The sequence below is a fragment of the Megascapheus bottae genome, chromosome 5 (genome assembly GCF_031878675.1).
Source record: "Megascapheus bottae isolate mThoBot1 chromosome 5, mThoBot2.hap1, whole genome shotgun sequence".
Taxonomy (NCBI): Eukaryota; Metazoa; Chordata; class Mammalia; order Rodentia; family Geomyidae; genus Megascapheus; species Megascapheus bottae.
This window is the reverse complement of record NC_143513.1, coordinates 59,359,431-59,431,519: the sequence shown is the minus strand read 5'-3', so window position 1 is coordinate 59,431,519 and position 72,089 is coordinate 59,359,431. Positions and strand designations below refer to the sequence as shown.

At 36.6% G+C, this 72,089-nt stretch overlaps 1 long non-coding RNA gene across 1 annotated transcript; it reads left to right on the top strand.

Annotated features, from left to right (window-relative positions):
* Positions 1 to 40,981: 40,981 nt before the first annotated feature.
* On the top strand, positions 40,982 to 57,872 carry LOC150063463 (uncharacterized). The gene is made up of 4 exons (XR_016535428.1): positions 40,982 to 41,084; positions 47,765 to 47,964; positions 56,353 to 56,534; positions 57,770 to 57,872. It is a non-coding gene; the product is annotated as an uncharacterized LOC150063463 (long non-coding RNA).
* Positions 57,873 to 72,089: the final 14,217 nt, after the last annotated feature.

Below are 72,089 nucleotides of genomic sequence, written 5' to 3'. Positions count from 1 at the left end.
CACATTGCTCAATGATCAGTGGGCCACTGAAGAGATTAGAAGGGAAATACAAATGTTAATGGAATTTAGTAAAAATGAACACACAGAATACTAGCGCTTTGGGGAGACAATAAAAGCAGTACTGCGGTAGGGGGGGGAGTTTAGCCTAGTGGTAGAGTGCTTGCCTAGCATGCACAAGGACCTGGGTTCAATTCCTTGGTACCACATACATAGAAAAAAGCTAGAAATGGTGCTGTAGCTCAAGTGGTAGAGCTCTAGCCTTGAGAAAGCCCAAGGACAGTGCCCAGGCAATGAGTTCAAGGCCCAGGACTGGCAAAAAAAAAAAAGCAGTACTTAGAGGGAATTTTATATATATAAATGCCTTCAACAAATTGAAGAAATTCCAAGTCCATACTTTAATGATGTACCTCAAGCTCCTTGAAAAAACGAGCACAAGCCAAGGCCCAAATTAGTAGATGGAAACATAATAAAAATTAAATTACAAATAAATGAATTACAGACTAAAAATTGTAGAACGAATGAAAATAAAGAATTAGTTCTTTGAAAAAATTAACAAAATTAACAGACCCTTAGAAAATCTGATTTAAAAAAGACTACATATTTTTTCTTTTATGTTTAGTTATTTTGTGTTTTGTTACTCAACAAAATTGGTCAGTTATATACTATTACTTTCTAGAATCAGTTTTTAAATTAGCAAATAAACGTGCTACTAATACTTTTTAATACTGATCAATTTTGTTTACACTATGCATTCTTCATAATTACAGTATCTCAGTTCTTAAGATCAAATCTACAGTTCTTAAGATCACAGACACTAAAAGTTAATTTTATTTTCTGAGAATATCTTTGTGTCAAAATAATACTAAGGCTATCCAATACACTTTTAGCATTCACTAGCATATCACTTTAAAGACATATCAGGAAGATTTTGTAATATTAATAATATGGAATCGTTATTTCGAGGAGAAAAAAAAGAATAATCTGGCCAAAGTTTTGCAAATAAAAGCTTGTCATGTGCTTGCTCATATATTTATAAGATGTGCTGGCAGCAACAAATTGATGTGATATTTATATTCACTGGCTACATTTGAAAGGGCAATGTTAGTATTTATGACATTGTGAAAATTACATTCTGTGTAGCTATTTGAACTGAGGTAAAAAGACATTTCACACATCAACTTTACAAATGGATCCAAGGTCTTTTCCAAACTCTGTCAGGAAATACCAAGAAAGAATAAAAGCACTAGGATACACTTCTTTACAACCCTGTTTTCTTTCTTGCAACTTACATCCCTCTTTGATGCTGGTCATGATACTAATTTTGGACTTGATTTTATCTGAAAAATCTTGATGTTGGGAGGAGTTTGGGGAGGGGACCAAATAGAACCTGCAGCTGTTTGGTTTTTGAGCACACTGTGTTTCTGGACATTGTCCCAGAAGATGCTTCTCAATGATTCCAGTGAGTTGTGAACCAAGCCTGCTTTATAAGTCTTTTGAGAACCCTCAGTTCCCAGCTTCCCTCTGGTAATTTTCATAATTCACTAGTGGATTTTGCTCAATATATCAAAAGCATTGAGAAAGCCTATTTTCAAAGAAACATTTAGTTATTCAGATAGAATTTCAGAAAGGTGGCTACGTTTGAACGCTAGGAGTAAGTGCACTGCAGCTTGTTTTGGCAGCATAGAGGCAAAGCTTTTACTGTGCCTAATATTTTCATCCTCTCAAGCCAAATATGGTCATCTTTCAACTCTTAACAATGTCCATCCATATATAGGTTTCTGTTCGTAGCTGCTCTTGATTTTATCATTTATATAAGTCACTACAGCATGGGACAGATCGGGGTTTCTTGCCCTTTACTCTTTCTTGTGGCTTAGCATTTATTCTTTCCCCTCTGGGACTTATGCTCCTCATCAAGTAGAAAAGAATTTTTGGTAAATGGAGATAAGACACAGTACTCTACTGAAGAGCCTGGGAGAATAGGGGCAAGACATTTTCTCCTTCTATTCTCTGATCTGCTGCCAGTGTCTCCAAGCTGGCTTCTACCCTGCTAGAAAAGAAGGGGTCTGAACACCCTGGTACAGCCTGTAAATCCAGCTACTTGGGCACAGAGCAGAGATAGTGAAGACAGAGTCTATTTTATTTTTTTATTTTTTATTTTTTTCATATATTTTTTATTGTAATTAATAGAAGGGTTACATGATATTTGCCAGATAGAAGGTGCATTAATTCACATACATTGAGACCCTTTCACATGTATTGGTCCCCATTTCCCTCCCCTTCACCCCCACCCCTCATCTTGTTTTCCCCCCTTCCCTATCCAATTTCAAATAACCAAATACAAATATATCCGATATATCAGGTAACAAAGTGAGATACTGTAACAATATGAGATAGCCAAGGGACAGCAAAAGAGATGAGGGATAACATAGTACCTTAAGGACAACAATCATTCATTATATGGCTTATGTTTCTATATCCTAGAGATTCTTTCATTTAGCGTCCTACTATACGGCCTTTTGTATCAAGGTTTTGCTCTATTGCAAATCTCTGCTAGGAGAGCCCAAGGTTTCTACTGATTATGACAAATGAGGGAAACCATTGAGTCTAAGTTCCTTTGAGTCTGGCTTACTTCACTTAATATGATTTTTTTCTAAGTCTTTCCATTTCCTAACAAATGGGGCGGTGTCATTCTTTGACAGAGACTATTTTAAACAGCAGCTTGAGAATGCCCAGCATGTCTAGCACAGCAATATGCTGGACCTAGAAGAGAAAGTCATCTCAGGAGGATGTTATGTATCATAGCTGAATTGTTACTAGGATTTAAAGGAATTCAGGAACTCTGAAACTTCAATGTAGGGATGGTGAGTTTGGCCTAGTGGTAGAAAACCCAGGCTCAATTCCTTAGTACCACATACACAGAAAAAGCTGGAAATGGTGCTGTGGCTCAAATGATAGAGCTCTAGCTTGAGAAAGCCCAAGGCCAGTACTCAGGCCCTGAGCTCAAGCCCCCAAAAATGTTTAAAAAGGATCAATATATGTGGTTTCCCAACACAGATATGAAGAAGCACTGACTCCAAGGAAATTGTAGTAGGAAAGAGGAACTTTGGGGCGCAATTAGGGCATTAGAGTCAAATGAGGATAAAGACATATGATGAAATTAGTGCCTTTGAAAAGGAGGAGATGGTAAAATTAGATTTTTCTCTGCTATATGATGATTCAATACAAAGATGACCAACCATATGCCACTATATCCACTCTATATATTCAAAAATATAAGTGATTTGCTTGCTTTATTCGTTAAGCAGGTGAAGGGAAAAGGGAAAGTGATACAAGGAGTGAATTGCATGCGGACACATAGAGTGAAGGTATGGGAGCGCCAGAGTAAATCTCTCCCTGTACAATAATGCTAATTAAAAAAATTCTTTAAAAATAATGACATAAGGGGCTGGGAGTTTAGCCTAATGGTACAGTGCTTGCCTAGCATTCACAAAGACCAAGTTCAAGTCCTCGATACCACATACATAGAAAAAAGCTGAAGTAGTGCCGAGGCTCAAGTGGTACAGCTCTAGCTTTGATAAAGTCTAAGGACAGTGCTCAGGCCTTGAGCTCGAGCTCAGGACTGGCAAAAAAATTAATAATAACATAAGTCTAGGTTATAAATACTTACAAATAGGTATTCTAGAAAGAATAACAAGGAAGGAAATACAATTCCATACATTACATTGATGCAGTGAATGGTAACATAATGGATCTTTTTTCTTTTATAGCATACTGAAGATTGAACTCAGGACCCCATCTGAGCCAATCCATTTGCTTTGAGTTCCTTTTTTCAGATAAGCTCTGGTGTCTTGTCCCTTAAGTTCACAGCCTACAATGCCTTCCTCTTCCTCATATTTTCTAAAGAAAAAAAGATCTAGTAGAAAAGGAAGAAACAGAATTTTCTTTAAATTTCATTCTCTGTACAGTGAGAGTGAAACAAAATGTGTGTATGGTTTTCTTTTGTTTTATTTTATTTATTTTGTTGTTGTTATTTTGATGGTCCTGGGGCTTGAACACAGAGTTTAGGTGATTTCCCTGAGCTTCTTTTGCTCAGGATTTGCACCTTACCATTTGCACCTGAACTCTACTTCTGGGTGTGGGGGAATTTATTGGAGATAAAAGTCATACTTTCCTGCCCAGATTGGCTTTGAACTGAGATCGTCTTATCTCAGCCATTGGGGAAGCTAGGATTATAGGCATGAACCAATGGTACATTGCAAAATGTGTTTTTAAGTATGTGTACCCTGGATCTCTTTTGCTCAGTAGAAAGGGTTGAATAATGGTGGCACTGAGGGGTATAGAGTTGAGATTCAGGAGCTTCAAATGTCAGACCATTGCTGGAAGAGTTGCTTTGTAAAAAGCAAGTGTCTGCAGAAACGTTCCTTAATGAAAAGAAAAGGAAATAAACAAGGAAAATACCTTAAATTGTTTACAATCCCTAAGTTACTTAAAAAAAATCTTTTTGGCAATATGGTGGTTTGGACTCAAGCACTTCAGACATGCCCCCAAATCTTTCCAATTTAATTAATTTTAATAGAGGATCCTTCACTTTTGCCCAAGCTCTGCTGGACCACAATCCTGTATTTACACTCCTATATGGCTGTTGAGATAGGGTGTCAAGAACGTTTTGCTTAATTTGTCTTTATACTGCAATCCTAATTTCACTCTTTCTAGGATTAGAAAGGCATAGCCAACTGTATCTTGCCCAAATTCTATACTACTTTCTAAAGGCATTTTTTAAAAATATGCCACAAATTCTTGATGGACAGAAATTGTGCTTTATTGATGTTAAAGCCCATCATATCTGGGTACAGTGTTAGGTATATAGTGAAAAGGCAATAAATATTTGTGTGGGGGGATTAAATATTGGAGTTTTTTGAGAGACCTACATGTTAGTTTGTGCAGGTCTGTGGAAAAACAAATAGAATCCATCTTTACTGATTATACACTAGACCCTTTAATGCCAAAGTGCCTCACGTGGGGATAACAACAATGTCCCAGCTTATGGTCAGTGATGAATTTAGAGTTCACGTTAGTGATAGACCTGTTGGACTGGATCAAACCAGAAGGCTGCTTTTGTAGCTGGAAACATACCAGATTGAGTCTTCGAAGAAATAGCTACAAACTTCAATTTAGACACTAAATATGTAAGAGATTCATACAGGAAAAGGAGGAAGCTTGTGGCTGGGAAAGAGAATCATCGTCACAATAGTCAGGGAAAAAGAGAAAGACAGAGCCACAGAAAGAGGGGGAGGGAGAGAAAAAGAGAGAACAAAACTAATTTCAGAAACTAATTTCAGGTTTACCATAACCGATGAAAAAAGAATGGCCATGATTTTGGATATCTGGTAGATATTTCTGAGACCCTGCCTTACAAACAATGATGAACATATTCAGTATGAAGGCTACTATAAGACCCCCTACCAAAGTGAGTAAACAATGTTTGATTAACTAATGTCCAACTTATTTGATTCTATAGAAAAAGAAAACATTCCCCAAACACTTAAGAATCTTGCATTAACAGTATCTAGCATACTACAAAAAATTAAGCAACATACCAAGAAAAAGGAAAGCATGATCCCAACTCAGGATAATATTAGCTGGCAGATAAAACATGGAAAGGAGTGTCAGAATTATTACATAAAAATTTTACAATGTCTACTATGATTTAATATTAAACAAAAATGTGCAGAGGAGAGAAATATAAACTAAAAGAAACTAATAAAACAAAAAAGTTAAAATTAAAATAATATTTTAAATCTTGAATATGAATTACAATGGGCTTAATGATTTCGAAGAGCAGTTAACTTGAAGATATTTTATTTATTTTTTTCATATATTTTTATTGTAATTAATAGAAGGGTTACATGATATTTGCCAGATAGAAGGTGCATTAATTCACATACATTGATACCCTTTCACATGTCTTGGTCCCCATTTCCCTCTCCCCTACCCCCACCCCTCATCTTGTTTTCCCCCCTTCCCTATCCAATTTCAAATAACCAAATACAAATATATCCTATATATCAGGTAACAAAGTGAGATACTGTAACAATATGAGATAGCCAAGGGACAGCAAAAGAGATGAAGGATAACATAGTACCTTAAGGACAACAATCATTCATTATATGGCTTATGTTTCTATATCCTAGAGATCCTTTCATTTAGCATCCTACTATATGGCCTTTTGTATCAAGGTTTTGCTTTATTGCAAATCTATGCTAGGAGAGCCCAAGGTTTCTACTGATTATGACAGATGAGGGAAACCATTGAGTCTAAGTTCCTTTGAGTCTGGCTTACTTCACTTAATATGATTTTTTTCTAAGTCTTTCCATTTCCTAACAAATGGGTCAATGTCATGCTTTCTGACAGCAGCATAGAATTCCATTGTGTATAAATACCACATCTTGTTGATTCACTCATCAACTGAGGGGCATCTGGGTTGGTGCCATATCTTTGCTGTGGTAAATAGTGCTGCAATGAACATCATTGTACTAGTGGATTTAGTATGTCCTTGTTTCTGGATGAGTGGGTAAATGCCAAGTAGTGGAATTGCTGGGTCATAGGGGAGCTCTATGTTTATTCTTTTGAGGAACTGCCATACTGCTTTCCATAGTGGTTGAACGAGTTTGCACTTCCACCAACAGTGTAGTAGTGATCCCTCCTGGCCACATCCCCTCCAGCAACTGTTGTTATTAGTTTTCTTGATCCTGGCCATTCTAACTGGAGTGAGGTGGAATCTTAGAGTTGTTTTGATTTGCATTTCTTTTATGATCAGAGATGTCGAGCATTTCTTCATGTGTCTATAGGCCATTTTTGTTTCTTCTTCAGAGAAGACTCTAAGTGTTTGGCCCATCTTTTAATGGGATGGTTGTTATTTTGGAGATGAGTTTTGGATTGATTCAATTTTTTGAGCTGTTGATATATTTTAGATATGAGGCCTTTGTCTGTTGTATGGTTGGTGAAGATCTTCTCCCACTCTGTAGGCTTCCTAATTAATTTACTAGCTATGTCCTTTGCCATACAAAAGCTCTGCAGTTTAATGCAATCCCACTTATCCAGCCTTTCTCTGATTTGTTGTGATTCTTGGTCCTTACTAAGAAAATTTCAATCTGTGCCAAGGAGGCCTAGTGTATCGCCTTTTCCTTCTTGTAAAGTTTTCAATGTGTTGGCTTTTACCTCCAGTTCTTTGATCCATTTGGAGTTAATTATAGTGCAGGGTGACAAAGAAGGATTGAACTGTAGTTTTCTGCAGGTGCTTAACCAGTTCTGCCAGCACCACTTGTTGAAGAGGCTATCTTTCTTCCATTCTATTTTTTTGGCTCCCTTGTCAAAGATTAGGTGGCCATAGGTCTGTGGTTTAATATCGGGGTCTTCAGTTCTATTCCATTGGTCTTCAGGCCTGTCCTTGTGCCAGTACCAGGCTGTTTTGATAATTATAGCTCTGTAATAGAGTCTAAAGTTTGGTATTGAAATTCCTCCTCTGCTGTTCTTTCTGCTAAGAAGTGTTTTTGCTATATGGGTCTTTTATTATTCCATAGGAAATTTTGGATTGCCTCTTGAAGCTATTTTAATATAATTTATCCAAAATAAAAGAAAAACTATAAAAACAACTGAGTACTATTGGCTCCTGAAGGAACATATCAAATGGACTGATGCATATGAAAGTAGAGTTTTGAACAAGGACGTTAAAAGTAAGTGATGAAATGTTGAAAAGGATAAGCCAACATATCTCAAAGAACAATTAAACATGCTTATATAAACATATATCTGAAAAAGGTTACCTACAACTAAAGGAATAAGGATACATTACATAGAGAAAAAGAAGAGAACCGTAATGAAGTTACAGAAACAAAATCAAATACCAATGGCACGAAGAAGAGGCAGGGAAGAAAATTCCAAAGGACCACTCAGCTCATGAAGAGTTGCTTACCATCAGACAAACAACAACAAAAAGCACTGTACTCATCTTCAAGGCTGAGGCAAAACCTGATCACTTCAAATGTTGACTAAGATGGGGAACTAATGGTAGAATTCTAAATTGATTTGGGCACTCTAAATTGTGTAATCACTTTGGAATAAGTGCTTACAAACTTAAAACTTTACACATGATTTCAAAACTCTACAGACATGAAAGTTAAGATCACAAAAACTTGTATGTGAATGATCATACAAATTTATTTTGTAATAGGGTATAGAAACAATCTAGGTGGCTTTCAAAAGGAGATGCATAGACAAATGACGGCATATTTATAACATGAGTCTTATAAAGAAAAAATGTCTACTGTGATGATTTGAAAATAAAATTTCTACATTACCTTTCCTCTCAGATTCTCCAGTTACTAACACCTCACACCAGTTGATAAGCCAATATCAATGTAATTTTAGTGTATTATTATCATCATTAATTAAACTTTTAACTAAAATTTTATAATTTGAATTTTCCTTGTACAGGAGATGGTCTAGCTAACACATTTATGGATCATAACATAAAATTTCTTAGGAATAAAGATTTAATGACCAAAATAGAGTATAAATGAGTCCAAGTTTCAATAATTTGCTTAAAAAATGTTTATTTGCCATGGTTTTTAATCAGCTTTCAACCTTTAGCTATGACCAATAAAGTGTAGTTGTCACAAGTTTAAGATATGTAGTAATAAAAGTACTTGGTTTTAGTGAAAGTCTTCAATTATTTTCTAGGGAGATCATGAGATTAACAAAGAAACAAGACTACAGTCTAAAGTAATAGGCTAATAACAATTTGTGAAAATGTCATCTCATAAATAATAGCAAAAAACAAAAGTGAGTACGGTGGAGAAAGACCTTGAGCTTTCTATCTTGGTATTTTACTGAAACAAGAGAGGCACAGAGAAAATGGAGGGAGAACTACTTTAAAGATCTGAGAAGCAGGAACTGGAAAGCAAATTAAGTTAAAACAATAAGCTAATTGTAAGTCAAAGGTGATGGAAAGACTCATGAGAAAAGGAACAGCAGTGAGCTCTGCATCCACTGTAGGTTTGCTCTATAAGTAAAGGAAAACCTTTTATACATTATATACCAAATTCTCAGGAAGGAATCCTAGGCATACATTTGCATACAGGTGCATACACAATCTTTCCATATAGCACTCACTATGATTTTGTTTTGCATGCTATGGGAAAGTTGAGTAAGAACTAAGTATTACTGTCTTCTTTTCAGTTTTTTTCTAAGCAGCTGAGAGGATACCACTGAAAACTTACGTTCTGATGAAACGTATGAAGTTTTGTCTAATTTTCACAGATAGATGAAAGGTTATTCACCTATAAGTGTGTTTAAATGTATGTTTTTCCATTTTTTTCATATTTTAGGAACTTCTTCAATTTGAGTGACCTTCAGTATCTTTGTCCAAATGTCTATTGTGAAGAAAACTTACTCCATTAAATCATAGGAAGCTCATCTTTCTTATGGAGGGTGAGATTTCTAGCCCTGGCAAAGGCGGAGTCTGCAAATATACACTTCATGAGGAATGCTTGAGTGAGCTGTTGTTCATGTCTCTGTGTGAAACTTTCATTCAATGCACTTTCCTTTTGTTATTTTGCTGATAAAATCTTGCGTGTTTGCCTTGGGCCAGATTCAGTCTGTTAATCTCTTACCTGTGACTGATATTTCATATATGTGGTACCAAGGAATCGAACCCAGGCCTTCGTGCATGCTAGGCAAGCACTTTAACCACTAGGCCAAACTCCCGACTTTACTTCTTGTTTCTATCCATGTAATTGCTCAAAGTTTATGTAAGAACCAAGATCATCACTGGAAGTTAATCTTGGGTTTCTGTAGATGTGTAAATAATTTGTTACACATAGAATATTTCCTGACTGACATGATTTTCTTTGTGTTACACGAATATCCAAGTTAAATATCAATTTCTCTTTCCTCAGATTAGAGACTGTCCATATGCTTACTCTATATATTTTATTAACCAAATCAGAAAAAAAAAACATGATTTCCCCTTCCTACATTTTAAAATCATCTCCAGTCTACCTCCTCCTCTTGCAGCCCCTCTGTTATAACCTTTCAATGCATACTTGTCATTTCTCTCATGGATTGCTAAAGTCTTAATTGCCACGTTCAGATCTGGCCTGTCACTGACACTAGATTGACCTTTCTGAAAAACAAATTTGCTTTTCTACTTATTCAATAGTTCCTTTTTGCCTTTGAATTAACATGAGCTCTTCATGCAATTCTCCAATTCTTCAGGATCTGTTCTTTATTAAAGTAATGATACAAATGGATGTGAGTTGAAACAAATGAGGCATAACTTAGGAAATTAAAAAGTGTTTCATCTTCCTGCCCTTATTTTCCCCATTATACCTCCTATGAAAAATTAATCTCAGCACAACAAAGATGGTAGTCCCCCATCTAATTACCATAGCTCATCTGTATGAGAAGCCATTACCTGATCTACTAAAAAAAGATACCTTGGGGGGCAGGAGTTTGGCCTAGTGATTGTGTGCTTGCCTAGCGTGCATGAAGACCAGACTTCAATTCCTCATACCACATTCATAGAAAAAAGCTGGAAGTGGTGCTGTGGCTGAAGTGGTATAGCTCTAGCCTTGAGAAAAACCCAAGGACAGTGGTCCTGAGCCCAGGCCCAGGACTGGAAAAATAAAAAAAAAAAGATACCTTGGGCTGGGAGTTTGACTTTATGGTAGAGTGTTTGTCTAGCATACATGAAGACCTGGGTTTGGTTCCTCAGTACCACATACACAGAAAAAGCCAGAAATGATGCTGTGGCTCAAGTGGTAGAGCTCTGGCCTTGAGAATACCCAAGGATGGTCCTCAGACCCTGAGTTTATGTCCCAGGACTGGCAAAAAAAATACCTTGTGGAGCCACATGTTTTGGCTCTAAATCTGGTTTAGTTTGTATGAGGTAAAAAGTGCCTTGACCCTACTAGAGAACACATTCATTCATCTTATTCGTTTAGAATATTAGGCAGCATTTCATGAAACATCAGTGATGGAGATTAAGCAGTTGTTTTTGCGTAAACATATCTTCATTAGTAATCCCTTTTCCATTATTCTTTTGTGCTCTGAAGTCTCCTTTAACCTCAGCACTGCTTTGCTTAGCAGTTGATTTTGTTTTCCAATATCTGTTTCCATGAAAAGTTGAAAGGATGTATTTGAGTTTCTCCATAATGTCTCAGGAAAAGGCTGGCTCAAAGACAGAATTTAACAAATGTAGATCAAGTTCATGCCAGAACTAAAAATATGATGATAGTATGGAGTTGTTGTAGACATGAACTTTATATAATGCCAACTTCAGAATCTGGAATGTTATTATTAATCTACTCCAAAATTCAGAACTCATGAGTCAAGTTTTTATTGAAAGTATAAATGAAGGAATATTAAAAATCACTTACGGGTATGCATTACTTAGACTTTCGTATTTGTTTATATTTAATTAAGTTTTACTGAATTTTAAAAACTTGGGTAATGCTCATGTCAACAGCAAAGACAGTTTATTTTATTTTTTTCTATCACCTGAGATCTTAGTGTATCTAATTTTGGTCGGTTATTTATTTGGGTCTTTACTATCATCAGCCTCATTTTGATTAGAGAAAATATTTTCATTTTTTCAACTTTTCATTTGTCTAACAACAACCATACAAAGTAAATTAAGTTGAGGATACTTTCACATGGATGAAGAAAAATTTAATGAGCAATTTAAAATGTATTTTGCATGTGGCAAACATATTTAAGTTTTTCATTTGCTTTCAACTTTTAACTGGGCATAATAAAGGCATAATAAAAGCAGAATCTTAGCAGATGCACAGTCATCACATATGATTTATAAGCACAGATCATTAATGACTAATACCAAGTTGTTTATTACTTCCAGCCCTTATGGAAACTTTGATGAATAAAAAAGCTAGAGCATGAGATAATTGAAGCCTTCCCTAATATATGCAATTTGTAAGTAGTTGGAGTATGTCATTTTGCTGATTTATCTCAAATTATGTTTTCTACTGACATCAAATGATCTTTGGTCATTTCAGTTGTTCAAAACCAGTGGAATGGAGCTTCTAGAAAATTATATTAAAAGATTAATCTATAGTAAAAGCATGCAAATTAAGGTAGCTAGCTTTTAGCAAATATAAGCATGAAACCACAGACAAACTGGAAAATACACAAAACTGTAACACTTAAGGAAGGTCATTTTTATATCCTTCTTTTAAAATTTTTATTTTTATATTACCTTAAGGGGTTTCAACTTTGCATGTCACTTTATGAGTATAATGCATATTGTTGAGTGTAAGTCTGTTTATTTTCCCTCTCTATCCATACCCTCAAGTTACCCAATTCCACTTTCACGTATTTCTTTTCTTTGTGTATAGCTTACAAATTGAAGAATTTGGACAAATTATGCTTTGCGCCAGAGATGGGTTTCCTACTTGTGAAATGTAAAAGGATGTTTGCCCATCAGTAAGTATGTTTAGACCATTCAGTAAATTTTAATTTAGCTTCTTTGTATATGTGTGCAGTGTTCTAAGTATTCATATTATAAAACAGGAAAGATAAGAATCTGTGAGGAGACCCCTACACACAAAGAAGCAATAAACAAATAGAACATTCAGCAGGTTGGAAGATGAGAAATAATATAAGGGGAAAACAGCCAGTAAAGGAAGTGTCACCTCTAAGCCAAACAAAGTGTTGGGATTGGAGGAACACATTTAGAAGGACTTTATCTTCCAATTATATCTGTGCTAGTTACTTATTAATCTCTAAACAACTAACAGAAACAACTTAAGGCAGAAAAGATTGGTTTTGCTCACAAAGGTTTCAGTCTATCACTGCAGGATGAGTTTGGGAGAGAAGAGCATCTCACTACATGGCAACCAGGAAATAGAGAAAGAAAAAAGCTAGCACTGCATATTTTTCTTCTTTTCCCTCTTTATTTGCCCTAGATATCCAGCTTAAAAATGAGACCCCAGGGCCGGGAGTTTGGCCTAGGGGTAGAGTGCTTGCCCAGTATGCACGAAAACCTGGGTTCTATTCCTCGGTAGCACATGCATAGAAAAAAGCTGGAAGTGGTGCTGAGGCTCAAGTGGTAGAGCTCTGGCTTTTAGAAAGTCCAAGGACTGGACTCAGGTCCTGAGCTCAAGGCCAGGACTGGCAAAAAAAAATGAGACCCCAATCTGGTCCCCAGCTACCCACAATTTGGATGGGCACCCCTTAGTTTATCTTCTCTGGATTCACATTCACAGACATACCCACAAGTGTGCTTTAGTAATTCAGAGTATACATTACAAGCCAATCAAGTAAGCAATCAAAATTAACATTACATTACCATTGACACTTTTATTTGATACTTGTATTAATTTTCTTCTGCAGTGGTAGTAAAATATCTTACTAATATAGGGTAAAACTAACTCTCATATTCTACAAGTCCCCCAGAATCTTGACAGAGACTATTGGTCTTTCCGTTGCTTTGAGGATTATAATTATCTTTTGGATAAAAACTAACTAGAATACAGATTTGTGTGTGTGTGCTCTGTGTACATATTTTCCTGATTAATTCAAATTGCCAATAAATTGCTCATTTAACTCATATAAACTTTTCCTAATTTGGGGTCTATGAAAACTATTATTAAGTTATTATATTATTGATTACCAAACAAATATTAAACTGGTAAATGTTGTCTTATGAAGTTGTCATGTTCTGGGAAGCTAATCTATTGTTTTTCTTTTCTTATGTTTTATTTGTTTATTTTTAAGTTTACTTTATTGTTATTTTAGTGGTGATGTACAGAGGAATTACTATGTGAATAAGGTAATGAGTATTTTACTTTTGTGCAGTGTCTTCACTTCCCCCACTCTCTCCCAGTCCCTGATTGCTGCTCACCCATGAGTTGTATATTTTACCTTCATCAGTATCCAGTGAGCTACACTGCTGTATCTTTCACCCCTTTCTCTTCAAGTTCTGTATCTTCCCCTCACCCCCTTGCAGTTATATACACAATTATACCACACATAAAGAAAAGAAGACAGAACAATTAAAAAAATAAAAATTGATTGATATATAGGATAAAGGAATATAGTAATCACAGAATTACAAACGATCAGAGCATTCCTGAACAGTGGAGGTCTGGATCTGAATGATCAGAGCCTAAAGGATGTATTATATGGTAGCCCATCAAACTAATCAACCTTTCACAGAGAAGAAAGACTGTGAAAGAGAATTACCAGTGAAAGAGAATTACCAGTGAAGTCCCTTTGGTCTTCTTGCAAGTATTTCATGAAAAAATAAAGTCCATTTGTCCACTCCAGACCTTTAACAGGAAAATCTGCCAGGTAGAATAGCTAGAACAGAATAGCCAACCCCCCATACATTAGCAGGAGCTGTGTCTACATTCCCCTGTTAGCAATGCTGGAGACTGCATTTCTCATGCATTTGCCTTACTTTTCAAGTGTGCATAAGCAAGCTCAAACTGATAGGCTGAACTCCTGAGATAGTAAAAACCTTCCCTTTATTCCCTTTATTTAAAATGTATGTAAACATGTATATCCCCTATTGTAAAAATAAAACATAGGATGAAGGATGTGGCTCAGTGGCAGAGCCCTGTCTGACATATGCCTGGGCCTGAATTCAATACCCAGCACTGAAGAAAAGGTTAAAAATTTAAAAATCAGGTCTTTGCCCATTGTTTACTATATTTAGTCACATCATTCCCAGATTTTTTTATTTTTTAATTTTTCTCTTGAAAATTTATTAATTGAAGTTGTAAATCAACATATTGCACATGCCATGTCATTCTTTCTCCATTTTTCACTGACATGACACTCTAATTTAGACAAAGATTTGAATTTACCTCGGAATATACTCACATCCTATTTCTGCTTTCTATCTTTTGTGGCAACCCCACTTGAGGATGCTTGATCACTGGCTTGATTTGAGAAGGAATTCAGATTCTTAAATTCATAAAAAGTCCTTTATATCCCTACCATTGCTTAAAACTCTTTCCATATTGACATCTACCAAGTTACATCATTATGCTTTTCAGTTATGCACATCTAGTTTATAAACAGAACCTTTGCATTCTGTTTTTCATTTACAACAGACACTTTCCTGTTGTATTTACATAGATGAATTTTAAGCTTAAAGATGATTGTAATCTGGTCTGTGACATTTTCTTTCTGATCAACTTTATTAATTATTCATCTCATCTTATTTTTTACCAATTGAAAATTTCATTGAAAACTTATTTACTGATGGCTTATATCCAGCTCTTTTTGTTTTTCTGTTTTTGTTTTTATGCTTACTTTAGGTGCTTATTTTTAATAAGATCTAGACAAGAGAACAAACAGCATCTTCAGCTGGCACCAGAAACTCTTCTAACTTGAATATTTTTCTGAATCCTATGTAATGTTAGTGTTCTGCCTGCAATAATTTTAATCTTTGCATTTGAAGGAATGGACTATTGGAACTCTATTTTATATGTAGTACCAATTTTCTGTTTCTGTAGTTAAATTTTTTATTATTGCTTCAGCCAAACACTGGTGCCTTACACCTGTAATCCTAACGTCTCAGAAGGCTGAGATCTGAGGATTATGATTCAAAGCCAGCCTAGGCAGAAAAGTCCATGGGATGCTTACCACCAATTAACCACTAGAAAACCAGAAGTAGAGTGTGGCTCTTAGTGGTAGAGCACTAGGCTTGAGCAAAAGAGCCCAGAGACTATGCCCAGGCCCAAGTTTAAGCCCCACAACCAACAAAAACAAACAAAATTATCACAGCTTTAAATTTAAGAAGCAAAATATTTAAATTCAAAGTCTCCGAGAGATTAAACTAAGAAAGTGTGAAGAAGCATATAAAAACTGATCATTGCTTTTATGAATCTTTTTACTCTGATGCTCTTAAACTATTGAAGGCATTTTTTTTTATTTTAAAGTATTGATGTCTAGGTTCCCTATTCAGTCTCCTCCAATTACAGTTTATAATACTTCTGGCAGACAATTGCCAGCTTGCTATCTTCATTTGCACTGCAGGATGAGACAGTAGCTTGCTTTCCTTTTGTTTCTATTTTCTGTTAAACCTAGTCTTCAGTGTTCCTAACTCCTTGGAACAAGTTAATGCACAATGTAAACATATATTCCTGTTTATTCAGAGTGACAGATTTGTTATTATAGTTTTATAGAAACAATTGTGATTCTTTAAATAAAATGTATCCATAAATTAAAATTAAAAGATCAACTTAACTGTAATCTGTGTACAATTTTAGGTCTTAAGAGTCTCCTTTTTTGTTGTTTTTAAACTAACTTTAACAATACAGTCTCTAATCATGTGAAACTCAAGGAATTCTTCCAGGAACTATCAGTCCAGACTGCTTTGTCTTGGACTAACAGTTGCCTTTTGAAAAGCTGACTTCCAAAGATGAGAAGTGATGCTCTAAGAATAGCTAATTCTATTTTCTCCACGTTTACTGATCTCAGTGTGCATCTGTAGATATTATGAAATCTCTAGTCACATGGTCTGACATAAATATGATTGACAAAAAGAGTGATGGTGTGCCATCCTATTCCAACTTTTTATTAGAAACTGTTGCAAGTGTTTGAACAGGATCGATTGATTCCTACAGTTTTATTTCTTACACACAAGAACTAGATTTATTTATTTTTTACATTTTATGGTTACCTATTTGATATCGGTCAATTTGTCAATGGAATGTATGAGAAATGCAGCTGGCTAGAAAATTTTTCCTTCTAATGTATTTCCAAACTTGGGATTACTCAGACAATGTCCTTAAAATTCATCTAACATAATTCCAAAGAAGTCATCTTATTTTAATTTGACTGTTTAATGATAGTATCCTTAGTATGCAATATCTTAAATATGATTTTAGCTGCTGTAACGGGGGGCACACATTTTTTTTTCAATGTGGACATTCAGATAAAAACAACAGGGAACAGATAGGAAAAATGAGAATGTATTTCTTGGTGCTTTATAGTGGTCAAAGCATGAAAACTTCATAAAATATCATGAATTTGTCCCTCTGACAACATTATTTTCTTGTACATTGTCCATTCCTTACTTTATTTATGGATGGATAGGGCCAGCAACTGCCTGTATTGTGAGATGCAATTTTGGAACAATCTGCTTCCTCTTTGAGCAGTTTACACCTCCGCTCTAACATTCTTGGTGACCTTTTGTTTCCACCTCAAGCACACACTTCCTAGCTGTTCCCCAAGGTATGAACGTGCTCACATGGAAAAAGCCTATCAATTTTTCATCTTTTAAGATTACTAACATCCTGGCAATTGGTATCAGTGGCAAGACCAGACAAAATAGATACATTATGTACCCAGAATAAAGCAGACACATTAAATACCCAAGACTTGTAGAAGTTCAGTGTTCTGTGTGATTATATATTTATCGAATAGTACTTGGAAAGGTAAGAATATTACTGAAACTTGAAACAGTTTTAGTGGGGAACAGCTCCATTTACAGAATTAGTTAATCAACGTGGAGTTGTGTGTGAAGGACTGTGTGTGGTACTTTAAAATTTTTTGTTAGCTGGGCCCTAGTGGCTGCTCAGTAGCCTGAAATCTCAGGATTGAGGTGTGAAGCCAGCTCAGGCCGAAAAGTCTGTGAGACACCTATCTTCAGTTAACCACCCAAAAGCTACAAGTTGCGTCATGGTTGAAGTGGTAGAGCACTAGCCTTGAGCAAAAACTCAGGGACAGCATTCAGGCCTTGAGTTCAAGCTCTAAAACCGGTACACACACACAAAACACACACACACACACACACACACACACACCACAACACACACACACAAAATAACAATAGAAGAGAAAAATAAGTATGTTGCAATATTAAGACAGGAACAGAGATGATTGTTAGCTCTGTTAATAATATACGTGTCTGGGATTTTAAAAGAAAAATCAGCAAGAAAACTTGAGTTATATGTAATTAAGACAACTTCTACTTAATGTGAACATAATTGTGTTCTGGGCCCTGTGCCCAAGTACTTTATTAGCAACATGTAATTTGATCTTTATGACAATTTTGCATCATGGGTGAAACTAATCTCTCCATTTCATAGGTGGGAAAGTAAGACAGTAAGGGTAGGAAACTTCTTTACCTATCATAACTTATTTGTAAAGTCTTACTTGGAAAGGAAAACTTATGACAGTAGGTGAAGAGTGAGGCCAAGAGTTAACTGTGTAAGGGTAGTGGGAGAACACGGATTCTTTTAAAAATATCCCATGTGGAAAGTTTTCCAAATACTTAAACTTGGGAAAGACTTTGTTTTACTTTCATGGAAAGAACACACAACAAGAATTACACAGAAATTAGTTGTGTATTTTTAAGCTGAATCAAAAAAGATCAGTTATGTTTCACGCCTTAGCCACAAAAATTCCAAATCTAGGAGTGTTTGTGGAAAAATATTTATCCTCCTGTCCCTCCTTCACTTCTTTTAGATTCCAAATTTCCTTTCAAACCACCAGCTTCTAAACACAGACCATCTTCCTAATTCTGGCTCACATTTCTGCCAGGCTATGGGTCTGCATTTAGTACCCTTCTTTATCCACATTGTATATTCCTGGTTTTATTTTCTCTGCAAAGATGATTTAGCTATCAGTGCTTTATTATATATGCATGTCCATGTATTCAAATTCTTTTTTGATGTAGAGGACCTTCTTAGACACATGTAGTTCCATTCATTTCGTTCGCTTGTATATGATTTATTTTGTTTGCATTGGGTATATCTCCCACACTGTGTTCTCTTAGACTTGTTTCAATGATGGGGAAATTCCTCAATCTTACACTGGGGTAAATGTTCCCTCTTCTACATCTGTGACCGTGGTTAGTATTATCTTAAAGCATCTTGAAATCATCTGTTTCCTTGCTGCTTTTACCTTTTCACTATCTTCTCTACTACAAGGCTTGTCTGTGTGGTATCACCAGCAATGGCTTCATCTGTTTGTTCTGGGAACAGGATAGATTGGATTCACTGCCTAGATGTCCTTTATAATAGAGTAACATCTGCAAGACATATTGTGCCCAGCAAATAGCATGACTAGATTGACACCATTTTTCCTAACTGTGGATAGAGGGGAAATGTTCTAAAATATCCAGAGGGATATTAATAACAAAGATTTAACACTACTTCATGAAATCCTTTTGGAAAAAAATCTGGTAAAAATTAACAATAGAAAAGAACCAAGACTTGACATTGTGCTTTGGCCTTGAGTAAATGAGGCAAATACTCTTTGCCTAAATATCATCATCATCTAACAGGAGAGAAGTCCAAGAGAAAGCTGAAAGGTTTACATTATTGAACCCTATTTGCATGTAGAGAAATAACAGAAGCATTCTCATATTCCTAGCATGCACCAGAAGTACCATAGTTTTATAAACCTGAAGCTATCCTTTGATAGTCAGCTGCAAGGAGCTCTTTGAAGGAATGTTCCAGCTTATTTTGGAGAGCAGAAACAGGAAGAACTCATTTCCGCAGAAATTCCCACTCTGCTCTTCAAAACGAGTGTGAAAATATTTGTGCAAAAAATGGGATTCCCCAGGTTGCCTAGTGCTAGAAATGAATGGCTTTAAAGGCTTACATTTTTGTTACCCTGGGTAGAGCACCTGTGTTTCTGTAAACCCAATCTTTTCATTTAAAGAAATTGTTACTGATTACTTCTTAAGTAGATATTTTATGAGGCTTATAGTAGACAGTTACTTCTTATTGAAAGAATAAGACAGAAAAGTGGCCTCACATGGAAAAATCAGTAATATCAACCATCATCTCTGCTTAGAAATTAATTTCTTCTTTTGTTGTGGGGCACTGACATTAGAATTCAGAGGTGCATTCTTGTTAGACTATCACAGTACCTTAGCCATGTCCCATGTCCTTTGCCTTTTAACATTTTTTTTTGCCAGTCCTGGGCTTGAGCTCAGGGTCTGAGCACTGTCCTTGGACTTTCTCAAGGCTAGAGCTCTACCACTTGAGCCTCAGCACCACTTCCAGCTTTTTTCTATGTATGTGGTACTGAGGAATCGAACCCGGGTCTTCGTGCATGCGAGGCAAGCTCTCTACCACTAGGCCAAACTCCCGGCCCCCTTAACATTTTTTTTACTCGGATAGGCTCTCCAACTTTTGCTCCCCTCCCATACAGAGTAGCTGTGATTATTGCCATGAGACCAAGTCTAGCCTTAGGAATGAATTTCTGTGTTGAAGTAACTTCTTCACATTTTCAACTTTGTCAATAATGAAAATACATAATATAATATTATATATGTAATATAATATATATTAATAAAGAACACAAAAAAGCAAGTAAAAAAAGATTTGTCTGTTGCAGCTACCTCATGACTCAGGAAGTCAGGAATTAACATTAAAGTCTTTGGTTTGGCCTTTAGTATATAGTTTCTTCTCATAGGTATGTTTTTACCACTACTGACACCCTGGAGATGAATGCTGGGTGCTTTCTATGTTAGTAGATATATGCTGTACTTATACTCTCCAATACTCAGGCTTTTGGTCCCATGTATCTATTGGCTATTGAGTGTCTACCATATAGTTAGCATGGTTAAGAAGTCCATTTTTTGACAGTTCTGGGGCTTGAATTCAGGGCCTGACCACTGTCCTTGGGCTTTTCTCAAGGCTAGCACTCTACCACTTAAACCACAGCACCACTTCCAGCTTTTTCTATACATATGGTACTGAGGAATCAAATCAAACACTTTACCACTAGGCCAAACTCCTAGCCCAAGAAGTCCATTTTTAATCAAGTTTTAATTAAGATTTACCTAGCCATTTGGGCCCAGTGGCATCCATAATACAGACCTAGTTATGTACAAAACAAAAATGAGTCATAGATGTCTCAAACAACTTGTAATCTTACTTAGGATTATACAAAACTCTATTTAGGCATAGTTCTTTGGAGGCTTGTACAATCTATATAGTGTCTGAAAAATAGTAATCAATTACCAAAAGAATATAGATTAGGTACCAGTGGCTCATGCCTGTAATTGTAGCTACTTAGGAAAAATGAGATTGGGAAGGCTGTGGTTCCAGGCCAGCCCAGGAATAGCCTCAGCTCAACCATCAGCTGTGTGTGGTGGCATATATCTGTTTCCCTATCTACTTGGTAGACTGAGGTCAAGGGAGTTATGGCCCTAGTTGCAAATGACATAGTGTAACTTCATCTTTCTTCATGGCTGAAAAATACTGCATAGCATATACTTAAACTTTCTATCGATGAGAATCTAGGCTGATCATGCAGCTATTGGTAACATTTTTGTATGAGTAAATTGGGTTAATACATATCATACACTAAAACAATGTACCTATTCCATAAGTACTTGAAAATGCAAGCAAGTATTAATAAAATAACTAAGCTTTCAAATTTTAAGTTGGACGTTTTCTGATAGGTACAGAAAATTTTTATAAGCCATGGGCAGATAGAAAGAGACAAGGGATCTTTCAAAGGAAAAGCTGAGGTCTTTTGGGGAATAGATAAGGCTATAAACAGAATTCTTGCTGTTCCAAGAGAGTATGTAGACATGGCTTGAAAACATATTTGGCCAGGAAGATGGTATGTATCTTTTATTTTTTTATTTTTATTTTTCTCAAGGCTAGAGCTCTACCATTTGAGCCTCAGCACCACTTTCTGCTTTTTTCTATGTATGTGGTACCAAGGAATTGAAAATGGGTCTTGGTGCGTGTGAGGAAAGCACTCTACCACTCGGCCAAACTCCTGGCCTGTTGAAGGAAAGGGGATAGTGAAGATGAAAGCAAAATACAATTAAAGTCAACCAATTCTTTTTTAAGTTTCAGGAAGATTTGGTTAAGATTTAGTAAATTTGGTTAACCCTTGCATCTTTGGCTCTCATTGTACTACCGTCTATGTTGTTTGCACTCTAAATGAAATGTATTGGTTGATTTCAGCGAAAGACTTGTCAAAAAAAGAATTGATGCTGCAAGAGGATATTTTTATGCATTTGTCTGAATGTTGTATTTAATGATCTTGAAGTCTTACAACTCAGAAATCATGGGATTTCATGTACGAACATGTTAAATTTTAGCTCCAGCCATGATATCTGGAAATGACGACATTGGAATTTCCTGGTACTCAAAGCCTTTTTTCCCTTTATAATTACGTAGGAAATTTTCAATATTTTAAAAATAAATTAATAAAATTAATTTTAATTTAGTTATGTTTTCAGGATCAAAGATAATTGACAGACTCTGGTGTTACAGAGAACCATGTTTGATTTTTTTCAAGCCTGTTATGAAGAGAACTACATATTTCTAGTTTCCCAAATCAGTGAGGACAGTATTAGATCTAGAAAACAGCTTTGAGATGCATCACATCCTCTTTAACATTTACTTTCTCTCTTTATTGCTCCCTGTCAGGAAGTCCCCAAGGCTCTTATAGTTTTATTCTATTTTGCAGGATCCACACTAAGTAAACAATATTTTCTCCACACAGCTGATCATGTCAGCTTATCGTGTTGTTGCTCACCTGGGCTGTGCAATGTTTGAGTGCTACCTGTTCTTTTGACCATGTTTCTCTAAAAAGTGGTTGTGGCATATTACAGAATAATATCTGCTAATATCTGTGATCTTGCTTTCCTCTTTTCACAAACTTTCCTGTGTAGTGTTTAAAACTGATGTCAAAGCAAAACCTACGAAACCTTAGACATCTGTTCGTTCATCTAATATGTTATGTGTCTGTTCATTCATTTAGTAAGCTGTGTGTTATTGGGGCCTAAGCACTGAGGCATGGAGTGGTGGGTTTTTGCCAGTTCTTGTAATTAAATTATCTGTTGATTCATAGGAATTATTTCCTGAGAGTTTTCCCCTCAATTCTGCTTCATCACCCCTGAATACCTTCTTATTCCCTACCACACAAGTAATTTTACATTTCTAAAATTTGATTATATTTCATTTTAGTTTATATAACCTGTAACTTCCTTAGACCTACAAGAAAATATCCTAAATCATTATTTAATGCTTTGAAACTTTCACATTGTCCCAGCCACATCATAAATCACCTGCTCACATAACCACCCACTCTTATCTCTGCCCTGCTGATCTCCTTAGTGAGCTTAGAAAAATACTCCCCAGTGCCTTGCCTTTGCATACCACGGCTGTTCCATCTAGGGAAGTTTTTTTCCTAATCTGAATTTACTTTAATCTCCCTCTTGCTCCAACACTCAGCTCAACTCTTACTCATGCTAAGCCTTTAGAAAGAGTTTCTTATCCTTAATTATATGTTTACAAAATTTCACATTCTTCTCATACTCAATACATTTCTGTAATTCTCATGAAAAAAAGACATGGTATTTATCTTTGTAATTCCTGAACATGGGTATACGGTGTCCAATAAATATATTCTCAATTATTACTTACCAATGCATCAGTCTTATGAAGACATTGACCAGTGAATATTTTCTTTCATTGTTTCAAAGAAAACCTACTGCAGACTTTCTCTGGTCAGAGAATAAATGAGTTATGTTCATCCCCAAAATGCAGCACAGAAGGCTTTGCTTTATTTGTAATAATTCAGGTACTTTTTGGATTTGGCAAAATAAACACCATATTTTATGGCCTATCAAAGTGAGAGATACTGTGACCAGAAGTTGATTGTGTGGTATCAATTCTTCCTCTTTGTAGAAGCTCCATGATAAGACAAGTATGAACTGATAATCTTCCAATGTTTCTATTTGGAGATTTTGACAATATATCACTAAAATATTTGACATGTCCTTTTCCTCCCAGATAATTCTTGTGCCTCTCATGTTGTTGAATATATCAGACTTTCATTTTTTATGTCTTTCTTTTTATTTTTTAAAGATTTTATTAATATTGATTTTTGCATCACATTTCAAATGTCATGTTTAGCAAACAAGTATTCAAGAAGGGAGTCTCTGTATACAATCACTGGAACATAGATTTTAGGACATAATTAAAATTAAGCTGAGGTTTTGAATGTCATAGATACATAATAATCTATATAATATAACATTATGTCTTTCTTTTTAGGATATTGAGTATAAAAGTTCTAGATGTAAAAATAACAATCTTTGTTTTGGATTAAGACTTAATTGGCAATCAAATTATGATACTTGTAAGAATTCACTTGACCAATTAATTACTTCCAAAACTCTGATTGACATGAATTTGAAAACTGCATTTCAGGAAAGAAAAATTGCAATTGCAGTAACGTGGTTTTGAAAAGTTCCATTGAAGGACAAGCCTTGCCATAATAAATCCTGATTCTGAATCCATCTAGACATGCTGCTTTTGCTCATGAAGATTTTAAGTTTAAACATAGAAAAACACAAAACAAATTCATTATGAATTTCCCAGTGAAACACTGTTACATAATATTTCAGAATTGAGAGTACTCATTTTTCTAGCTACCATGAAATACATTATTTCCTTCTAAATAATGACTTTTGAAGCAGTGTTTGACTTTTTTTCAAACAACAAGCTGTTTAATACCGGAGGATAATAATTTTCAAGTCCATTTATAAATGAGATGTGAATATGTATAGTTCTGTGTAGAAAGATAAGCAAGAGGTTTTGAAAACTTATTTATGGTCTGCTTTGTTTCAGTTTATCTAGGTACCATTTAGGCATCAGTGTCTTATCATTGTTTAACTTACATTTAATGACAAATGCTTTTACTTTCAGTAGGTTGTATTTATATTTTGCATGTATAATTTTGATCTTTCAGTTAAAGCCCTGGCTACCAGGAAAGCAATTTAATTTGAAAATTCACCATTCCGTATTTCTAAAAAACAAGTATAAGAAAACTCCCTTTACATAAAAAAATCATTAGAAAATAAATGTGATAATGAGGGTATCCAACAAGGTTTGTTTTACATGCTTGTATAAATATATATACCGACAACCAAACCAATCTGATATATTAAGCTATTCCTTCCATGTGTCCTATCATCATTGTAGATGTGAGCCGGGATTTTATATAAAGCTGTCCAAAGGGAAATAACAATTCTAAAATTGAGTCTCAATCAAAATTCAAGATCAGAAATGGCAGGTAAAGACCAAGAATTTGCTTAGCTTTGGTGACTGGCCCTCTTCCAGAAGGAACTATCCACAAGGATCATGTTGGGTTTTGTGCCAACTGTCAAGTTCAATGCCCAATCTGCATGTATTCACTGTATTTTAGAGTGCCAGCTATCTCTTGGAATGGTCTTTAAAATGTATCCTTGTGATTATACTACTGAGATCATGTAACTCACAGCTACACTGAGACTATGAAGGTTATGGTGACATTGGCTTCAAGCCCAGTGAGGGGAGAGGGGAGGGAGCCTGATTTCCAGGGAGAGGAATTTCTGAGTCACACATCCTTGCCCTGCTTTTCATTTGCAGATGCATCCTCAGATGATGAGAGCCATTCTGAAGAGGCATTTCCCTTTTTGGTTAAAGTACTAATTCATTATTTAATTTATTGTGAAGGCATTTTTTTATCTCCAAGTGATATTGTAAGAGATTTCTTCTAGGGGAGTGCGATATATTCATCATATAATTTGCTACTACAAATTAGGAAAGTAAGTCAGAAGTGATTTCACATCCCTGACAATCCACCACTTGGTTGGATTGTTCAAGATGAATTAGGAATACATAGCAAGACTCTGTCAAAAATGAATTAAGATATGGAAAACACCTTCTTTTTTGTTTTTGTCAGTTGTTGGGCTTGAATTTAGGGCTTGAGCACTGTCCTTGAACTTTTTGTCAAGACTAATACTCTATCATTTGGAATCTCTGTTTCATTTCCCATTTTCTAGGTGGTTAAATGGAGATAAGAGTTTCATGGACTTTCCTACCCTAGTAGCTGGTGTGAGCCACCAGCACCTGGCTGAAAAGTCTTATAAGAAATTGTTATGCAGATTTTAACTTCCTATTCTCTGAGCCAGATGCCACAAAGAAGAGCTGTGCAATCTCTTTATACTAGGACATCTAGCCAGTTAACTATCAGGAACACAAAAATGTAATGACTCAATACAACCTAGGCAGACTTTGAATTTCAACTACCACATAGTATAGAATAATAACAGCAGCAGCAGCAGCAACAACAACAATCATCTAATGGATCCCTGATGGCATTACTTTAACCTTCTACCATGTTGCCCTCTCCCAGAACTTTACAAATTTTATTCTCTTCCAAAAACTGACAATTCTGTCCATTCAGCCTGGATTTTCTGATGTCTGCTGCACACTAAACATGGTGTGGCCACAGGGATGATTTGGAGACATCCCTGAACCTCAGTCCTCATGCTGTGCAGGAAGAGAAAGACACAACAATTAGAGAAGAAGCTATCATTATAGAAATACACCCATGCCAAAATGTAAAGAGTGTATCAACAGACTCAAGGGTTTAACGAAAATTCTTTACTGGATGTTATGTGGCTTAGATATGAAATTTTGAATTCTAAAGGGTCCCATGCTCAAGACTGGATGCCTGGTTGGTGGTGGTCTTGAGAAGTGATTAGATCATGAAGGCACTAAGTACATCAAGTTAATCTCTTCATGAGTTCATAACAGAATGCACTGACTACAGGAGGTGAGGCCTAGTGAGAATTAGTAAGTTTCTGAGAATGTGCTCTTGAAACATATTATCCCTGGACCACTTTTCCAGCCATCATTAGTCGAGCAGCTTTGTTCTACCATAGCCTAAATACAAAGGAAACATCTCACTCATATTGTTAAGAATGAAAATATGTGAATTATTTCTCCTTGTTGATGACTTTATGATTCCTTGACTGAAGTAGAAAGACATTCTATTTTGAAGAAGACATGGTTTTTGCTAAACATTCATGCTTACCCCTCACAATTGTGCAAAGGATTGTTTTAAGTCTTTTAATGAATGTAAGAAATGAATGTTAATACTGGTAAATTACAGTATCAGGGTCCTTCCCACATTAAATTGTCTGGGGGAACTGGCAGTATGAGAAGATATGTCCTCTTTTAATTTTATCCTCTTATTTTTCAAAATAATTTTGGCTGATGGAATTTTCTTAAAGGATCATAATCAGATTGAAGTGGTGAATAGTCTGGAATTTTGGGTTTGCCACTTCTAGCTCCAATCCTGGTTCTCTGGCTTATTGCAGGCAAGTAGACAAATCTGTCCAAGCTTTCAGTTTCCTCATCTTGAAAATGGGGATATTAGCATACACCTCACAGATGGTTTTCAGAGCCAAATAATATAATACATAAAGCACACACAACTGGATTCATTGTGGTGGTTCATGCTCGGGATCCTAGCTACTTAGGAGGTTGACATCTATAAGATAAGGATTTTATGACAGCCAAAGCAGAAAAGTATGAGAGTTCATTTCTCAAATAATCAACAAAAAAAGTCAGGCTGCAGGCATGGACAAAGTGGAAGAGTGCCAGTAGAACAAGAAAGCCCAGAGAGTGGGGGCCGGGAGTTTGGCCTAGTGGTAGAGTGCTTGCCTAGCATGCACAAAGACCCAGGTTCGATTCCTCGGTACCCCACATACATAGCAAAAAAAAAGCTGGAAGTGGTGCTGAGGCTCAAGTGGTAGAGTGCTAGCCTTGAAAAAGTCCAAGGACAGTGCTCAAACCCTGAGCTCAAGCCCAGGACTGGCAAAAAAAAAGAAAAAAAGAAAAAAGAAAGCCCAGGGAGCATGAAGTCAGACCAAACACTGGTCCTGGCAGAACATTTTAAGAAAGCACATTAACACATTAGCTATAAAGTACTTCATTATCTTTCGTGAACTGGGGGGAAAGTTTTGAAATGAACAGCCTAAAATAATAGAGAGCAAAGTTATACATTAGCAAAGAACATGGTATAGACTTTGTTACATATTTTTTGGAGAAATAGTATCACATCAGTGGTTTAAAATCAGAGGACCAACCACAGAAGAAAGTAGTGATATGAGAAACAATAAATAGGGACAAAAACATGAGAAAGGGTAGCAATGTTTGTGAAGTAATGCACCTTCTATCTGGCGAATATAATGTAACCCTTCTATTAATTACAATGAAGTAACAAAAGCCATATAATGAGTGATTGTTGTCCTTAATGTACTATGTTATCTCTCATCTCTTTTGCTGTCCCTTGGTTATCTTATATTGTTACAGTATCTCATTTTGTTATCTGATATATTGGATATATTTGTATTTGGTTATTTGAAATTGGATAGGGAAGGGGGAAAAACAAGATGAGGGGTGGGCGTGGGGGGGAGGGAAATGGGGACCAAGACATGAGAAAGGGTATCAATGTATGTGAATTAATGCACCTTCTATCTGGCAAATATAATGTAACCCTACTATTAATTACAATAAAAATATATGAAAAAAAGATTTGCTAACTCTGTACGAATAACACTTTCAACATAACTGGAAACATCATTATATGTGCCACCAAAAAACCTCTATAAACAGAAGCAACTTGTTTAGGATTATATTTTGCACACAGAAGCAGCAAGTGGAGAAATAAGAGGATTCAGAAAGTGGATAATCCTTGTCTAGACGCTGGCTCTATCTTCAATTACCCACTCAATAGGATCCCAAGAAAAATCCCAAAGAAAATGAGCTGCCAGGTTTGCAGACTGATTACGTAGCCAATGAATGCCTGAGCTCCTTTTGCATTTATGGAGTTTCTCTCCATTTTCTGTGCTTGACTTGCCACCTGCACACTTTAAAAATAAATTTCCCATATTACTACAAGTATTTTCTTCATGAAGTTGTTTCTCATAAAAGCTTTAAAAGGTGAGGTTGAATTCCTTGCGTTTTTTTTTTTTTTGTCTACACCCTGATTTCTTTGGCATAAGATTAGTTCTCAGGTTTTAGACATTAAAACATATGCTAACAATCACTAATTATAATAAACTTAATGCACCAAAAACTGGCTAAACTGTCTTCAATGGAATGATAAGGAGCAAATGCAGAAGAGTCTATCAGCCTTACTAGAATTATAAAATGAAATGTTTTGACAGTTACTCTATTTTTTTCCCTTTAAACAATCCCACAGTATTTCTGTTTTCACTTTCCACTTTTTCTGCATCTTAGGTTTTCAGCTTGAAATAACTTAATTGACTTACTTTATGCTTTATTTTGGAAAATTCAGACCCATCCCTTTACGGGCTTCATTTGAAGTGACATCATTAGATCCTCATGAATACTTTTCCTGCCTGTGTAAGTCACAGCTGAGTGTGGATGGTTCAGGGGAACTTCTAGTTTCCACACAGGGATTGTGTCTTATGGCTGTCTAGAACATGCTAGGTACTGGGTGAGTTATATCACCTTGGGATTTCTTTTTCCCTGTTTTTGAGCTTATCAACTTGCTCTGCTTGGAGGAAATTTGATAATCTAAGTATTTGCTTCCAGGCAGGAAGGCCTTACTACTGCAATCTGCCCATATTTCTCAGGATGATAAATTAGGAAATCCTATGCTGAGCTATAAGAGGTAGTGTGGAGAGGAAAAAAAAACAGAAATGGATTAGGCATTAGAATTAGCTAGAGAATTTAAAACCTAATTTTCTTTAGCCTCATGTGAGGTACAGCAGCATTTATTGAGGTCACCTTGGAAGACAAACAATAGACACTTTGTACTAAATCCATTTTAACTGTACATACATATATATGACATATATGTACATATGTGGATATATATAAAATCAGATTTGATCTGTTAATTTCTATGTACAATAACAATACATATTACCTAAGCAATATATTGTTTTTTTCTCCAATTCCATCATTTACTAAACTTATTAGCAAGATGTGGTAACAGAGATAAAGCCATTGTTTGTACATGTCTCCCTGAAGATCACAGATCTTGTGAGCTGTGTAAGGAAGTATAGTATTTGCAGAACATGATTCTGAGAGACCCAGGAATCTGGGAAAGTAATAGAATTGGGTCTACTCAAAGGATGACTATGTGTAGATATGTAGTTCATATTTTTCATATCTTCATTTGTAAGAGCATTTTGCTAAACAAATTTTTTAAATCTGTTTTATTAAAGATTTAGAGTGAGATTGTGATTGGATAGGTGAATGAGAAAAAAAATCAAGCTTTACACACAATTATTGGTTGTAAAATATCTGTCCAAAATATTAATTTGAAATTTAAAACCAGTTTATTTTGTTTTTGTGTCAGAACTGGGGCTGGAACTTGGGGCCTGAGCATTGTTTTTGAGCTATTTTTCTCAAGGCTTGTTACAGTTACATTTTTGGCTTTTTCTGGTGTTTAATTGAAAATAAGAGTTGGACTTTACTGCCTAGACTAGCTTTGAAATGTGATCTCAATCTCCTGAGAGGCCTAGCCCTTGAGTATATGAGAATCATACTCTGAATCCATTTATGTGCTATCTTTCTTCATAAGTAGATTTTCCACAAGAATACTACATGGGATAAATAACTGTAAGCACTCTGAACTGCTTTGCTCTATGTTCATTCCCATTCTTTCACAGCTTATTTATTATGCCAGTCCTGGGCTTGAACTCAGGGCCTGAGCACTGTCCTTGGGTTTTCTCAAGGCTAGAACCCTACCACTTGAGCCACAGCACCACTTCCGGCTTTTTCTATGTATGTGGTACCAAGGAAATGAACGTGGGTCTTTGTGCATGCTAGGCAAGCCCTCTACCACTAGGCCAAACTCCTGGCCCCACAGCTGAATTTTTAAGGACTGTTTTATTTGTTGATTCAAAATTCAAGAAGGTGAGATTAACTTCTAATAGAAGACATTGGAACTGTTTGCTTTGGACTCAAACATATTAATGTATTACATATTGGCAGAACAAACACTTGCAAACTATTTCAATAGAAAACATATTATCCACCCCTCTACTACATAAAAGAAAAGCTACTTTTATTGTAAATATTGATAATAGCTAAGTTGTTTGGCATATAGAAGGTAATTCTTAGTTCAGACAACTAAATGGCTGAGTTCATAAGAAAGGAGAAAAGCTAATGAGCAGACTAAATAGAAAAAATAAAAGCAGAAGAAATGGAGCTTTTCTTTGTGAATAAGCATGTTTTTTAAAGGGATGTGAACTATGTTTCTGGTATAAATTCTCTGAAAATGTTTCTACCTCAAGTTGTCACTGGAATGTTTTCTTTTGCCATCACTTCGCCCATTTTACTTTTTAACTAAAATGACCAGGAGGTCAATTAATCAACATATTTGTAACTGAATCATGTGTGAAAAAAATGTGCTTAATTATAACTAACTTCTCTCAGAAAATACTTGACAGCTTTCTTGCTACCAGGAGGCAGTCTTTGGAAACAGTCACTTCTATCATACTTCTGAACCCTCAGCCTTAGTCTTGCCACTTTCAGCCTAATGGTTTCCTGAATGTGGAACATTTAGGCATACCATCCCACTCTTAGCACTGTTGTTCTCAAGTCTACTTCCTTGCCTCATACATAATTCCTGATTTCATCCTGCACAGCATCTACTTCTGCCATTGGGAACTCTTACCTCTGAGAATATTAGCTCAGTTAAGCAAGCCATAGGATGAGCCTTAGACACCGGTGGTGGTGAAATGAACCCCAAATTGGAAGGGAAGGATCTAGTTTGTAATCATTCTCAGCTCCTCAAACTGAACCAAGGTTCTGTGGCTCTTTTAACCTCATCTATAAAACTGAAATTTAATGTTACATGAGAGTTAGGGTCTAATATCCTCTATTACATGAAATAGCCATTTCAAGGAAATGAAACTGTATATATTTTACACATAGTTTGTGGAACACATGATTGTATTCGTTTTGAGTGTACATTATGTAATGTTATGGTACTGAACTCTGGTATCGCTTCCTCTGCCTTTTCTATCTTCCTTGCAGAGAAGTAGATCTCTTCTGTGTTTTCATCATATGCATGGGGTCACTCTAATTCCACGGTGAGCTGGACCTGGGCTGTGCGATGCAAAGGGAAGAGACATATCTGGTCTCAGAGATGGGGGCGGGGACACAAAAGAAAGGAAGAGGGGTCCAAAAATGTAGTCATTATAATCATTGTACTTTATGTAACATACAAAAATGATTTTGTGAAAAAAGTAAAGTTGTCAAATACTACTGGCTTGGACATATTTAAGATTTTTAGCCTTCTTTAATATATTCAAAGATTTACAGAAAAGGGTTTAAAACTTTGCAAAAGTAACAAATTATCCCAAATTAACAAAAAGCCACCATGGCAATATAAGTTTGAAATAATGAATGTTCTATTTAATTTTGTTCCAGAGTAAAGACAAATCTGAGGAATACATAAAAAAAGAAAGCAAAATAAGACCCGGAAGGAAAAAAGCACATCTGTCCACAATCATCACATAAAAAGGCACATTGTGTGGTCCCCAAAAAAGATTCCACTGCATCTAAGAGAGAGGAATCTCAGAAAGAGAAAGAGGAGGATGTGTGGGGGGAGAGAGAGAATGTAAGCAAGAGAAAGAAACAAAGAACAAATAGAATTTTAAACTGGGTATTCTGGCTTCTATGCATCACTTGAAACTGAAGAACAAAAAAAATTGACCTTGAGATTTCATTAGCACAGTGATACATTGACTGTTGAACAAAATATAATGAAAGAATGAACATAGCGATTTAAGACGGAAGATGAAATACCAAACTACTAATTTTCTAGGTTCCTTCAGAAGTAAGGAAGACCAGAAAGCTAGGGAGAGACAGTAAGCTACCTATGAGGAATCTTCACTCATCCTGTTACTATGGTTTCTCAAATGAGGATGCATGCCCTAGAGCTATATCTGCTACCTTGTGAATACAAGTGAAAGGATGAATGTATCAGACAACAGTCATCACATTACTGAACTACTGAACCAGTGCTTTTGGCTGCCTACTTTCAAACTTTTAACATTCAATACAAAAGGGTTCTGTCTTTGCTTACACCAATACTAATCATTTATTCTCTTTCTTGTAGAGAAATACATCGTAAGACACCTTCCAGAGAAGCAGATCTTCTCTGTGTTTTTGTAGTGTGCCTGGGGTCATTCTAATTCCATGGTGAACTGGACAGGTGCTGTGCCATGGGAGGGGGAGGGGCAGGTATGGTCTCAGAGATGAGGGGACCCAAAAGGAGGGAAGGAGAGTGTAGTTGTTATAGTCATTGTACTTCATGTAAAGATTGAATGACATGGCCGGGAGTTTGGCCTACTGGTAGAGTGCTTGCCTAGCATGCACAAAGACCCGGTTCGATTCCTCCGTACCACATATCTAGAAAAAAGTCAGAAGTGGTGCTGAGTCTCAAGTGGTAGAGCTCTAGCCTTGAGAAAGCCCAAGGACAGTGCTCAGGTCCTGAGCTCAAGCCCAGGACTGGCAAAAAAAAAAAAAAAAAAAAAAAAGATTGAATGACATCACATGAAGATAGGGTTGGAATGGAGATAATGAAGGAGAATAATGGAAGGTGTTGCAATGATCAAGATACATGGTACTCATAGCCTGACGTATGAAACCGTAACTTCTGTATACAACTACTTAATGAGAAATATCCATCATAAAAGGAAATATATTCTGCTCCAAGGAAAAACAGATTTAGGTCAATGAACCTGACGTGCTCCTCCTTTAGCCTTGCTCTTCCCCTTCTAACTCACTGGTCAGATGGGCAGAAAGGCAATAGCACAGGGAACCTGAAGGAACCCTGCTCAGGATGCATGTTTACATGGGCAAGTGTGTGTGTGTGTGTGTGTGTGTGTGTGTGTGTGTGCATGTGCATACATGCTGGTGTGGTCATCTCTATACTTTCTTCACTCCTAGGAGATTGAAAAGGTAGAGGAGGTAGGATGGGGCTTCATTACCACAACCAGAGAAAGGAAATCTACTGTAAGGTCAGCAGCAGGAAATGGACTCCAGACTTACTGCAAACAGCAGTAGTAAATCAAAAGGTTTAGCATAGAAATAACTACAGGACTTATAAAAGTTCTAAGAAAGCCTAAGAGATGCTATGAAAATTAACAGAGAGCTATCAAATCACTCTGAGTGGGAGAACAGGAACTGGTCATACAGTAGAATGGTGTGGGAAGAATTTTTTCTGATGAGCTCATTTTTCTCTTGCAGTTACTCATTAAATCTGCCATGGAAGTAACCGATCATGTAAGTGAAATGTGTACACCCTGGATTTGTTACAAAGCTCACCATAGTAAGTTTGCACTCTCTGTATTCCATCTAACACTATGTTGTACCTTACAAACTACCTTTAGAAAAGAGAGATAGGATAAAATAAACTCTGATTTAAATGAAAGAAAGGAACAATGCTGAGTACCATTGATTCTCAGCTTTTATCCTAGCTTCTCAAGAAGCTGAGATCTGAGGATTGTAGTTCAAAGCCAGCCTGGGCAGAAAAGTCCCAGAGACTTTTTTTTTTTGTCTATAGTGGGGGTTTAACTACAAGCCTGGGCACTGTTCCTGAGCTTGTCAGCTCAAGGCTAGTGCTCTACCACTTGAGCCACAGCTCTGGTGTATATGGCCAAGGAACTGAACCCGGGCTTCATGCAGGCTAGGTAAGCACTCTACCACAGGGCCAAACTCCCATCCAGTCCCTAGACTCTTGTTAGTCACCAAAAAGTCAGAAGTAGAGTTGTGACTCAAACAGCTTTTTTCCCCTAACCATGAGCACACATCCTGGCATCAAACCCCAGATCCGGTGCAGAGAAAAATAAATAAAAAGAAAAAGGAATGAGAGAGACAGAGTCAGAGACAGAAAAAGAAAGAGCAAGAACCCTGTACATTATATAGAAATATTAGCATGCTCAATATGGAAATCTTTTGCCCTTTTTATATAATCTATGACTTCATGACATATTCCTTAAATATGCATAATTCAATGTAGTTATTTGTTTTTATTTGTGTGGAACTGGGAATGTAACCTAGGGCCTTCCAAGAACGTGTTCTACTACTGAACATCCCTAGCCTCACAAGTTTTGTTTTGTGTGTGTGTGTGTGTGTGTGTGTGTGTGTGTGTGTGTGTTTTGCCAGTCGTGGGGCTTGAACTCAGGGCCTAAGCACCTTTTCTCAAGGCTAGAGCTCTACTACTTGAGCCTCAGCACCACTTCCAGCTTTTTTCTATGTATGTGGTACCGAGGAATTGAACTTGGGCCTTCGTGCATGCTAGGCAAGTACTCTACCACTAGGCTAAATTCCCGGCCCGTTTTATGTTTTTAAAGAAGGTAAACTATAAGAAATTCTCCTATTACAAAAAGAGAAACTTATCCATTAAAGGAAAATGAAGAATAAGAAGGAAAGAAGAGCAAATGAAAGGTTTGAAGGGAAGGAAGAGTGGAAAGAGGGAGTGAGACAGTAAGGAAGAAGAAAAGAAAGGTGAGGGGGAAATCTGTGAACACAAAAGCTGGAAGAGTAGCTCTTCATGGAGATACTCCATGAAAGGCTTGACCAGTACAATATACATGAGAAATAGCTGAAAATATTAATGGCAAATAACTGATTTAGCTCACAAAACTAGATGAAAATGACACTCAGTGGGGAATATCTATCTCCTGCCAATGTCCACATAAAGTCATAACAGAAGGAAAAAAACCTTTGCCACAACTTCTGAGGTGTTGCTCAATAAAAAAAAAGAAAATCTATCATCTCTGAGACAGATTTCTGTTGGCATAAGAACAGGGATTTATTAAGCCACTGATGATGAACAATGTTAATAATAATTATATTGTTTCCTGGCATCTTGTTTGTGCTGAGACAAAGCCTTTGAATTATAAAACAGTTGCCTTTTAAAACATTTAAAGCTTGCTTCCTTAATCATGGAAGTACGTCATTTCTTATGTAAATGGCAATGTCTTTCTGAGGTCGGAGTTGGAGATCAGCATTCCTCTTTTAATTATGACAAATTGAAGCTACCCAATCCATCCCTTCTAAAGAATTGAAATAATCTTTAACATGGATTTTCAGTGAAATAACGATAGTGGGTCTAATGGTGCAATCTTGGCCAGGTAGTGGATGATAGGAAATTGGGTTTAAGGAGCCATCTTGCCCTGGAGGAAGATGAAGTTGCACTCTCAGGTTTGGACACTTGAAAAATAGTTTAATGTGCCTTGAATTTACCAGCCTCTGGAACTCCCTGTAAACCTGCTCCTGACCCTTTTAAGGCTTGCACCAGCTTTGGGACCATTATGAGGCATGCCTCATGTTTCCTGGCTCTCCTCTTCTGATCTTTGCTTTACTACTGTCATTGTTCAGTTTTCTAAAAGTGTTAAGTGGATTTGAGGGACTGCAGACCTTTGGGGCAGGTGTCTACCTGCAGTCACCAGCTCTCCAATAAAGACTCCAAATTAGACTTCTCAAAATGTGGCTTCTCTATTTCTCAAGACTGAGTTCCCTTAAAACATCAGCTTTCTGCCAAGAAATAGTAGCATCATTTTCTTGAGAAAGGTATATGGTTTAATGCAGACATATACTAAGAGTTAGAGCTAGGCAACCCTCATTATCTGTCATGTCTTTTGGGCCACCACTGATTGTTGCTAGAAGAAGAAATTTTTAAAAGAAAATAATCCAAAATGAGAAGAGCCTCCTAGCAGTGGGAGCACACAAATTTATCTAAATCTCAAAATTGAGGAGAAATACAAAGTTGGTTAATATTCTGAGCAGTACCATTTAGGATAATCTAAGTGATGGATTTTCCATTGACTCCCTGGAGATTGACAGGAAATTTTTCTTGTGTTTATTCTTCAATTTTCCCTTTCATATTTTCCAATCATCATTCTCTATCAAGATCCCTTTATGGGATACCTTAAGTGATTCCTCATTTTACATTCCTTTCATGAGGTTTTAACAGAGAAATCTTTTATTGCTGAACAGTCGTAACAATGATTCTTCATTTTAATGGTATTTATATTCTTTTTTATATTTCATAAAACATTTCTTACAGTGTGAATTTGTCTTCAAAATATCATATCTAAATTAACTAATGTCCTGAAAATTACCTTACAGAGTTCATTTTTTTTTCAGAAATTGTGCTCCAGTGTTGAAATCTAGAATTCCATGTGCTATTTTACTACTATATTTAACCATGAGTTTCAACATTTGTCCTTACATAATCTGCTTCAATGGAATTCCCCTTGAACTGTAAGCTTTGTCTTTATGTTCTTTAAAATAACTAATTTTCCCTGGTAAATAGCCCAATTTGTTCATTTAACCTCTAGTGAAGTGTGTTGTCCATCTCCAAAGCCGCAGAGTGGACACACCCTACTCACTTAGCATTTTTGACATAGCTCACTTTGCTGAAGGCTTTTTATTTCTGGGATTTCCCTCTGACGTATACAATGATAATCCTGAGGCTTTTCTTTAGGGAGTACTTGTTATTTTTCATTACACATGACTGGAAGAATCTTGTAATGGAAGAAAAACTCTGTTGGAGAATGATTTGGACTGGTGATTTAGCTGAGAAAATGTCAGGCGAGAAGCACCCAGATGGAATTCCCTTCAGTGCTCAGTTACTTAGAACAGATTGTGATTCATTGTTGTGTTTTTTTTTTTTTTTTTTGAAAAAGAATGAGGGTGGACTATGGAAGGGATTTGAGTAAACTGTATGGTTATCTATAGTCTTTGATCTTGTTACTCAAGTTCAAACACTTCCAATTTTACACTTCAATGTTGTAAGTTGATAGCTCTGAGATTTGGGAGAAAATTTTAGACTCATTTCCACAAATGAAGAGTTGATTGATTTTTGCAGATATTTCTTGCCTTTATTTTTATGCAGGACCTGGGACTTGAACTTTTCTGCTCAAAGCTGGCAATCTACCACTTTCAGTCACAGCACTACTTCCAGATTTTTCTATGTATGTGGTACTGAGGAATCAAACCCAGGGCTTCATACATACTAGGCAAGCATTCTACCACTAAGCTACATTCCTTGCCTCTTTTTTTTTTTGCTATAGGAGGTGTTGTTTTGTGTGCTAGTTTTTTTTTAAATTCCATAAGCATTTAAATTTTCATTCTGATCTAGTCAATGATCCACTGGTCATTCAACAATGTGTTCTGTGGTCTCAATGATTTAGAGAATTTTCTATAATGGCTTTTGGCTGTGAACTCTAATTTTATTCCAATGTGATCTGAAAGGAGGCTGAGAATAATTCTGAATTTTCACAGTTGCTTTGTAGTCTAAAATATGATCCATTTTGTAAATTGTTCCATGTGTTCCCGAGAAGAATGTGTAGTCAGATGCTGCGGGGTGAGATAGTCTGTAGATGTCAATGAAGTCTACTTGCTCAATGCAATTCTTTAGTTCAGAGTTTTCTCCATTTAATTTTTGCTGGGTTGATCTATCCAGAGATGATTTTGATGACTTTAAAATCACCAATAAAAAAAAGTCACCAAGTGAAACACCAAGTGTTTCAGGGTAAGAAATATGTTTAAGATGGGTGCTGTAGTATTTGATGTATGTTTAGATTTATTACATCCTACTGTACTAAAGATCTATCTATTACTATGTCGTGTTCTTCTTAGTCTCTTACCACTAATTTTGATCCAGATAGTCAGTTTATCACTTAATTGGGAGTTAAGTCTAAAGATTATTAGTACTGAGAAGTTTATGGTAATTCTTCCCATGTTATCCACTTACTTACAGGACATACATTGTATATTTAAAAACAGCCATTTCTCTGCATTTAACAAGGCTCTTATCTTTAATACACCCCTCTGAAAAATTCGGCTCAAGTGGTAGAACACTAACCATAACAATAAGAAGCTAAGTTATAGCATCCAGGCTCATAGTTAAAGTTCTAGAACAGGCACACACACACAAAAAATAAAGATGGAAAGAAAGAAGCAAGCTTGTCTCTTCTTAATTGAGTCTTCTATCCCCAAGGATGATTGAACCTTAACCCAGAGATATCTTCTATACCATTTGGTCATCACTTCCCTTTGCAAAGGGCTTTAAAGGCTCCTACTTAAGATGTCAACCATGGTTTCCTGACTGTAGGCATCTTTCATGATCTCTTATAAGATGCCTATTGATTTGGTATATAATTGGTGAAAGCTTTTATTTTAAAATAAAATTGTTGTAAGGTTTGGCAAAAGGAGACTTCTACATGATTCAGGACCAGATGTAAGGTTCTGGGAAGGGAAAGGAGACTTCTACATGATTCAGGACCAGATGTAAGGTTCTGGGAAGGGAGAAAGCCACGTGGGGGGGGGGGCGCGGTGTTGAGGAAAGCAAACTGTTGGCTGGTGTAGAGAGAGAAGAGAAAAAGGGAAGAAGAGGGAGGGACATGGGAACTGTGATCACAGCAGATTTGGAAGTGATCTCAGAGCCTGGGGAACCTCTCACTGTCCGAGGGAGGCGTGACTGGGTGGTTCAGGAAGTAACCTCAGAGTCTGGGATCCTTTGCTAAGTTGCAGTGAGGTGACTGACAGGTGATTACTGCATTCAAGTAGGTGATTTCTGGTAAAGCTATGTGCTATTTTTCATGAAGAGGACGGGGCAAGAGGGCTGTTCTCTGAGGTTATTTGGGAATTCAATTGCATGATTACAGAGAAGCCACATTTTGAGAGGTTGAATTGGGAGTCTTTATTAGAAAGCCAGCGACTTCAGGTGGATGGTGGGCACATATCCCTAGAAAACTTCAGCCTTGAATACACTCAACACTGTTTAAAAAAAAATGAAAATAAACTCAACTAAGCCATGAGTGGTAGTAAAGAAAAAGCAGAAAAACAATCTCAACAAACCTGATCAGCTCTAATGAAGAGCTGGAAAGGGATACCATAGTGACCTGAGGAGAGTCAGGAGATACAGGCATGGTGCCCAATGGTGGCTGAGCTGGTCAGGGCCTAAATAGGGTTATAGTCCAATCTCAGGGTGACAGGGAGCTCAAAGATCAGCAGATCCACCTATTATCCAAGTCCTTACCCCTAACTCTAGAAATTGAAGCCCACCCGTCATCTGGGAATGGGACTTGACCTTCATCCACAAAAAAACAAGATGGTGCCAGCTAAACACAATTCCCTCTCATCTACCATGTTGCCAAGATGGCACCAGTTAGACCCAGTATACTTATTTCAAGGTAATAACCTAAATCCAGAATTCATGAACAAAAACAGTAAAATGTTTCCATTTTGTTTTTGTGCACTACTTTACTTCATCTAGGATGCTATAGTTTAGATCTTAAAAGGCCCTGAAAGGCCCATGTGTTAAAGGCCTCGGTCCCAGCATGGTTCTGTGGGGGAAAGGAAAGGGGAAGTAGTAGAATCTTTAAGAGAAGAAGCCTGGTGGTGGCAGGTTTTTAGATAATTGAAGTATTCTCTTAGAGGGGACAGTGGAATGCTGACCCCTTCTTGTTCCTCTCTTCACTTCTCAACCACAAAGTGAATACTTCGTAATTCTTTCTGGCTCTAATGGGGTTTCAACTCAGGGTTTTGTGTTTGCTTTGGCAGGTACTCTACCACTTGAGTCCTATCCATAGTCATTTTTCACTCCTTTTTTTGAATTGATTCATTTGTCCATGTCTGGACTTGGACTACAGAGTAATTTTCCTATCTACACCCTCCATTAGCATCTGTACACCCAGCTTGTGTGTTGAATCAAAGCTTCATTAACATTATCCCTCCTCCTCACCAGGATGACTTCAAATCATGATTCTCCCAATTTCTGACTCTAGAGTATCTGGGATTGTAAGAGTGAAATATCTCATCTAGCTTCCTTTCAGTCTGCCTCATGCTCCTATTGTGTTTTTCATATTACAGGTCTGAAAGCAGCATGGACAAGGATTCAATAGCGATCATGGACTGAAACTTCCTACCTAAACACTGTCTCTTTGTCCATCTCTCTTTCCCCCATCTTTCTCTGTCCCTCTCTTTCTGTCTCTCTGTCTCTCTCTGTTTCTGTGTCTCTGTCTCTCTCTCTGTCTCTGTCTCTGACTCTGTCTTTGACTCTGTCTCTGTATCTCTTTCCCTGTCTCTCTCTGTCTCTGTCTTTCTCTCTGCCAATCCTAAGGCTTGAACTCATGGCCTGGACTCTGTCTCTGAGCCTCTGTGCTCGAGCCTAGTGCTCTACCACTTGAACCACAGTGACATTTCTGATGTTTTCTGAGGAGTTTATTTGAGGTAAGAGTCACAAACTTTCCTGCCTCAGCTGGCTTCAAAGCAGGATCCCCAGATCTCAGCCTCCTGAGTAGCTAGAATTTCCGGTGTGAGTCAGTAGTTCTAGCTAAATCTTTTCTGTTTATAAATGCATTATCTACTGCAGTCATAGAAAGGTAACTAACATCTGGAAGTTCTATAGATTAAATCTTGTCTACTTAGCTAAGTAAATAGCTAGATAGGTAGTAATAGATGATAGACAATAGACAGATGAACAAGTAGATTAACAGAAGATAAATAGATAGATAGAATCTCAGTCTGAAGAAAAGCTTCTTTTGGGATTTAAGTAAAGTATCTGAGTGTAAAATATTGAATGTTCTCCTAAATGACTGCTGTCAGTGGTTATTAATATTCTTCTCCAAAGGTTCCATCTGTCAAATGGGGAAATGTGATCTGCCACAAATAGGAGGTGGTATTTTCATTGGTTTCTGTGGTCTACCATGACTTGCTGCTGCTCCCACAGGGAGAATTTTGTTCAACACAGCTGGAAAATTTTTAGGCTCTATCAAATGAGGAGCAGAGATACAGCAGTTTCCAAAGGAAAACTAAACAAATAGCAAGTACATTTATCGCTTCTCTAGTATTACACATTCTACTGTGTCCTCTTAAATTTCACTCTCGCCTTTGATTAAACTAAAGCTTGTGTTTTCTTTGAGCCAATAGAAACTACAGAAAGGAAACACATATGAAATCAGATTTGTTCATCATTTATACTTGCATTTCCTCATATTTTATAATGAAGGATACATGTGCTATATAACTTTAAAGCAATAAATAATTAGAAGAAGTGATATAGGATCTGAGAGACGGTGTCTTAAAAATTCTTTACTTGAATTAGAAAGTACTGCTAATTCGTGATGAAGTGAGTTCTTAAAGAAATGCTTAATTTGTTGGTAGAGGAAGTTATACAAAGTAATATACGAAGCTTGCTGGAAAACAATTTTTAAAACTAAGATTTTTATTTCCCTTAGTTAGAAATTTGACTTTTAAGAGTATGTTTTATTGTATGCTAACTAAATAATTGGTATTTGCACAGCCTCAACCACAAAAAGCTTCTTGAAGGTGTTGTTCATGTGTTATTTAGAACAAACAACAATAGCATTGGCTTATTTAACAAACACAAAAGATCAAGCACAACATATAGGAAAGTGTCTACACAGTATCTAAGTGTAAATTCTGTTTAATGTACATGAACAATTATTCAGAGCCCAGATATCTTTTACTTTATGAAACTACAGTTCAGGATGTCTTGAAATCCTCAGAGGACACCTACTTTTAAGTCACCTACATGGGAAGAGGGCTGTGAAAGTCACACAGAATGGGTTCTGTGCTGATCTTGTAAGTACAGGGATCACTTCTGTGTGTGTTTTCTTGGATAGACACAATCTATGATCTCTCATCAGTAGGGGGACCTCAGAAATACATTCCAGTTGTGTTCTTGGGTAACAGAAGAGATAGAGTTGGGCAAACTTGTTTCAGTCTCTGTATGAAACTATGATAATGACTATATACTAAAGTAATTATACTATATCTATATAGTAGAACACTAAATAGTCACAAAAAATAATGTTTGACATGAGAAGGGGTAGCAATGATTGTTAAGTAATGCACCATCTATTTGGTGAATATAATGTAGCCCTGCAATTAATTATAATAAAAAAATTACATTTCCTTAAAAAAATAATGTTTGAGTACAGTGAAAAGATGTCCTTGTTATCCTTAAAGAAAAGTTCCTACTATAAACAATGCTTTTTGTTGTTGTTACTGAGGTTTGTTTTTCCCAGTACTGGGGTTTGAACTCAGAGTCTGAGCACTGTCCTAGGCTTTCTCAAGGCTAGTGCTCTACCACTTGAGCCACAGCACCACTTCTGGCTTTTCATGTGTATGTGGTACCAAGAATCAAATTCAGAGCTTTGTGCTTGCTAGGCAGATAATCTTCACTAGGCTATGCTCCCGGGCCCTAAACAAAGCTTCTAATTGTTATTACGGTCACAAAGAGCAAAAGTAGTCCAATGTTCCCCAGTACTCTTATCCTTCCTGCTTTACCCAACTCTGCTCTTTCTTTATTTTCTCTTAGATGTGTTGTAAAGAAAGAATGGTGTGTCACAGGTTTCCCATTATGGAATCTGATCCGTATAGGTTTGAGTGTTGATTTGCATTTTATCAGCTAAGTTAACTAAATCCAACAAGTCAATTCATATGCGTTTTCAATTCTTTTTATTTAGTAAAGGAAGAAAATAATGAAATATATTTTTATAAGATCACTATGTCTGATACCTAGCATACGTTTTATAAAGCTGAACTAAAATAATGACATAAATTGTTATTTTTTAATGATATGTACCAAGTCAGGCTATGCCAAGTGGATAGTAATCTTTAAAATTGTATTTGATTGGATTTTTTTTTACTGTTGTTTAGTCTCTAGTAGTTCAATATTTTTTTATCCTGAAGCTTTATCTTTAAAGATCTTTCAGTGTATATATTATAAACTAGGGATATTTATCCCAAGTTTAAAGTAGTGAAATTTTAGGCATGAGCCACTTCATCTTGTGTGGCCAATTGGGTTTTTGCATCTTAGTATTGGAAATATTATCAGCCTATTTTTTGGAAATTTTTACTATAGGCAGAAAGTATCTAAAGTAAAATAACTTCCTTGAGAAATAAAAACAAACAAAACAATGATATACTCGCTGCTCATTTCTCATAAAGTTAGCTTACTAAGATACTATTTTAGTTGCTCCTCAATAAATATCAAAAATTATATAAATAAAATGTTTGGTTATATTTAATAGTAAGACAGACTTAAAAGTAACTGAAGCTTTCTAATAATACAGTCAAGAACCTTTAAAAAGTTGATTCTAACTTGTATTTATTTTGTGAGGTATTCCTGATTGACATCTCTCCTCTACTGAATCTTGGGCAGTATCTTGTTTCAGAATTTTCTTCTTTCTAGTTGGCTTTGGGTCTTTCATTCTATGACTGGTCCAGGGTAAGTAGGTCTTTGGCCTAGGATTCTTGAAATATCCAACTTTATTTGCTATTGTTTCCTACAGGGCAGGGGTGTTGTTTTTTATGGAAGATATTTCACTAATGAAAATGTGCTGACAACAGAAACTTTGCAGGGTAGAAGAAAGATAGGACTAAGAGTCAGGAAAGTTACAAGCATCTCACTAAACATGTAAACATACATGTAATTATTGAAAAAGAATGCCTGCAGATATTAATTCCTGTTGTTTATGCTCTATTTATATAGTCAATACACTATCCTAAAAATCACCACTAAACTTGGGTCAAAAACTTGAGTTTAGGTCATTTCTGCATTGGTATGCGGTAGGGACTAGGTAGAAAAGGCAGGGTTATAAAAGAGAAACTCTTGTTATCTGGTATATTGTATATATGTTTATTTGTTTATTTGAAATAGGATAGGGAAAGGGAGAAAACAAGATGGGGGGGGTGGGGGAAGGGGAAATGGGGACAAAACATGAGAAGGGGTATCAATATGTGTGAAATAATGCACCTTCTATCTGGTGAATTAACTGTAACCCTTCTATTAATTACAATAAAAAATAAAAAAGATACCATTTTTCCTTTGTAGCTTTGAAGAATTGCCCCTTATTTAGTGAGATTCTGTGTCTGTCAGAGACAGTTCATAAACTGATGCACAAAGAAGTTGTTTTATATTACTAAAACTTGACTCTGGAATGATTAAGTTTCTAATACTTAAAAATATGCTGGCTGTTATTCTTTTCCCTCCCCTCCCCTTCCCTCTCCTCTGCCCTCCTGTTCTCCCTTTCCCTTCCCTCCCTTCTTTCCTCCCCTCTCCTCTCTAATTCTCTTCTCCCGCATCCTCTCCTTATCCCTTCCCTTTCTCTTCCTCCTTCCCTACTTCCTCTTCTTCTCCCTCTCCCTCTGCTTTTCCTCATTTGCTTTTCCTTCTCCTTCTCCTTCTTTTTCATCTTTCTTTTACATATCCTAGGATTTGAAATGAGGGCCTTGAGCCTGCATAATGTGCTTATTTATAGTTTGCACACTTGACCCACACCTCCAACTACACTTTTTGTTAATTGGAGATGATGTATTTTGGAGTTTTCTGCCCTGACTGGCTTTGAGCTTTAGTCCTCAGCCTTCTGCACAACTGGAGTTATAGGTGACAGCCACTGGTGCCTGGCTAAGTTTTCTTTAAAAACTTGTTGAAGTTATTCTGTCATTTAAGCACACTAAATGTACATGGCACATAGAGATTGACAGTGAGATGGAAAGAGACTGTTGCCTGGAGAGAAGCCTTACAGCTTAATTGTCTTACCATAATAATGTCAGCTCCCAAGTGGTGATAACTAAGGCTAAGAAATGGTTTAATTTATCACTATTTGGTTTTAGCATGGGAACATAGGAGAAAAGGGTAAATTTCTGTTGCTCTGGCTCACATGGAACCAAAGCTTAATGAGTCTTCCTTGGGATAATGTCATCTATAAACTCATTCTCTATATAAAGATTTAAATAATGACCCTATTAATTATAAAATAATTGTAGAACAATACTAAACTAGAGACATTTGTTAGACTAAACAGAATGAATATGAGCCAATAAACTGAGGAGAGTTGATAAAGTAAAGGCTTTTAGGCCAATAATAACAAATAAAAATGAGGCAGCTTTTCATTGCTAGATAGCTAAATGGAGGGCAAAGAAAATAACCAAGATAGAGGAATGGAAATTTGGTTACAAACCAAGCCAAGTGCACACAGGGACTAAAATGGTTCCTCTATACTTCACTGGTCAGCAAGGACATGCATGCTCAAATCAGGAGAGGAGCTGTGTGTTCTTGAATGTTTACTGCTTTGTTTATGTCTCCCCAAATATAAGATAAGCCTGGAAAATTATAGAATGAAGTGTAATGAAAGAAATTACGTTGCAAGTCATTGTTCCATTTTCGTGGGAAATAAAAGCAGTTGGGTGTGTGGAAGTGCATCCCTTGGATACTTCTAGTCTTTTATTTATTTTTTTCTGGTAGTGTGAGTATTCGAATTCAGAGCCTCATACTTATCAGGCAAGTGTTCTAGCACTTCAATCGGTAGCCCTTTTTTACCTTAGCTATTTGTTAAACAGGATCTCACACTTTTACCTTAGGCCAGCCTTGGGCTGGGAGCATCTTATCTCTGTTTGCCAAGTAGTTGGGATTATAGGTTACAGTCACTGAGCCTTGCCAAGTTGTGTGTATTTATGAGAAATCATCAACAATTTTTAAAGACAATCTTGCGTTATTTTTAATCGAGTCCTTTGATCTAGTATTAAGAAAACTTGCCACTGATATTTCTGTGGGAAATCTTATTATTCAGAGGAGAGTAATATTTGTGAAATGCAGAGAACTTCCTTCTATTCTGTAGTGTTGATCTCAGAGCAAACTATGAGAATATATGTTAGGCAGTTTAAGGAATTAGAATCATTTGAAGGCAATATAATGTGACTGTTGAAAACTCAGTATATTTAGTAACACTGGAAAATTTACAGTTCCAGGAAAATTAAAAAGGAAAATGTAACTGAAACTTTTCATCTCATATACCATATAGAAAATAACTTCTCTGTTTTTAATTAACTATTCATTTCCTTTGCAGCATGTGGCTTCAGACAATTAGAGGGATTATTTATAACAATGACTATGGCTTTCCAGTTTATTTCATGAAAGCATCATGCTAATGAGTCCAAGATCTAGATCCATCATCAAGTGAACCAGTAAATTGGTTCTGGTTTGGAACAAACAAGCCCACCCAAATTTAGGCAACCATCTTACAAAGTTGTTCTTGGAGGATGACTGACTCTAGATAGAGACCTCTGGGAATCTATCCCACATCCCCTAGAAAAGCCTTTTTTGCAGTCAAAAGTGCTCCCTAGATAAAATAACAAGAACTTCTTGCTACAAATGTTGCAGGCCCAGTGTGTGAGCACACATCAGATAGAGTTTATATTCTGGTTCTAGGCTTTCTAGATTATTATTATTATTATTATTATTATTATTATTATTATTTTAACCCTTCTATTTCAGTGCCTCCATCTGAGGATCAGATCAAGTAATGGGATGTAATGTATACAACAGTTGTGAGATGATAGTTTCAAACTCTTACCTGTAACACGGACATTAGTGAATGTTCAGATAGTAATATTTCATAAGGTCTTTTCACTTAGAATGCAGCTCCTCAACCATCATGAAGACTGGAGTAGTCAAATCATACATATTTTTGCTGTGACCCTCTTTGTGTTCAACACAAACATTCATTACTGTGAATTCAACATGGACAGAGTTTTCTGGTAGTCTGGCTATCAATTCTTTGTGGAATGTACCAAGTTGGATAGACTTGCTACCAGCTAATTTTGATTTAGAGACTTTTTTTTTTCTTGGCAGTACTAGAATTGCTAATTTTGATTTAAATGAATGCAAATGCAAGTCCAGACTTCTATCCCACAAACTGAGTGAGTCAGGGATTCCAAAACAGAAAACTGCCTGTTTATGGAAGAAATCATTGAAACTACTCTCTGTGTGGTATTTTCCAATTTCACCTGAAATCTGTTATTGCAACCAGCAGTGCTTTGAGAGAGGGTGTGTGAGTAAGGAATTTAACTATGAAAAATCTTATCTTAATCTTTTTCACAAGTATCCTGTGTCCTGTGTCCTGACAATCTCAGGAATTTTATTGGAGTGTTGTCATGAGTCTTCTGTTGCAAAGACTGGAATGTACTACTGGATGAGACAAACAGATGTCATAGATCAGAGATTTTCCACTTTCCACTGAGAAATATGAAAAAATGTGGAAAGATAGAATCACCATTAAAGGGGAGTGAACGTTCAGATTCTGTAAGTACCATACGTGAAGCAATAGCTACTCTCTACCTGAGGAATTGTTTTATGTAAGAGTTCCAGTACTTCTCCTAGGGATAAAAGTGGAAAATAATACAGCGTATGAAACAGTTACAGTTTTATGATGTAAATTACAGCATATTATTTAGAATACTCATTTTTCATCATTAGGTTTATTTTTAGATAATTTGTCTCTGTAAGGTCTCTGGGTGCAAGCAGTACAGAACTGACGGGTGATACCTGTGACATTTGTAAAACTTCCTAAATAGCACAAAATAAAAGACATCCTTGAGGCTTTTTCTGAAACTATTTGAGACTTGTAAATTTCAGGACCTTGCTTTCCCTCCTTCAGTATTATAGAAATGGTAAATTTAAGGAAAATTGAAAATGTTGCATCAGGCTCACAGTCATTTAAAGCTTAATTTTTGTGAGAAGTCTGGTGTCATTCTTCTTCTACATCCTGTCTTTCACTAGTCTGAGGAGCATAGGTTAAGTTATATTGTAAAAACAACAACAACAAAAAAGGGCTACTTGCTCAAATGTTCACTGATAAGGGTGTAGTGCTGCGTGGCAGTCATGACCCCATCACCCATGTGCATGTGCTGCAGGAAATCATGTGTTCCTCTCATGGCAAAAGGGATTTTGCAGATGACATTTAGTTAAGCATCTTACCATGGAGTGAAAACCCAATGAGTTAGTAGGGTTTCTCAGGAAAGTTGAACCAATTAGATGTGTGTGTGTGCGTGTGTGTGTGTGTGTGTGTGTGTGTGTGTGTGTTTGCACATCTAGATGAAGTTGAAGATTTACAGAATTGATGCATAAAACTGTGGAAGCTTATTCAGTCCAAAACCTGGGGGCAGAGCAGTAGGTTAGAGACCCAGGAACAGCAGCTCCTCAAGTCCAAATGTGGTCACAAGTTCTTGCCCGGTCTGCAGAAGTCAACTTTTCTATTAAAACCTTCAACAGATGCAATGTGCTCACTTATCTCATGCAGAATAACTTATTTTGTTTGAAGCTTACTGATTATTTCTATTTCATAAAAATATCCACAATAAAATACTTGACCAAATATCTAGACACTATGGCCCAGACAAATTGATAGACAAATCTCTAACTATTAAATCCAATTGTTAGGGGTTATAAGTGTGTGTGCTGTGTGTAATTTGAACCAAAGACCTCACCATGTGCTAAGTAAGAACAAATTGAGCCACTGGCCCCAAGTTGTAGTATAGCAGTTTATAATCAAGTTCTGCTTGCTAGACAGGCAGTTAGCTACTTGAGACATTCTATCAGTCTTCTTTGCATTGTTTTGTAAGATAGGGTCTTGCTTTATTACCAGGACGGCCTGGACCATAACTATCCTATTTGTGTTTCCTCATGTAGCTTAGGTGTCAGGCATAGGCCACTGTGCCCAGTTAATTGTTGAGATGGACTCTCCCCAACTTTTTTATTCAGTCTGATCTCCAACAATATTCCTCCAGCGTTCTGAAAACCAAGAAACTAGTCTTAAGTAGGAACTAGTCTTAAGTCATCGTGCCCAGCCTCAACGTGTTTTTTTTTTCCCTTAATAAATGAAAGTGCAGAGCAAGAGTCAAGATCAGAGAAGGAGATGTGACTTACAAAGGCAGAGGCAGTCAGATCTGATTACTTGGTGAAGGTGAAGAGGGCTAGTGGCTCAAGAATACAGTTAACTTCTATTGCTGGGAAAGAGTAAGACAAGAACTCTCCTTTAGAGCCTCTGGAAAGTATGCAGCTCTGCTGTTCCCTAAACTTTTGTTCTATAAAAATCTGTTTTAGGCATCTGCATTTCAGAACTGCAAGATAATAAATATGAGTGGCTTTAAACTACTCAATTTGTGGTAGTTTTTAATGGCAGCAGTAAACTTCTAGTAAGTAATGCACAAGCTATAGCATTGAGAGCTCAGAGTGAAAAACTTGCTCATACTAGTGATTACAAAAGCATCTGGCATCTATTTTTGCTCAGTGGCTATCACTTTCCTCAGACAAATGAGATTATTTCCTGATTTCCACTTGTGTCCTCTAATCCTTCCTCTATCTCTAATGTGCATTCTTTTGCTGTCCCCTCTTTGTGAATATTCTTTTTTAATTCTCTTCAGATTCTGTATTGTCCTTCATCCTTTCTTCTTTTTCTTTCTTTTCTTTTAATTGTGATGGTGAATTTATCCATGAATCCATTGAATCTATTCTGAGTGATAATTATTTGTTAGTCGTTGTTCAAAGTTCTAAGTACATATTTATGAATAGAACCAAATCTAGCATTCATGTATCTTATAGTGTATCAGTAAGAGCTAATATATGAGTAACACCAGTGAATGATAAAAATGCTATCTAATTTTTTTAATGTATGGACTATGCCTTGGATAACAAGAAAGAAGCCAATGAAATGTAATATAATCATTGTTTCACAATTCTACTGCTTATTCTGAACACAAAGTTCCTAAAAATTCAGGGAAGGATTACATATTTGGACTTTAAAGGATAGAATTTGGATTTTAAGTAGGGGAAGATTTTTAATGAGCAGAGAAAGCAGAGAAGGGTCTGGAAGCTGAGGAAAGCAAACATGCCTAGACAACAAGATTATAAAGCAAAGCATGGGTTACTGCTAAGGAAAAAGTTTATTTCTCACATATATTATTGCACACCAAGACTGGTGTCCATTGTTGAACAAAGATCCTGTTAATGCCACTTGAACTTTGGTTTAAATATGGGAAGCATTCTCTCTTCCAGTGAGTAAGCAGATTGCCTCTGTAGCTTTTGACCATTCACAAATCCCTAAATGTTTGGGCTAATTGGTTGACCCAGGAAACTGGACCACCAAGCAGGTTTTCTGTAATCAAGCTTTATCTCTATTTCCACTGAACATTTTTAGAAATCTGGCTCTTATTTGCACAGAACAAATCCCTCCTGGATTGACAGTGATATTTGTCTGGCTTGTTTTGATCATGTTAATTTGTTGAGGGCAAACAAAAAGAATTCGTGTCTCATTCACATATATATTTACATATATTCACAAACTTACCCACATATCTCATTTTTTTTTTGTTTTTTTTGGTTGGTCATGGGGCTTGAACTCTGGGCCTGGGTATAGTCCCTCAGCTCTTCAGTTCAAGTCTACCACAGTACCCCGGGAGCCACAGCCCCACTTCTGGTTTTCTGGTGGTTAATTGGAGATGAGTCAAATGGACTTTAGTGTCCGGGGTGACTTTAAACTGCAGTGCTCAGATCTCTGCATCATGAGTAGCTAGTATTACAGGTGTGAGCCACTGCACCCGGCCATATCTCACTTTTAAAATGATAAATTCAGTTTGAGGAGAAAAAAAAAAGATAAGGAGACAGAGGAGGGAGAAGGGAGGGAGGGCAAGGTAGGCTGAGAATAGGGTGAGGAGGGAGGAGGCAAAAGAGGACAGGAGAGGGCAAGGATTCCTTTGGCTTACCACAGGATATACAAACTCTAACCAAAGGCAAAGCAAACAAATATGCATGCTACTTGGATCCAGGGTTCAAAGCCAGAACTGTTTTAAACCAGGGAATTCCTAACCGCTGACTGGTGTGGCTAGCCTAACAGACTCACTCTTGAGTTTTGAGCTCCTTGGAATTTTAATTTTTCTTACAGATTTCTTTTTTTTTTGTTCCATTTTATTTCCTTACTCACAAAGGGCCTATTACCTACTTTATCTCTAACTTATAGCTTTGTGTCTAGTTTTTATCATCTGAGTTCTCCCTTTATAGCAGCAAGAAAGATGAAGTCTTTTAGCTTTTTCCCACCAAACTTTTGCCTCTTACTTTCCTTGCAATTCCTGCTAAAATAGGATTAGCTTCTATTTCCAACTCTGCCTTCCCACTTTCTTATATGCAATCCAGTTCTTCTGACAGTCTGGCAGCCCTCTTTAGTCTACTAAAACTGTTTTGTCAAATGTCAAAACACTGCTAATTTGATACTTTTTAGTTACCTGCTTAGAAATGCTTTTTGTCTCTTATTAAAACACTGCATCATCTGAGTTTCTTGTTCCTCTCTTGTCCCATAGGCTTATTGTATTCTTTCCATTTTTCTTTACAACTGGATATGTATCCAGTAAAATTATTTTTTTTCTTGTCGTTTCCCCTTCTAAATAAAGACATTCTTAACATTTTTTTACAGTTTTTTTTAATCTTTTTTCTTCCCTGGCATTTCCCCCTCATCTTAGTCACTGAACTTTCTAGAGAACACTAGGTCCAAATCCCTAACTACCTAGAAGACATTTCTATCTGTGTTGTCCCTGGGCTTTCGGAACCTCAATGTGGTTCATTGCCCCCCTTCAGTGACTCCAAACAGGTTTCATCACTACCATGTTGCTTTTAAGCAATATAGATGAAGTGATACATAAAAATGAAATATTCAAAGCAATCTTCAATTGTATTAATTGTTAATGGTTTTCATTTTAATTATTTCTGGGTCTACATTTTTAAAAATGAGATTTAACTTAGTCCTCTGTAACTGAACATTAGAATGTATGAGTGTTCAAAAACACATTTTCAGGGGCCAGGAGTTTGGCCTAGTGGTAGAGTGTTTGGGGTACCACATATATAGAAAAAAGCCGGAAGTGGTGCTGAGGCTCAAGTGGTAGAGCTTGAGAAAGTCCAAGGAGAGTGCTCAGGCCCTGTGCTCAAGCCCAGGAATGGCACACACACACACACACACACACGCACGCACGCAACAACAAAAAAACATTTTTAGCAAATCATTCACAAGAGCTAATCTATTTAAATACCTTTAATTGTTCTGTCACGGAGCCTAACTATATGTCTTCACATGGAAGTTTTTTACCAAGCTGTCTTAGCCTAAGAGATATTTATTTATTTTTTGTTGTTTTCAAATTCTTCTGTGAAGAATCACAGTTCCTTCCACAGCTTAGGTAAGGCAAAGGTAATACTAAATATTGTCTAAAGTTCCTCATTAGCTTTCACATCTCATCACCCCATACTTTATTGCTCCAACAGCAGGTTCAGAAGTTGTTTTTCTCCTCTGGTCTCCAGCTGCTACTCCACTAGACACTGCGTGAGACCTTGGGGGCTGGGTTTCCTGTCAATAACAGAGAGGAAGCTGTGCTTTTGGATGAACCCTCATTGTCCTGGGGTTGGAACAAAGATCAGCAAGCAGTGATAAGAGCCCTTTTCAAGCTGGGGAACTGCATAAATCTGATGACCATTGTTGGGAAGAAGAGGAAAAAAGGGGGCAGTCACAGAAGGTTGGGAACATGGCTGGCTGGCTTCATCTTCCAGCAACCAAAAGAATATAAAGCACACTGAATTGTCAGAATGCTTATCTTACCAAGGACTTAGGATCTGTTGCTATGCAAAGTGAATACAAAATTATATTCCGCCATCACTTAAAAACAGAAAATGGGACAAATGGACTCATTTTTAATGAAAAATTGGGCACTTGAATGTGTTCTTGATTGTGTTTGTTTTTATTTATTTTGGAGTAATTCATCAGCTTAGTATCTTCCATTTTGAGCCTGGCTAGGATCACCTATCTTTTTCCTTTTCTTTCTTTTTGTTAATCTTTAGATACTCATTGTACATCCCAGTCTTGTTTTAATCTGATGCCCTAAAAGTTTAAATGTACTTCTAGAATATTCATTGAATAAATACTTGGAATAATGAAACAGACCATCAGCTTGATTTTTCTTCATCCTAATTTAGCATAATTATGCATCCTCAGTTACTTCAAAATTTGCTTTCATGGGTTGAAACAAAACATTATTCCTGTTTGTCAGATGAGAAAAGCCAAATGACTCTGTGTGAGAGGAGAGAAGGGGGCTGGGTGTGTGATGGTATGAGAATTGACTTGATTATGATAAATCCATTAGAAGTAGTCTTTGAATTTTTCTGTTGCTTTCACTAGTCTATGATTCCTAAAACGGAAAGATTTCCATAATTAAGACACCTTCCATAGTAAGGAACATGAAATTAGTGATAAGGCTGAGAAAATTGAAGAGGCAATTTAAAAAGAGACTCTAGTGTAACCAAAATCGACAGTCGCAGGATTCTGACACTCCATCCTCTTTTTGCATTGGCAATTTCCTTTCTCCTTCCCTCTTTCCTTTCCTCCCTCCCTCCCTCCCTCCCTCTCTGCCTCCCTCCTCATATCCTCTCCCCCCCCCTTTCACTTCTCTTCATTCTGCTTCTGGAGCTTAAACTCAGGGTCTGAGCTACCACTCTACCACTTGAGCCACATTTCCATTTCTGGCATACACACACACACACACACACACACACACACACACACACACACACACACACACACACACGTCTTTTGTTAGTTTATTGGAGATAAAAGTCTTATAGACTTTCTTGCTCAGGCTGACTTCAAACCATGATCCTCAGATCTCAGCTTCTTGATTAACTAAGATTACAGGCATGAGTGCCCGGCTTGCATGGATAATTTTTAAGGCAGTGTCTTTTTTTATACCAGGGTTAACCTGGACTTATGTCATTGGGATGAGAGATGTGTGTCTCAACATCCAGCCACTGGTACAAATTGTATCTTGAGAACTCCCTCTACTCCTTCCCTGCTCCCTCTGGCCTTGAACTGCGATCTTTGTATCTCTGCTTTCCAAGTAGCTAAAATTACAGGCTTGAGCCACCATACCCAGAATAGCATGTTAGGAAAATGGAGAACAAAAAGCAACAGGCCAGACTTGAATATTTAGAGGCCAGGACTGGTTATTGAGAATCTGTAAAGGGGTACAGACCTTCCCGCCAGACTGGAGGTTGTGCGTCTGAGCTGAGACAGGAATTTGGGTTTTATGGGGCCTAAACAAGTTGAGGGGAGAAATTAATGCAAAAGCCATTGGGTTAAGGGAGGTGGGAGTTTCCCAGCTGGGCCCACAATGGGATATTTTACAGCTAGGCTTGTTGGGTGGCTTGCCTGGTATCTGTATGTACCTGGGGAAAACAAGATGGGAGCCAGTCCTTCATACTACACTATCCCATTTTATTGAAACTACAACTCTACCAGACAAGTAGTTTGTGTAAGAAGAAATTCTATTGCCCATTATTACTGTTATATAATATGCAGACTTTGCCAAGAATCACACAGACATCCAGGTATAGGGAACAAAGGAAGAAGTTTATTGCCAGGGAAAGGGACGGGCAGACCCCTCCTCACACACTTGCATGTGAGAAGAAGTGCCTGGCTATTGTCTGGGGTAACCAGTGGGGTTTGGGAGATTTTGCTGCCTTATATGGTCATAGCTGATCAAAGGAGTATTTCCGTGGGTGACCTATACCTATGAGATTTAGGATATGGCTTCCTTATACGGATCTAGCTTAGCACCAGGAGACTATCTCAAGCGAAGGAGTTGGTGGCTAATTATTTACTACCTCTATGGAATGGGCCTAATGTTGCCTAGGGAACAAGCATGCTGAGCTATGAGAGAGGGGGCCACCAGGCCTGCACCATCACCATCAATTACACAGCTGATGAGGTTATAAGTCAGATTGTCTGGTTGCAAATTCAATTCTCTATCTTACACATGGACAAGCCATTTATCTTTCTAAAGCCATGTATCTTTCTGGACCTATGAAATCGAGATCACCTTATTCACCTTTCAGGGCTGTCAGAAATACTATGAATGTTAGATGACTGGCATCTAGATTCTTACTTTAAATGTAAGTGCATATTTGAAGTTTGGTTGAAGGTGATAAAACCAATCAGTTAGTTGTACATTTTTATTTCAGTAGTAAAAACAAAATTGTCAAGAAGATGAACAAACGAGAAGAGGTGACACGAACCAAATGCATGCTATACAAGTAACATGCATTTGCCACTAAATTCTCTGTAAGGGACACACAGAATTAATGCTGCTGGCAGTAATCACACTGCTGTCATTTGAAAAGTTAGAAAACTGGACCTGCATTAGACAGGTTAGAACTCTTCAGCGTGGGAGATCATGTGGCATGGTAATGTCCAATGACCACCAGTGCAAGAAAATAAACAAGCATGTCTGTCCAAAGGCCTTTCATAATGCTGTCTAGGTCAGGTTGATGACTCAGTATAGTCTTCATAAAATGTCTGATGCTTTCCTTCCATGCCTCATCATGTCTTGAATGTGTGCTCACCTGAAGAAGGTGGCAAACCCAGCCCCATGAGCACAGAATGTGCTCAGTAAGTAGTATATACTTGAGTAATTGTCAGGGGAAGGCATCAGTTGCATCTGTGTCTCTCCCACTAGGGGGTCCATCATCTAATAAGTTAGCTTATGTAGTAGTATGTAGAAAGCAATACTTGGTGGCTCAGGTTACTTAATAGGTCACTAAACTTGTGATATAAATATAGATATAGTTAAAAGCTTGTATGCATGTATATATGTATATCTTTAGCAGGTCTGATTCTTCAAAAAATACTTCATTAGCCAACAATTTTATCATTAACCCATCATGTTACAAGGGCAGCCCTGCTGTGAGCCTGGGAGTGGTCCACACAAGGTTTGAACAATGGGAACATAGAGATAGAAGCTGATGTGAAGAAGGTTGGATGTGACATTGCTCATCCTTAAAAACAGGTAACCAATAAGACTCTGTAGTCTTTTCCCCTACTGTTAGGTTTAATCATTCAATATGGATTCCTTTCTATTATTGCCCCTACTCAGACTTTCTAAAACAAATGTTTGAATCACTGATTCATCATTTCTGTTTAAACTGAAAGAGACTGACATGGGAGCTTAAGGTACCCTATCAGCAGAAACATCCATACACCGCAGAAATGGAATCTGTAAAGGAGAGAAGGGTTATTTCTAGATTCATAAGCCAGTAGTTTATTGCTGTGAGTCTAAGGATGGTGACTTTATGAAAAAAATTGACCTAAAATCTTTATTTAGAATGTTATGAGAAGTTGACCCCAAAAGAAAATCTCATGAGAATTAGAACTCTGTTACTCACTGTTTTAAAAGCCTTGTCAAGATGGGAATGTAGAAGAATTAATGTTTGCCACAGGGCCCAGGCCAATGCTGCTTCTCTTACTGATGATGTTAAATTCTCAGATATGTAATTTTACTTCACGTGGCTGAGGAGGGATGCTGTCACAAAGGAAGACTTGGGGCGTGTTTTTCTTTTCTCTTCATCTGGCAAAAATCATAAGATGAGCATTTACATTTTCACTTCTTTTTTTTCCAGTCCTGGGCTTGAGCTCAGGACCTGAGCACTGTCCTTGGGCTTTCTCAAAGCTAGAACTTTATCACTTGAGCCACAGCACCATTTCTGGCTTTTTCTATGTGTGTGGTACCGAGGAATCAAACCCAGGTCTTCATGCATGCTCAGCAAGCACTCTTATCACTAGGCCAAACTCCTTGCCCGAACATTTACCTTTTTAAAGGAGATATTGGGATAGGGTTAAATTTTTAGTTTATATTTAAGGTGGGAATTGATTTTAGGGATTATACCAATAAATGAACAATTCCAGCTTGCCAGAAAATTGAAATTATTTTTTAAAGTATTGCTTGATTTACCATTGTAAGAGATGTCAATTTCATTCACAGAATTACATATTAAAAGTGAAATAAAAGTAAAACAGTAATATAGGTTGAATGAAAGTAGTATAATATACAAAATGACTATTAAAATCCTTTTATTAATTTCCAACTATTGTCATTTATTTTATTCATGGAAACCTTCATTTCAAAGCTCCAAAAGAAATCTTTTCAATGACTTGAAAGTAAGATTGCAGAGATTTATTTCACGTAAATAAAAGATATACATTGCTGTGTGCTAGTTACTCATATCTGTAATCCTACCTATTCAGGAAACCAAGATGTGAGAATCATGGTTCCAAGCCAGCCCAAGCAGGAAAGTCCCTGAAAGTCTCATCTGCATTCTGCCCCCTAACAAGCCAGAATGGAAGCTATGGCTCAAGTAGTAATGTACAAACCTTGAGCAAACAGCTTACAGACAGTGCCCAGGCTTTGAGTTTAAGCCGTAGGACTAGTACACACACACACACACACACACACACACACACACACACACACACACACACACACACACAACACACGGTAAATATTTAGAGGATAGTAATTTTTGTTTTCCTTGTAACTTCTAAAATATTTATTATACACCTATATTGTGTCAAACACTGGTCTAAGCATGTCATAAATATAATCCAGCAGATAGTGTAACAACTTCATAAGGTGGACAATGCATTCCCATGTTACAGATGAGAAACAGATCATGTATGAGGTAACTTACCTCTGGGTCACACAGCTTTTAAGTGGAAAAGCTAAAAGTCAATCCAGTCTGACTGCAGAGATTATAGGACTAACCAGTGAGAAATGCTGTATAAGTCTAAGTCTTCAGTGAAGATGTCATTACAGATGTTTTTCATTGATAATGAATGCTAGTACTACTGAGTCCAAAACTGGTTTTGAATTTCAGGTAGATTGAGGCATTTAAAAGAAATCTTAAATGACTTAACACACCAAATGCTGTATTTGGTAACATATTGGGAGACATTTGGGAAACAGGAAAAAGCAGGAAAAAGCTCAATTAAGACATTTAATTTATTATAAGTAAATACATGATCTAGATGGACAGTAAAATAAATAAATGAAAAAATACATAACTTGTTAAATTTTAGTGTCATACAAAAGTTATAGACCAAGAGCTAAATGAAATACATATCACTCATAATACAATAATATAGCAAATACATGTCACTCATAATACATAACACCATCAAATGCAGTTTTAAAGTGAATTTACTTGAGCTGAAATACCTTTTGTAAATTGAAAAAACCACCACATCACTTTATGAAGCTAGTTCATTATGCCTAGGTTGTAACACAGTATTGTTCATGCTAATTCCCTACTTTCTTCCTACAGTTCTAGAATTTTGATACACACTGGACAAGGTGTGCCTACATGATAAATTCCAGCCTACTACTACCAGGAAAAAAAAATCCAGTGGGTTGAATTTCCATTGGAGTTTTCAGGACACACAGACTGCTGATGGGACTATGCCTTTTGTTTACCATGGAGAGTAAAGAATCCAAATGCATTTATTCTTGAAGGCTCTATCTTGTCTTTCTCTGCTGTAAGCTACTGGATGTCCTGACCACGAGGCTGGGATGTGTCTCATCTCTGAATCCCAGGAGTCTTTCAATGAATCTCAAAATAGGATGATTTAGAGGATCCTGGTGCATTTTTGCAGTATTTTAATATTTTTACAAGAAACAACAAATGATCTGAAAAGAAAAAAGTGGAATGTGCCATTAGTATGGGATCAAAGGTGTTTTTTTTTTCTTTTTCTTTTCAGGACTAAGATTAATATTGGATTTTTATCTACCAGTTTGATAAGCAGACAGATTGATCTCAAGTTTTTTCTCCAGGGAGACAATAGCAGCATTTCACAGGCAGAAGAAAACAGCAGGAGTCAGGAATATCTGGTTTCCATATCACTTTGGAATTAGGAAAGTGGACATGCCAAAGTTTGAGAGGTCCTGTTATGTGAATAGTATAAATGTTAATCCAAATAAGGTGAAGATTGGCGCTTTATAACTATTGGGCCTAGAGGGAGGAAAAATGTAGTTGGGCTGGTAAATGTGCAACAGCTGGCAAACTTCTGTTGCCAGGTCTTATTTTAGGTTACTACAGTCTTGGCTCTGTGAAATGCATCTTGGAGGCTCAAAGAAACGTCAGAAGGGCTTTCAGAGAGTTCATTTCTTTTTTTGTTTTGTTTTCTCATAGTCATTCAATTAGTAAATGTGAAGGGAAGTGTGATTTAAAAGAATCTATGGTATGGATGATGGTGAATAATTAGAAAAATCAGAGAGCTATGATGCCTCTCTGTGTAATGAGTTTTAAGCAGATGCTTTCACATTGTGCTCACAGTGTCAGTTAAGCTATTGTGAAACTTTGCTTTTGACTAAATGAATGCTGGCTTATTTAGAAGGAAAGCCAGTTAAAAAAGCCAAATTGGTAATAGTTCTGGAGTTCTTATAAAGTGCCTATTTGTAAGTATCTGGAACTTGGGATACATTTTTTTAAATGTTAGTAACAGATTTCAGAATCCTAGGATTTTGTTATTTTGTTAAGAGAAACAAAATATAGAAATAGAGAAGCAAAGCAGAACAATACAAATTGAGTTTGTGTGATGCCAAAGGTCATCTCTAGTCACAGTATGTCTTCTCAGACTTTATGTGTCCTGTCTCTATTCTGAACTGTGCTAATATTTACTTAATATCACAGTATCAAAGAACTATAGTCACAGAGCTTGACTAATGAAACCTGACATGAGTATGAACAGGAATATTTTGGTCATGCGCATAACATGCACATTATTCCCCTGAGTATTGTGGAGTATTTTATGTAAGAACCTATCTATTCATCCTTGTTGCACAATTGATTCTATAAGCTAAAATGTATCTACTAATTATTCTGGGGAAAAGGTAACATGGTTCTATTATGGCACCCCAGAGAAGAAACATGTACTCCTCTGACTATGAAGCTTTATGATTAATGAGTAGAGCATTAATGTGTTTTCCACTCTCTCTCTTTATCTTCCCTCATCTTTCAGGTAAAGCATTTATGCTGCCCAATGTTTAATCCTAAAAACATATGACCAGTTTCTAGACACTGATCACAAAAGTCGGCTTTCTATACATGCAATTTTGACACATCACTCAGAAGATGGAGCTCACCAGGTGTAATCACTCTTCCCCTCATCTTCTCTAATCTTTCCAGAAGCCATAGAAGAAGAAATTGGCTTAACCATTTATGACCAGTAATTTCCCTATTGATGCAAATAATTCCACACATTCTATTTCTGACTGATGAAAAATATCTCACTTTATTTTCATCCTGCATTTATGAATTTTATGGGCCAATTTAGCTGTGCTAAGGGAGGCCCTGATAATTGATTAAAAAATAGTCAACATAGTTGAGAGTCTTTCATAGAAAGACTTTATTCGGTAATTACATTGAGAAATCTTCTGTTTCTAGATTTATTATGCTATTATATGTGCCATAGAACACCAGAAAAGTTTCCTTCTGTACAATATTGTTCATAGAATTTAAAATGTCATGAATATATAGATAATATGTTTCGATTTGGAAAACATTATGTCAAGTCTATGACTCTCGTGGTAAATTTATAGAGAAATAACACCACTACTGTTTTTGTGAAAATCTAACCCTATTAATTGCTCTAATAGATACATATAGCTGTATATAATTCTACTAATTTTATATATAAATAAATAGATCAGATATTCTTTTAATCTCTTGTCTGGATATAGAGATTTATGATATTTATAAGAATACATTTTTTACTACTTTATACCAGAGTTAACGTAGGTCTAGCAATTATGCTAAAGAAAGAAGAATGGCAAAGCAGTGATGGGAGGAAGAAGGCATTATTAGTTATGCTGCTGATGACATCTGTAGCGTCCTATCCTTGCTGTCACCACAGAGAATGCAAGGCTGAAGTCAAGGACAAAGGAACTCTTCCTTTGCTAGGAGCACAAATCTAAAGACAGCTGTGACCTTTGCAAGCACAGAATCTATCAGTTTTCTTGAAGGGTGGTTCATGTCAGCCCCACAATACAAATAGCCAAAGATAACACTGTTTTTCTCATAGCTTTAAAATATATCACTAAATATTGAAATTTAAAATGATCAAATACTAGATGGTTAAATTACTAAAATGTTACTTAATCTCTTGAATGAAGGTTTATGAAAGAACAAATGACCCTAGAAAACACACAATTGCAAAATGACTATTTTATATTACCTGAAGTATCTTTGCACTAATAAACATTTAGGTATAAATAAAACAAATAGAACAGTATAACAGGAATAGTGAAAAGTCACAATTCAGATAACTACTTGGATCTTGGACATTTTTGTCATGTACTTTGTTTTTGATCATGTGACATATTGTCAGCAATCAGACTCTTCTCACTGGTATTGTCTTAAAGATACCGTTCACTCTTTAGCACCAATAGAGGATCCTAAGAAAAAGGAGGCTGTCTTTTGGTAAGTCACTGTACTGAAGCTGAGTACAATGCTATTTACAGATTTAATAAAATGCCAACTCCCCTTGGATTATCATCAAGAAGGAATCTTTAATCAAGCATCATGTGCCCTTGTCCCACAAGACAAGCCATTGGACAGAGTGATGTGGAGACACAAAATGATTCTGACTTATCTGTAAAATCACTGTAGCAAGATAAATATAGGAAGCATGTTCTCCCTCATAAACGTGTGCCATATGCTTGCAGTGATGTGGTATTTAGAGCTCAGGTTAGGACTGACAGTCCTGAAGTTCAACCTGGTATTTTCAAAAACTCAGCCCCCAAGAAGTAATGGCAGCAAAGATATGATCTGTTGAGATTCTTTCAAGGAAAGAAGGTGGCCATGATGAAAAAGGGAAAGGTTACAGACAGAAAAAAAAGACAAAGAGAGTGGAAAAAAAGGATATGGAAAAAAGAAAGAAAAAAATCCTATACCCATTTTCATTATGGGGAAATTTTCATGTTACTAGCGGTTTTCTCTCATTTGCAGCTGAGCGCTTCTTCACTTTGCATCCTGGCTGACACAAATCACTCTGAGTTACTGTACAATAAATCATTTGAAAAATACAGAAAGGCAATGAGCCAAAAAAGATACTTAGCATCTTAGTATTTTATCAGACATGACCTTGTAATGTTTTTCACTTACCTTGTATAAAATATAACCTCATTCAGTTTAATCACCAGGAAATGTTAATTCAGTGGGGGAAAATGTTGAACTTTTAAACAAAGAGAGCATTTGGAATACTTTAAAAGACAAACTCCAGGGCAGTAAGCTTGAGATCTGCTTTTATATGAAAATCTGTAGTTCCCCTTAGGTATTTTAGGCTTACTACTGGGAATTCCAAACAACTAAGACCTAAAATCATGGGTTTGAACTAAAGGGAACCTAAGATTTCTTTTGTATTTAACATTGCATAATATTACTTTCATTTTAGGCAATATAATGCTATTGATACTTAGCTTCTTTCCCCCCCCCCCTCTGTCATGGGGCTTGAACTCAAGGCCTGGCACTGTCCCTGACCTCATCAGCTCAAGGCTAGTGCTCTACCACTTTGAGCCACAGTGCCACTTCCTACTTAGCTTTTTAACTGAATTATTTTGTCTCCAACTTAATTTTTATATAACTGTTAATAAAGTTTTACCAGCTAATATTACATTAATATGCATTCCATTTAATGCAAATAATCATGTTATCCTAGGTTTAGTTTGTTCAGAATGAATTCCTGGCTTTGTTCCAGGTTCAATAGTCAAAAGATAACTAGATGCTACATTGTCTATTTTAAAAAGCCAATATGAATATAATGTAACCCCTTTGTTAATTACAATAAAAAAGAATATTAAAAATAAATAAATAAATGAACATGAAAAAAGCCAATATATCTGAAAACAATTTTAAACCCATACATTTCATGCCTTGTTTGAGAAATTATTGTAATGATTCAAAAAAAGTCTTTGATAATAGCTTATTTGCCTTCTATCCAACATCTCAGCAAACTCTATGATTGATATTTTGAAAAAATGAATGGCCATCGATATCAGTGTCAGAGGTTGATTGCAGATGTTATTATACACAGACAAGATAAAGATTGAAACTGTCAACACCATACCCCAAGTTATACTATTTCCAGTTTAACAAAACAGATTCTGTGACAGAATCATTCATTCATGTTTCTGAGGAAAACAACCTATTCATTGAACCCTTTCATATCATATTTTCTTCCCAATTCTTAAAAAAGCTCTACATTCTTGAAGCTATTTTAACTATTTACTTAATTCTCACATCATCGTCATAGACAGATACTATTATTTACTGTTAAATACACAGACACATAGCTAGAAGGTTTATTCAAGCCCCCAATTTCAAGGTACATGGAGGAAAACTTCACCAACTTGACCTGTACACTAAACTATCACAATGATGGAAATGGTTCAAGTACAGTTTTTTTTTTATTCTGATTCTCAGGGTCGTGCATATAATATGTTTCTCAAAGATGCTATATTTTTGTTGTATATTAGATTTCTTTTTAAAATATTTTTATTGTATTTAATAAAAGGGTTACATGATATTTGCCAGATAGAAGGTGCATTAATTCACATACATTGATACCCTTCCACATGTCTTGGTCCCCATTACCCTCCCCCCAACCCCCCCTCTTGGTTTTCCCCCCTTCCCTGTCCAATTTCAAGTAACCACTTCTAGTAAATTACAAAATATAAATTGTAGCAAAATGGATTGAAGAAATTTAAATTGAGTCTTACAGTATGACTTTCTTTATTTTTTTGCCAGTCCTGGGCTTGAGCTCAAGGCTTGAAACTTTCTCAAGGCCAGAGCTCTACCACTTGAGCCTCAGCACCACTTCCGGCTTTTTTCTATGTATGTGGTACCCTAGAATGAAACCTGCGTCTTTACAGCATGACTTTCTAAAGTGCACAACCAATATGAAAAGAGGTGTTTTTTTTTTTCTAATTACTTCAAAGACATTGTTTCTAGTGGATAAATAGTAAAATTGGACATTCATGATGTTATATTGCCTAAGGAACAACTAAACATTTTATTAAATATGTTTGAATGTTAGTATACATTGGGCATATTGTCAAAAAATAGAAATGACTAAGCATACAGCCGTCCTAATGAAATATAACAAGACTTTCAAATTTTTATATGTGTTGATTGACAGAATAAATAAGAATATATTTTCTAGTTTTAAATGTTTTATGTTAATCTAAATAGAAGCAGCATGGTGGCAGCAGGAAGCTTCGATGAGTTGTTGGCTAATGGAAATCAGACTACTCAGTCTAAAAGCTGATTTTCAAGCAGAGTTTGTTAACAAAAACCTCGCTATACATTTAGTGGTAAGCAATTATAAGTGTATTATCACCCAAGGAAAGGGAATTTTGTAGAAACACAGTTTTCAATGACTTCTTGACACATTTAAAAAATGTGGAACAGTAATCAAAACATAGAATTAATCTAAATGTTTATTTTTTTTAGCCCAGATTTCACAGTGACTGTGAAGGGGATCTTCTGAGATATTTTGACATCAGTTTATAGAAATGATGTGGTAAGGTAATTGTCAAATTTTCCAAGTGAACCCCTCTGTTTCTGTATTTATACAATATTTCCAGTGTAATAGCCTGAGTATAGACCATGTTTACTCACAGTAGAAGAAATGATTTCTTTCTTTCTTTCTTCCTTCATTTTTTCTTTCTCTCTCTCTCTTTCTCTCTCTCTTTCCTTCTTTCTTTCCTTCTTTCTTTCTTTCTTTCTTTCTTTCTTTCTTTCTTCCTTTCTTTCTTGCTAGTCCTCAGCCTTGAGGTCTGGGTACTGTCCTTGTGCTTTCTCAAGGCTAAAGCTCTGTCACTTGAGCTGCAGCACCACTTCAAGCTTTTTCTGTGAATGTGGTACTGAGAAATCAAACCCAGGGCATTGTGTGTACTAGTCAAGCACTCTATTATAAGGCCACAGGAATGATTTCTTGTTTGTGAAATGTAAAATATTAGAAATGCATATACATAGAAAAGTAAAGATTTAGATTTTGTGAAGTATTGTCTCAAAGCACAATTGAAAAATAATAATAAAAAAGAAACACAAAACTATATTCACTGTCGACATTCCAAATAACTCCATTCTGAAGAGCAGACTTCTAAATCTTCAATGCTTAGGGAGTATTTTCTTACATTGTTCCTCTTCTTTTTTTTCTCTTCAGACAAAGTCTCACTGTATAGCATAGGCTGATCTCACACTGGAGATTCTCCTGCCTCAGTCCCTTGTATGTTAGAATTAAAGGTCTAGATGAGCATGCCTGACTTCTTTACTATATTTAGTACATGGATTGTGATACTCAGCTATACAAAACATAAAACAGGTCCTGGGGAAAAGTCAACAACATTTATGTTATTTTCTTAGCCTATAGCCAGCTCGCAGATTTGAGTTACAAGAAATAAGACCCTGTATTTTGATAGGAAACTAACTGGATCATCCTTTATTGATAATCTTATATGGTACCAACTATTAGAGCAAGTTGGATTTTAAGAGGGTTATCCTAACAAATAATGCTACTATTACTGTGGCTAGTAATCTTAATCAGGTAACTCACAACTGATAATAGTGTGTCTCAAATGTATGTCACTGGTTTAAACATGAAGACTGATGAGATTTAAAAGCACTTGACTTTTAAGACCATCTGTGGAGCTCAGTTTAAAAAAATAGTTTTATCTGTATGAATATGCAAAGAAACAAAGCTCCAAAAGTTATATAACCATACTCAGAAACAAAACAGCAATTATACCCAAAGATGGCAAATACTTGTAAGGCATCCTACTGCTTTTCCTCCCTAGTTCACATAGCCATTACTCATTGATTATAGCCCAAGGCAGTCTCAGGCCTTTCCTTTAAACGGTATTCTACAATGGCACAGTGAGAGATTCAAAAGGAGAAAAGCAATCTATGAGCAGCTTGAGATGGATGGAATAGGCCATCTGATCACTCTGAAGACTGTCATTAGCTCTGTCTATAGCCCACGCAGATGGCCCACTTGTCACAAACTAAGTGAAGTGTTCTCTTCACATACGCCAAAAATAATAAAGATGTGAGGTCACCCAAACACTTCCTTCTTAATTGTTCTAAATTCTTTTGGATCTACAGACTCAGAGAAAGTAGGCTCCTATATGAAGTAATCAGTCTAGGAAAGAGAGGTTATCAAGAGTTCCTGATCAGGAATTCCCTGCTGCAGCAATGGTGGCCTTGTACTCAAAGGACATCACCCCCACAGGAAGTCTGCTGCAGTGTCTCTGTAGGCCTAGAGGCACACTCTGTCCCAGAGGGAGTTCCTGTGTGGAAGGCCCCACCTGTTTAAGAATAAAAATGAGCTGTGCAGCAGTGAAGCTGAAATGATTCCCACACAAGCATGGTCATTCAGTGTTTAGAATCCCTTCACTTTGTAATTTATATATTTGTGATTGTAAATGTCACAGGTAGCACAAAAGCAAGGGAACATTAGCTATAGAAGTTAAAAATTCTATTTTTTGAGTGCAGGTAGAAGGAATAAGATAAGCTTATTTGAAAAAGAATGTCATATTTAACTTGGATCAAAAGATTAGACATAAACAACCATATATAAAAGTGTCGAGCAGGTGAGTTCTCCAGACAAAAATCATCGGCTTTTAAATTGCAATGGTAGTCAATGGCGAAATTGCCTAGAATAATGCGTGTTCTGGAAGGATGACTGTTGATTAATTCAACTTAAAATATTTCACAATTGAAATGCTGCTCTACTGTCTCAAAATGAACTGAGAATATGTGTTTTCTATCAAGAAAATGAAAGGATGCATTCATAATACTACTAGATGAACAGATACAAATATTATAAAAATTCAATAGTATGGGCACACACACACACACACACACACACACACACACACACACACACACACGCTCACATTCCAGTATTAGTGTTTAAACTCAGGGCCTTGAAGTCTCTGTTAGGGTTTATGCGCAGGGTTGACTGCTGCTTTACCACTTGAATGACATCTCAAGTTTTTCCCCTTTTGCTGGTTAATTGAAGATAAGAATCTCACAGATTTTTCTGACTGGGTTAGTTAGCTTTAAACCTCAATCCTAAGATCTCAATATACCATTTATATCTTGATATAACATCTTAACAAACATCTGCATAGTGAAATAATTAAGACAGTCAATAATTTCACAAACTCATATCCTTGTTTTTGTACTACTTAAAGAGAGAAAACAGTCATCAAATCTGATCACGTATTCATCTTCTTATGTACTTTTATGCGTGTGCATGTATGTGCATGTGTGCATGCATATGTGTGTGCGCGTGCATGTGTGTGTGTGTTGAAAGGTGTATTGACTTATTGTGAGAAAATATTCATGTTTTTCATGTCCAATTTAAAAAAGAAATCAGAGGGAAGTCTTGAGGGAAAGCCAGGCATGGTAGAGCAAGCTACCTTATATGGTAAAAATTGTTCCAAAGGGTATATGAGAATCACAGGTCTGTTACTAACTTGATTTAAATATCTTTGTATTTACATTTTCTATTGATGCAGGCTTTCCTGTCAATTTTCCTTTTCTAGGAGTTTCAAAATGAACATCCACAGACATTCTTTAGGACTGGTCATATGTTTGTTATGTAAAAGTTAGATCCAAAGAGTTCAAGAGCGATGACTAAATATTTGGGTACCCAAGGTTATGGTCTTGGAGATATAAACATAACTACATAGACATAAAAATCTATGATGGGATATATACTTTATAGGCAAAATAATTTATTATATAGATTAATATGTATCTATGACATACAAACCCTCCACTTAATTTTAATTAGGTTCTAAAATCTATGTGCCAGTGATTGCATATAGAAATGCCCTTCTTGAATACTTGTTTGTTAAACATACATTTGAAATATGATGTAAAAATCAGTGTTAATAAAGTCTTTTTTTAAAAAAAGTTGCATTACTGAAATGGGTCTTAGATAATGTTCTAATGCAACTTGGATACTTCACATGGAATCCTGATTTCTGAGATGAACAAGAAATTGTAATCGGAAATTCGTATTTCTCATGCTTGAGTCACATCCTTTCACACAGAAACCTGGATACCACTGAAAACCCAAATAGGGTAATACTATTTTCTGACCTTTGAAGCCAACAGTATAAAAAGAAGGCAATTTTGTGCAAATGTTGAAAATGAATACATATTTTACACTTTTTAGCAAATGTTCTTGCCATCTGATGACTCATACACACTAAAAATGAGTCCTTGTCACTTCATTTCTCCATGCCAGTATTCTCTAATTCACAGATTGTGTTTATTCCCATCTACCAACACTGTCCAGTCCTGGTTTATCACCCTCTATCACTGGGGTAGTGTTGGTAGTGTTGGTATACAGAACATTCTGTGTGAGCCCTTTAAGAAAGTGCTTGACCTTCTTTTGGTCTTTTGACAAAGGCCAAAAATTCCTCCCCCTAATCTGGTGATATTATTTCTCATAGAACATACTGCCTTGACAATAATGTGGAAAATAACCACCACTCAGAGCCTACCTGATTTGTCAGCATGGATACCTGTAGCTGTAGAGACCACTGTCTCACATTTAGACATTGAGAACAATACTGTCCGTTACCTATTGTGGAATAGCCCATAGCACTGTAAGTCTATGGTCTATAAGTTCAAGTAGGCTTTATTGCACCCTTCTCCTTCATGCTACTCTTACCACCTATGCTCTTGAATGACTCCTTTGATCTTCAGCTTAGAAATTCATTTGTCAAGGTCACTGCTAAGCCAGAGTCTCCTTTCTGTGGTGCTGAGTTGACTTCCTGGGGTGGGGGAAAGTAACAGCCCATCAAGCTAGCTGGGTTGAGAAAGCTGTAAATCCCCTTTTAAAGCCTGAGCCCCCTAACATACATTGGGTTTAAAATAATGGTTTTATCTAGGTCTCCTAGCATTCAGATATTTGCAGAATTCACACAAGAAAAGAATGTTTGACTCTTGAACTCAAGACCTGTGTAAGAATATAACTTCTTTTTCCAGTTTCTATACTTTCATGTGAAAATGGAAGTCACCATGATGGAAATGGTTGCTCCCTCTTTAACTTCTTTAATGCTACCATATATCTTCATATGCATGTGATGGAAAGAAGTAAATCTGCTGCTGCCATGGAGGCAGGAGCAGAAAATAGCTGAAGACAGAGTTAATATCCAGCACTCTCATCTATTATCGTGTTTGGAGTTGTGGTTATTGGGCCTAGGGAAATATACCTTTGGTTTATGCTTCTAAATGTTTCTTTTATCTCTAGATAAAAGTTTTCATGGGAAGTTGCCACAATTAGACCACTTTTTGAGCCTTGGCCATGATTAAACTTAGATGTAAAAGAGATCAAAGAGTTTCAATTATGATTCAAATAGCTTCAGCCCAGCAGTGCAGCTGGTGTCAAGAATGAAATGGCTGAAGAGGTTCTATTTTGGAAAACCCGAGGGGTACTTGGTAGGTTTCGAGGCACAAAAAGAGGCAGCACACATGTATGTTTTTGAAGGGATTGCCTGACTTCCAGGATTTGATAGAGAAATGAGTGTTTAGATATCAGTATACAATCTAATGGGAAATTCGCAGGTATACTTGAAGACAGAGCCAGCTCCCCTGCCAACTCTCCTGTCTCCTGAACCAGCATAGCTGATACTGTTAACAATCATGTTGTTTTCTGTGCTTCCTTCAACTAAAGTCCAAGTGTTGAAGAAGATTCTTCTTCACAGGATAGTAGTAGTTCCCATTTTTTCCCCCTGAAAACATTTATTACTTAATTAATTTCCTTATTAATTAATTAATTTTTGGTGATACTGGGGTTCACCTTAAAGTCTCCAGCTTACTAAGTTGAGCCATGCTCAAGTCCTTTTGATTTTAGGTTCTGGGATTTGCAGATCTTCAGACTGGTATCTCTAAGGGAAAATGTGGGAATATGTAGATGATCTCTGGGTTGTGGGTACCGATCAAGTCACCAAGTTATTTAGAAGCAAAAGAAGGACACCATTGCTAGCGAAAGAGCCCTTTTACTAATGAACATGGGCACGCAGACAAGCTGAGTCCATTCTGACAAATGGGAGCTTGTAATGACCCTCTGTGGGGATTGGGTGATTGCTAGCACCTAGAGACATAGCCTTCACTTTTTCCTGCAAATGATTGAGCATGCCATAGTTATGTGCTTAGATTACTACAGGTGATCATTTTTCTTCATGGTAGCATATCTAGCAAACAAAGGAAGAAACTGGATATTGAATTTCCATCTGATTTGGAATATATTCTCTTTGTTAAATAATGTAGCTCCAGGATAGATTTATTTTTTTGTTACAAAAGGAAGTTCTGTACAAATTCTTTAAAAGATGACTTTCAAATGATTTTTGTTGTATGATTTTGAGCATGTCACCACCCAGTACTCACAAAGAAAGTCTTGAAGTGGGGAGATTGCTGTCCCCTCCGGTCATTTCTAACAACGCTGTACATTCAGTACCCATGACACCAAAACACTGTTGTAACTACATCCCACTATTTTTCTGTCTGACATATTTTTGCCTTCAAAACTGCAGTCATATGGCTGGGTTTCCTTTCTGTTTGTTTTACCACTTCCCCTTCTAAATATTCTGCATCATCCTGGAGTCTTTCCCAGGTTGTGGTCTGCTCTCTGGAAGGGCCACATTCCTCTGATTTGTGACAGTAAGTGGTTGCCATGGCAGAAGTTGTTTACCATGGCGAGGGCGATGGGGGGGGTGCAATTCCAACCTCCTTTCCTCTTCTCCTCTACCCACTCAGATGTTCTGAGACAGCTGCCCAGATACCGCTTTCGCGAATCACAAGCGACATTCCTGGAGTGTGAACTTTACTTTGCTCTGCCCTTTCAAGATAGGGAAATATTTGGCACTGTTTGTTTCTTTTGAACTGGGCAGTGCCCTCTTGACTGTGATGACTAATCCCACTTGTCAGAGACAGAATCTCCCAACAGTTCTTTCCTGCAGGTAAATCACATCGCTCAAATATGCCACAGAGGTCAAAGGCTGACTGTGTGGTGGGTGAGGCCAATCTGCCTGACAGATGACTCTGAGAACCTGGAGGACTTTTTATACCAGAAGAACCTGCCAGGTTGTGTTCCTTCATATTCCTGCAGCAGAAGTAGCATGGGGAGTGATAAGAGCCATAGCTCAAAAACCCCGATTATACCTACCTTCTAATTTGTTAAATGTGGAAACTGACTTCATCCAATTAATAAGAAGCAGGAAATAGTTTTTGTTTTCTTTTTGTAGGGACACATGAAGTAACGGTTTTATCTTAATCTGTCAGGCTTTGCCCAAGAGACTACAGCCGTGTGGGCTGGTAGCCAAAAAAATCGCTCTAAGGCCCAAGAATTAACACCCAGATATAAAAAAGAATGCTAATTGGTTTTCCAGCTGAAAAATAATAAGGAAGGTGGTGCCAAAAATGCTGCATGCCATGGAAACCCCAAGTTTACACAATAGGACCTGATTGTAATCTGGGGTCTCCGTTTGTAC